The sequence below is a fragment of the Patiria miniata genome, unplaced genomic scaffold (assembly GCF_015706575.1).
Source record: "Patiria miniata isolate m_02_andy unplaced genomic scaffold, ASM1570657v1 HiC_scaffold_11, whole genome shotgun sequence".
Taxonomy (NCBI): domain Eukaryota; kingdom Metazoa; phylum Echinodermata; class Asteroidea; order Valvatida; family Asterinidae; genus Patiria; species Patiria miniata.
The window spans coordinates 144-72,232 of NW_024037049.1; the positions used below are offsets into that span (position 1 = coordinate 144).

At 39.7% G+C, this 72,089-nt stretch overlaps 1 protein-coding gene across 2 annotated transcripts; it reads left to right on the plus strand.

The window, feature by feature from the left end:
- The first annotated feature begins 4,825 nt into the window (after positions 1-4,825).
- LOC119741197 (microphthalmia-associated transcription factor-like) lies at positions 4,826-36,604 on the plus strand. Of its 2 annotated transcripts, none has more exons than XM_038216925.1 (7): positions 4,826-5,050; positions 20,325-20,531; positions 21,533-21,631; positions 22,150-22,330; positions 23,998-24,073; positions 25,134-25,281; positions 32,809-36,604. In XM_038216925.1, exons 1-7 carry the CDS (start codon positions 4,886-4,888, stop codon positions 33,193-33,195), a joined length of 1,263 nt encoding a protein of 420 aa, XP_038072853.1. In that variant the 5' UTR covers positions 4,826-4,885; the 3' UTR covers positions 33,196-36,604. The 2 variants fall into 2 exon arrangements, with proteins under 2 accessions (XP_038072853.1, XP_038072861.1); XM_038216933.1 differs by lacking the exon at positions 4,826-5,050 and adding an exon at positions 8,980-9,093.
- The last annotated feature ends 35,485 nt before the right edge of the window (positions 36,605-72,089 follow it).

A 72,089-nucleotide genomic window follows, 5' to 3' on the forward strand; every position in this document is an offset into this window, starting at 1 on the left:
TTACTAGCGGCGATTGCTTGGAAAGTGTACTGAGGCTGTTCAATAATGGAGACTAGCCCCACTAGTGTGGCCGCGGTATGCTGCGCTGAACCTCTGGCCACACACCGTGGTACCGCGCACTACTGAGGGCTATGGTTGTATTCTATGGTGTCCCATCTATCACTTCTGGGATGCTTAGGTGTAATGATGTTCAATTTTCCGAGATATTCTTGAATCTTTCTGGAGCCCATATGCACTCATGAAACGTCTGGTGATGGCAGCCATTTTGAATGTGGCAAGAGATGACCTCAAGCTGTGACGTCGCGTTTATGCAAATTGCTTGTCGAGCGAGGGCGCGAGTTGCAAATGCGACGACTGTTTCCTGTACCATGCATTTATCGTCTGGGGGCCACGTGCACTGATCTCTATTCAGGATCCACGGTCATCTCAAGAGGTCATCTCTTGTCACATTCAAAATGGCTGCCATCACCAGACGTTTCACGAGTGCATATGGGCTCCAGAAAGATTCAAGAATATCTCGGGAATTGAACATCATTACACCTAAGCATCCCAGAAGTGATAGATGGGACATCATAGAATACAACCATAATGTAAGAAACGGACCGTAATTTTTATGAAAACGCCCTCAGTAGTGCGCGGTACCACGGTGTGTGGCCAGAGGTTCAGCGCAGCATACCGCGGCCACACTAGTGGGGCTAAATGGAGACCAGCTCCAAGTATTTTTTGCCTTGTTAAACTAATTAGCATTTTAATTTATTTATATTCTTAAATGTAAATAAATCAAAATTTACTAGGTGTATAGTCATTGTTAACGTAAAAAGAATGATTATGATCCCTTCAATTGTTCAAGTTTTGACGTTGTAGTAATCATTTCCATTATTTTTAAAATGCTTTAAATTACATTACATGTACTGTACAATTAAAAAGTACTTGTTCTTAAAAAACTCATTTAATTAATTTAGCAATTAATTAATTGGACGGTACAATAATTCATATTGTTTTCAAAAATACTTGCATAACATTTCGAGCACTGTGTACACTTCAAAAATGCATAATCATTGAAAAAAATTACTGAACGCATTAATTAATTAATTAATTGAATTTATTACTTTAACAATTATTTTATTTGCAGGCTCAATAATACATATTAATGTTTTCATGCTACGATATAAAAATGCTACGATATAAAATGGAAATTATTTGAAAAAGTAAATAAATTTATTAATGATTTAATTAATTAATTTTTTTTAATTAATTTAATTTATTAATTCGAATTAATAAATAAATATGTTGTTTATTAAATAAAAATCCTAATAAGCCGTAAACAATATGATGCAAAGTGCATAAATATTGTTCGCATTACCACCCCTTATCTCTGAACCTCACAACAGTCGACTTCATTAGCATAATACTGTTAATAAAATGTTTCAAAAAAGGCATTTAGGCATTGTCTCATGAAGCACAGAGGTGCAATTAATTGGAGAAAATCTGCTTTAAAAATGATGTTTCATTTGAGTTTACCCGGAATTTTTAATTTTTTTTAGCAGCTTTGCATGCATGGGGAAAATCTATGTAGTGCGCAAGTTTAAACTTGGGTGCACAATTTGTAGCAAGGAAATTAATGCACGCGCAAGTTTAAACTTGCGTGCGCGCAAGTTTTTACTTGCGTGGGGGACTCAAATTGCGCTCGACACAGCCATATGATACCCGGAGCTAGATTTGTGCACAAACAAACTTCGTGTACAATTAAGGGATGGCAATGCGTGGTCGATTACCATGCACAGTGCGCGAACCAGTCGCTCTTACTAGCTGGCTAGCTGGCTGCTGGCGCGTGACGTCACAGGGAAGCATAACACCCGACGACTGTTTCATGCACTAACTTACCCCTTGCATCACAGCTGCGGTACTGGAACAGCAGCCGAAGGTGGCCGGTTATCATACATTCATAGTGCAGTGTTATTTACGTTCATTTAAAAACAGGGACATTAAATAGTTAAGCCTTGTTCCATAATTAAAAAGGGGGGGGGGGGGAGGGTGAGAGACAGAAGAGGGATATAATGATACATGAGATTCCAGAATACATGTACGCGTCCAACAGGACATACAAGCAAGCCCCCCCCAACAAACAAAAAAAAACACCCCAACAAACAAACAGTTACCAAACAATCCACACGGTCCCCTCAGAAAATGAATCATTTATCCCATAATCTCTCCCCCCGCCCCTTTATTGTCCCTGTCTTTAAATGAACGTAAAACTGCACTATGTATGATAACCGGCCAACCTCGGCTGCCGTTCCAGTACCGCTGCTGTGATGCGAGGGGTAAACCTCATAGTTAGTGCATGAAACAGTTGTTGGGTGTTACGCTTCTGTTTGAGGTCATGTGCCAGCAGCCAGCTAGCAAGAGCGACTGGTTCGCGCGCTGTGCATAGTAATTGACCGCGCATTGCCATTCCTTAATTGTACACGCAGTTTGTTTGTGCACAAATCTAGCTCCGGGCATCATCATGGCTGCACAGTTGCCGGTTATGCCTCCTTTTTTCACTGCAATTGTAGGCTGAGTCTTCATCGTGGATCGGTTTTTACTTCAAGGACCTGTGTAGTGGTTATGCCAGGCAAGGTTTGGGTGAGTCCCAGTTGAAATTAGTGTGTTACGGAGACAAAATTGCACATTTTCGAATTTTTTTGGTGGACCTGCCAATGCTGCAGGTTCAAGTGAAAAACTTCCTCTAGCCCTAAATGACAACCCAATGATAAAATTTATGGATGGGTAACTCCAGCTAGGACTCACCCAAACCTAGTCTGGCAAAACCACTACTAACTCAACTGAGTGGAGCGTTGAACTCTGGTACAGTCGTCAGGTGCGCGATTCAGCGCAATGCTGCGCCGTGCAGTTGGCAAGTGTGACTGGTATGGTGGTTTGCTGTGTGTGCATGGTAATCGCCAGCGCTTTGCAGTTTGTGCACAAATCTAGCTCCGGGCATCATCATGGCCGCACGGCTGTCGGTTATGCCTTCTTTTTTCACTGCAATTGTAGGCTGAATCTTCATCGTGGATCGTTTTTTACTTCAAGGACCTGTGAAGTGGTTATGCCAGGCTAGGTTTGGGTGAGTCCCAGTTGAAATTAGTGTGTTACAGGGACAAAATTGAACATTTTCTAATTTTTTGTGTGGACCTGCCAATGCTGCATGTCCCAGTGAAAAACTTCCTCCAGCCCTAAATGACAACCTAATGATAAAATTTAGGGCTGGGTATTAAAGTCTTGAGGAAACAAAGATTTTGGTATGGGTTAAAAGTGTGGTTTTTGAGTCAACTCCATCCCAAACTAACTCGGTCCATGTCAACTTGGTCGGAGGTCAACTCCGGTCCCAAGTCAACTCTGTCTCAAACCAACCCAGCCTCACATGTATACAGTAATCCAGGTCATATTACAATAGACCTAGACATTATCGGACCTTTATTTACGTACAGTTTTCCATAGAGACCTAATTACCTTTGACCAAGTTGAATTTGACCGATTTGACTTGACCGAGTTGACTTTGATGGAGTTGATTTGGACCGAGTTGACTTGAACCAAGTTGACTTGGACCGGGTTGACAGTATGGTTTCCTGTCTTACTACCAATATGCTCCACCCATTAACCTGATTGCTGATTTCATGAGCTGTTAAAACCTGTAGTGCGTGGGCTATAATGGGTTGCATAAAAACACTGCAAATGTCAACATTTTTTCAAAGATTTATTTACATATTGTCACAATGAAGGAATTAAAGGGAATATACATCATTTGCTTTTGTTGTAATTTTCAGAAATGGATGGAATTGGGGGGTTGGAAATATATAGCAAATATAATTACACTGACTTTTTTTAGGTTTTGGGTTCGAAAATGCTATAAAAACCAAGAAAACCAATCATTTTCCTGTAGTCTGGTTCCCTGACTCCATTTAAGAAGAAACAGAGCAGTTTACATATATTTGGGAATTGTAAGGTCAGGGAACCAGTCTAGCTGGCTTGTACCCGTTCATAGGTGTGTAATCGATTGCAAACAAGTGCGATGGTCAACTGGGGCCAGTATTTGAAAAAAGCCAGTTTTTTCCAACGCTGATCGGCCGATCAGCGTTGGAAATTGATACAAAAATACCACTTTTCTTGAAAATGACAGTATACCAGGTGCCATGATTTTACAGGATGCCTTACACTGTCATTCACTAACAGTCCAGCAAGGTATTTCAAAATGATTTGGTAGTTTTATTTTTTGATGTTTGCAAATGTTGTATTTTCCCTTTAAGCCATGAAAATAATTTTCAGAACAAAGATAATTTGGTTTCAATGAAGAAACTTATAATCAGGTATGTGTGTAATGGCCATCCTGACCAAACTCTTCAGACCCTAGCCCTACCCTTTAAAACGGAGTGATTGGTCCAACCTTTTGAAGATAAAAGATATAATGCCTCATGTATAATACAGAAGTAAATTCAAACAAATATTTCATCCAGATTTGAGTCGGTGATCTGACAAACTGTAGGACAGTTGGCCCACCTGCTATAAAAGGTGCCTGCTACTTTAACACATTTAGAATCTCCTGCTTGGTCATGTTTGTTTTGACATCCCCATTAAAAAGAGGGTTTTTAACCGTCCTTGGAAGTTTGGAGTTTACTACAGAGGTAAAACCGATGGTACTTCGGTGATGTTTTGAAGTTTTGATTCTTTTTTCTTGTGTCATGAATTAAAATGATCTCTATTTGCCAAACATGTAACATTTTTGTTAGATACATGTAAGCCACAGTTTTTAACCAATGAAAGCAATTGAAATTACATAGAATAATTTAGATATATACTTTTTAAATTTTGTAGCTCTGTTTTACAAAAGGAATTTTCACCAAGCGCCATGTCGACAAGAACAAATTTCAAACAGGAACTGATGAGGCAGCAAATGCAAGAAATAGAAAAGCATGAAAACAGACAGACTCGTACATCACCTATGTTATCTTCACCTGCTATAGACCTGCCAAAGCTGTCCACAATTCCAGAAGTTCCAACAAATGTTCTGAAGGTATGTATTTTGCACAAAAAAAGGCCAAAAAAAAAAATACTTCTGCTTCCGGTTACCCGACCGACCCTATATTTAGGCTGCGACCTTAAAAATTTTATCGGCAATTCCAAAAAAAATAATAATAATAATGATTGAATAAATATAAATAAAACCCGTTGTCTTTTCTGTCTTCACAAAATACCTCTCAACAACCCTTTTGCGTCAAAAATTTGCTTGTATTTATTTGTTTTCTTACTCACATTCGCTATTTTTTTCAAAAGAAACCTCCGTTATTTTTACTATTTTGCAATTTGATGTCACGTGCGTAAACCTAGCTCAATGCGGCAACAACTGGTTCCTGCTGCACCACGCAGGGGCCAATTTAGAAGACATGATGGAAATGCAGTAACTAGTGTGTGCACAGCTATGTGATCGATAGCGCTAGCATGGCTATGCATTGGGCACGTGCACTGTCAACTGGTCGGATTCGACATCGTAACAATGCCAAGAAAACACATGGAGAAAGAACATTTTTACAAGTTAATTCACAGAATTGATCGAGCTTGTCTGTGTATGACGCATTTTCCGTCTTCAAGAGTTCATTTTGAGATCGTTCTTCTTGTATTTGACGTGATACAGTGCAGCGTGTTTCCCGAAATTTTCGACTGTAAAAACGAGGTCTGTTGGCCGCGCGCCACAATGCACAGTGCATCACACACTTCGGAGTTTTGGCCAGCTCCCGTCTTGACTAGCGTTGTGCATATGGTGCGAACGACCTGAATTTTTCATTAGTTTTTACGAATTATCGAACGTATAAATATATTGACAATAATTATGGTATGTTTTATTCACTTTTTGTGGCCATTTTGTGTGTAGCTTTCGTAGTGCAATAGAAATAGTTCAGGCTAAAACTTCGCATATACATGTAATTGAGTACCCCATTCAATCTGCATAAAAAAAATTTGCAAAAAAAAACAAAATCCGACCGACCGACCCTATTTTTAAAAGGCATGTAATCGGAAGCACAACTTTTTTTTTTCGGCCTAAGCTGATGTACATGATGTGTAATGTAATTATTATTGTCTGATAAGTGATTGGTTGAAAGTTCTGTTTTACTGTTTGACAATATACAACTTAACAATAAATTATAGTAAAAAAAATTCAATTTACTGAATAACATTATTTCAAGACAGTATCTCCTAGAATATAGAGACACACAATTAGACACCATAACCCCCAGTAAACAGGTTAAAAAAATCCCTTGGATAAGGCCATTTAATCGCAAAATGGTATTATTAATCTTAATATTATTTTTTATTGTAAGATACCTTGGGACATCCAAAAATGCTGCTCTTAAGTTGCACAGCCAGTACTTTTGCCTTCCAGCTCCCAAAAAACTGTTATTTTGGGACTCATTTTTTGAGAAACAGCTAAAATCATATTTTGGCAGAGATGAAACGTTTGAGATTTTAATCTGAAATCAGGTTTTTTTTTTAAAAACTTTTCCACTGAAATTTCAGGGTTTTTTTTTACAATACCACAAAAATAATTATTTTACAATTTTCCACTATTTTTTTTTCATTAGGCCCCTATAATTGCAGAGTTTTTTGCCAAGGCCAGTTTCATCTCTGTTTTGGGCCACTTCTCTCTCAAAAATGACCCCATTGTTACTTCTTACCATCCTAATAGGATGGTTAAACAAGAAAAAATATGGTTGGTCCCAAGTTTATCCGCATTCTTGTTCCCAAAGAGGTATGCTTCGAGGACACCCCCCCCCCCCTAATCCTGTGACTTTGCCCTACTTTGGGACAGAAATGAGTTTGAAACTCATACTTATTCTTAAGATACACACTTTCTTTGTAATTAAAAGACTGCCTGAGACCACAGGCCTTAATCATTTAAATCGGCTGTATAGCGGGTGGCATAGCTAACCAATGCTGCATTTTATGATAACAATGCCAAATGTGCCACAGAAATGAGATATATTGGGGCATCGCAGCTATGGCCCTTGACGGCCGTAGGACCCATCATTTAAAAAGTGCTGAGTCCGCACTATTTTGTTATGCATTTTCTCAAGCAGTATGGAAGCCAAAATATTTTTCTGCCTTTTCTACATGCTTCGATGCAAAACAGGCATAAACAATGAATTTTCTATCAATACCTCATTGAAAAAAAAAAAAATTAATAATGCGTACCAGCTGATGTCAGGCCTGGTGAAACCTGCAAGAACTGTAGGCCTACTATCCTGTAATATTTGATAGCAAATATTGTCACACTGACTTGTTTGAAGTTATGTACTCTTGGATGCTGGAAAAACGAAGAAAAACAATCATGTTCCTGAAGTCTGGTTCCCTGATCCTACCGGTACTTAAGATGAAACTGAGCAATGTATGGATGTTGGGGAATTGTAAGGTCAGGGAACCAGTCTAGCTGGCATTGCTCCCATTCATAGTTGAGTCTAAATTGATTGCAAAAAAAATGCACACTAACTAAATATGGTAAATTGGGGGCAGTATTGGAAGAAAAAGCATTTTCTCTAATGCTTGTCGGCCGACCAGCATTTGAAATTGATACAAAAATACCGATTTTTGACCAGTGCTTGAAATTGACAAAAAAATACCACTTTTCTTGAAAATGACAGCACAGGTGCCATGATTTTACAGTATGCATTAGACTGTCATTCATTAAGTATTCCATAATAATTTGGTAGCTTGAGTAATTCCAGCTCCAACTTTGTTCATCAGGAATTTCGACATACATACAAAGCTGGAGCGAAAACTATGTTGTGGATACCAAATGCTAAGAGGCCCTAAAAATGGGACTCTCTGTATCTCTATCACAAAAATGGTCCCTTTTCCCTCTATTAATCCCAACCCAGATTCCATTAAACATAATCAGGTACATGTATGTTTAATGGAATTTGGGTGGGTAAACTTGAAGGAAAAGGGACCATTTTTTGTGACACAGAGAGTCTTGTTTTTTAGGGCTTCTTAGAATCTAGGATTTACAACATAGTTTTAGCTCCATTTTGTGTCAAATTCCTGATGAGCATTGGAGCTTGCGTTTAATACTCAAGCTAATAATTTGGTAGTTTTGTTTTATTATATTGGCTAATGCTGTTTCATCCCTAAGTTTCATCCCAATCGGATTTGTACAAGTTTTCAAAGTATAAGGATTCGAAGATTGCACTTTTGGTAATGTATGATGTCACGTGACACATGATGACTTCATCGTGATAAAAATTTGGGGTCCAAGTGGCAAAGTGTACATGTAAGTATGCATGTACAGTCGACTCGTTATTACGAGGTTCTCTGGACTTTAGTAAATGTACCCGGTACTTGTATGTATGGGTAGGAAAAAGTGCACCAAACCTATGGAGAGGAGTCTGAAAAAAAGGGGGGAAAAAGAAAGAAAAAAAAAAGAAGGAAGTGTGGATGTCATGTACTTTCCAGACATCAACAATTTCAACGGTAGTGACAGGTGTCCTCAAAATGAAAAGGAACGGAACATACTGTACATGTAAGCCTTGGTAATAGTGGAACATGCAAGTAAGTACATGTACTACTGGTATGAGCAGTATGGGAATTTCTTAAAAATGAAAACACTGTACCAGTAAGTCAAACCATGTTCACTGAGTAAACTGTTGTTACAGAGAAATATAAAGACATCGTTGTACTGTCCTTGCTCTAAAAAGAGTTTTCTGCTGCCCTTGCTAGAAATGCTTCAGGGACAGGATATATATTTAAGGGTTGTGGTAATGCTAATAATAAGAATTTACAGACAGGAAGATGACATCATCCATATTCTAATTGCTCCCTCCTCAAACTGCATGTATACATGCTGTGCTAGTTGAGAAAGTGGTCACTCCGTCCCAAGATCGCACAGCGCTGGTAGCTTGTGTGGTCTGCTCTTAAACCTTCTTTACTTGTAAGTTGTTTTCAACGGCTGGTCCGTTCAAGTGAATTTAATTAAAAATGTATGGTGGAATAGCAGTTATGCTTCCATACTATGGACACCAGCCTCATCAACACCATCTCCATGCACACCATCACCCCTATCACCAGGTAAGAAACTACTTGTTTCCTAGAAATCTGATGATACCCCAATCAGCATACATAAGTACAGTTGTGGTTGCAAAATAAGAACCAATCGAGGGTTCATGTACTCACCCAAGAAATTTTGTGGACCTCAGAAGAATTTTGAGCGGTCAAGATTTAGGGGCCATTCAAAATGTTCTATGTTTTTAAATTTCGATTTTTGTTCCAAATTGTTTTGACCCACCCACCCACATAAACAATGACCTGCATGGAATTCTGTGTCACCGCCCAACTGACGATGCATCTTGTCAAGCGCTAGATTGCATGTTTACAATACGAGACCAAACTAGAAAACATTTGTGAAAAGTTGAATGTGTCAAGTACAGTATACAAATATAACATGGTTTGAGGGTGGACAGTCGATATTCGCTCCTCGAGGTATTGGAAGTTGACAAACTTGTTCCCGAGGCGAAGCCGAGGGAACTAGTTTGTCAACTTCCAATACCGAGGGGAGCGAATATCGGTTGTCCACCCGAAATAAACCATGTTATATTTGTTTTACTATACCTCATACCGGTACATATCACCAGTTCACCAAAAGAATCGTATTGCTCAACTTCACTAGTTCAGTTCATTTACAATGCAGTGCAGCTGTAAATACAAATGTAGTTTGTGTACAGCATTCTTTTGTACAGGAGACATCTTTATTGTCCATAAATATTTTCTAGTTCGGCATCATTGAGCTCGCTCGGGAAAATAACGCGCTGTGCAACCATCTATCTCATCGTGTGTAACTCGTTTGGGCGATGTTCGCGCGTGCATACTACACCTGTCCGACAGTTCCACGATTCCTTTGTAAAGCGCATGCGTAGTAGACTGTCGCACGGGTAACCCATGCGACAGTCTACTACGCATGCGTATTTACCCTGTGCGTGAATCCTCGCGCGCGCTTGGTAATCAGCAAAAATAACATCTGGCACGTGATGGTGAATTGACCAGTGAGTGTTCGGCTCTCGATCATGAATATGTATGAGGTATAGTAATATGCAATGGAAAGCCGCTATACTGAGCACTGCTATACCAAACGTTCGGTATACCGAACGTTCGGTATACCGAACATCATCCTTGGCTCCCAGTTTTTGTGTAAAAAAACATACCAAACATTGTTGTTGAAAAAAATCAACAGATTTACAAAAAAAATACCAGTCATATGTATACAAAATGTATATTAATGCTGTTTGGCCATTTTTAATTCCCAAACATCAGATGACCCATATACATGTACATCGTGTTTGAATGTTGAAGCGTGGTAGGTGGCTAGCATTTTCCCAAGGAATAGAAGGGAAAGCCACCTGTTGCTGGAGTTTTTAAATGACTCCTTGTGCTCGAGAAATGCCAGTTCACTATTGGTAAAGAAGGGTGCCGCTGATGTGAAACCTGTGGTGAAAACCACCCGTGGTAGTTTTTTTTCCTCAAAGCTTAGATTTTGAAAACTATTTTATTAAATTCTCCATTCATAATTTTATTTAATACCACTTTACAACCGCGATCTTCAAAAAGCCTTATAAAAAACAAATTTTGATATTAACTTTCTACTAATTTCTTCATAAAAATATTACTTAAAATAAAATTTAGAAGTACATGTACCGTTCAAGAAACAATTTTGCAGCCATACAGCAAAACAGCAAAATAGAGAGAAATGAATAAATTCCCTCATACCCCTGCCCTACAAACACGCTGGGACAGGCTGATGATTTTACGCTCTGATTGGATAGATTTTGCTTGACCTGTGACTTTTAAGTCATCACGGCCACGACCCTGCAAGGATTTAAACAGCCGTTAAGACCGAGTCATCACCCTTTTATTTTCATTCACAAAGGTTTGTTTTTTTCATTGAAAAGAGTAATAATGTAGGAAAATCTGTAAATTTTTTTCTGTTTTGTAAATTTTCAATTCTTGTCACTTGCTCAGGCTCCATTTTGAATTCAAGATGGGTCAAATTGGATATTATACGACGTGCAAGATGTGTCCACATGATCCCCAATGAAAAAGAAATAACATCCGGTATGGAATACATGTATGTTCATTTCTGTGAGAAAGTTTTCAGATAGCATTTGCGCGCATTGGAACTGCGGTCTTAAACAGCTGCAGCCAGATTTTTGAATACAAACATGTAACCCCACTTCCTTCACAAGATTCTGTGAAGCTCATCAGAGTGTCCCAGCACCCTGTTTGCAGGGCAGGAGATACGAGCGAAATGAATAAACACTTAACAAATCCGGTCAAAAAGGGCACAAGAGGGCGCTATTTAAATAGACAGACTCCATTTTAATAACCTGTGGCTGAAAATTGCTATACCGAACGATCACTATTGCAAACATTTTCTGTGGATCCTGCTATGTTCATTAGCTTGGCGTTCTACTGTACTTACATGTACATTGTACTATGCAGGGGGTTTGGTGGAAATAACGAAGTACATGATAATGATTATAGTGTATTGTTGTTTGTCGCATTGTGTTTTCAGTCTAGCACTTAATAATTTGGATGTGCTTAGGTTAGAATTTAAAGAAAAGATAATATATATTTGGTGTTTTTTTTTTTAAGTTGAACTAAGAAATTGACTGGAGCAGGGTTTGAATCTGCAACCTGCAGATTATCATTCTATGTTGGCTGTTCCCAACTGGGGGTTGGCTGTTTCCAACTTGGGTTGGCTGTTCCCAACTTGGGTTGGCTGTTCCCAACTTGGGGCTGGATAGGATTTGTGTAGTATTAAAAGAATAGATATACTGAACAGCACCAGTTGTCATTAGTGTGTGAAAAAGGAAACAAGTCGGCCTAGTCAGGCCCCAAAAAGTTTTGCTTCCAGTAACTGACTTGTGTAGCCCAACCCTACACTTTTTTTTATTAGGTTAGAAATGATTGCTCGAAAACCACATTCACATAACTTGGTGTCTCTTTCTGTGAATATATTTTGATTTTTCATATTTTATATTTCAAGGTCTTAACGGTATTATTACATATTACTGGTGGTGCATGGCACACTGCTTCTGTAATCTGTATGACATGTGCTATACGCTAATACTGTGCAATACAGACAGTGTTGGCCATTATGTCTACATAACAGACATTACTGTGTACTGATGTACCGGGTATTTGACTTAAATTTTCCTTGATTATTCTGTATTGTCAGCCTCAAATATTTTTCTTTTCATTTTTTTCAGCAATTTTGGTAGGTTATTTCCTGGTGCCAGTTCTGATTGCTTTAGACGAACACATACATTTACATACATGTTACCAAAAGAGATTAGAACAATGGGTGATAAGGACTGATGCAGGCTGGTAAGAATTTGCCAGAGCAAGGGCTTGCTAGAGCCTGCAAAAACTTGTGAAGCTTCGTTTTAACATTTCCGTGTGTGTATGCGTTCATAAAATTGCATTGCCTTCTCCAACATTTCCATCAAGAGAACCTGACCTGAGACTCAATGCTGCTTCCATCCCAAAATTTGCATTTTCTTTGGCACAGAAACTATTTGTAGGAGTGTTAAACATGTAGATACAGTAAGGATCAACATTACATGTATCAAGGAAGAAATGCAGCACAGGGTATTTTACTGAGGAGGGTTGGTGGGGGATTGGCAAGTAGAGTCTCAATGTTGTATTGTTTTAACAGTCCTTGGGTGGGGCATCCATCCGCTAACTACCCCAATGTGCACATATGCACATGAAATTACAAAAAAAACCTCCATCACCATTTATATTCATGGGCAGCCGGAAAGTACTTGAACCTCCCATTTTGGAAGGCCTGAAAGGTTTTATGAATGGATTTTATTTAAAAAGTAATTTACCCACTATAGGTAAATAAATGAAATGGTGATAAAATTGATACATGTACCGGTACATGTGTGGTCAAATACAAAGAATGGTAGCCCTTTTATTTATAGTATCCTATATTGCTACTAGTTTATAAATATCAGTGCCCTGAGTCTCTACATGTAAGTCTAATAAAAGCACAAAGTGGAAGTTGAAATGACTCATGCATCTTCTAAGTGACTCTATTTCCATGCCCGCCTAATACATACATGTACATGTAGCTGAAATTGTTGGGCTTCCAAAAAATACTCTTTAAATTGTAAAAGTTGTATTATGCAAGTTTTACTTTTACCTTCAAGAATCATTAAGAATGTTTATAGCAACTTGTGAAAAATGTCTGCACTGCTCATATAATCTAAAAATCCTTACTGATCATGATCAGTTTTAGTTGATACATGTACATGTATGCACTTGGTTACTGTCAGATGCTGTAGAAAATAACAGGAAATATGTAATTGTGTGAGGTTCACGAGGTCACTTTGTGGTAAAGTGAATCATTTTCTACGAGCTGCTCCCTGGTCATGCTTTGTATGTCTGCATGTTTCAAGCTAAAATTTATTTAATAATTTGCAAACATCGAAAAATAAAACTACCAAGTTTTTACGAAATACCTTACTAGGATGTTGGTAAATGACAGTCTCAAGCATCTTGTAAAATTATGGCATCTGGTGTGAAGTCATTTTCAAGAAAATTGTATTTTTGTAAACATTTCCAACGGTGGTCGGCCGACCAGCATTGGAAAAACCTAACTATTTTTCAACTACTGCTCCAAATTTACCATTTTTTCAGGCCAAATTTTGTTTCCTATTGGTTACATGTTCATGAACAGGTGCAGGCCAACTAGACTGGTTCCCTTGCCTTACAATTTTCCATCATCTATAAATTGATCCATTTATCTTTTGTGGAGTCAGGGAACCAGACTACTTAAACATTTTTGTTTTTCTTGGTTTTTCCAACCTTTTCGAACACCAAACTTCAAAAATGTCAGTGTAACAATATTTGATCTATTATACTAACTAACCCCTCAAAATAGTTCATTTCTGAAAATTACAGCAAAAGCCAATGATGCACATTCCCTTTAACAAACATAACCTGCAGGTGGACACATGTATACACAGTGGCATAGTGATGGCAATTCAACCTTTATACCCCCTTTTAAAATAAAATGGGCGTGAGAATAAATAATATTACCCTGACACCTGTATTGGTCATTGGTGCATGTGCATGCACACTGGGGACAACTTTGATCATTGGGATTGGTTTTGCAAACCTCTGGCCCCACTATGTCCCCAACCCCTACACAAAGGCTCCCAGTCATTATTTAGGACAATGGTATGGAAGTACCTGGTTATGTTCGGTGAGTCTGAGAATGAGTGCTTCAAGAGTAGCTGCCAAACTCTGTCTCACTACATGTAGGTTCACTTCACTCTGTTGAATTTGATCTAGAAGAAACAGGTAACAAGTAGGTGCCTCAGCCCAGCTTCAAAAATTAAAAACATGTACTGCATCCATTGTTTACAGAGATAATAGGAGACTGATTGGCTGATAATTGGTATAAGATCAGATGTCTCGCCAGAAACTTTGAATAGTGGAATTACAAATGGCAGCCTCTGGCAAGCTGGAAACTTTGCTTCAGACAACTAATGGTTGAAAAGCTTTGAGAAGTGGGGGAGTTTAAGATGAACACCTTTCAAGCACAACTGCAGGAATCTGATCATGTCTGGAAGCTTCAAGGTGTCCAGCCCTTGGTGGCTTTCCAGTCTGTAATTAAAACAGTGGAGATGACTTTGTCACTTCGTCTGTCCTATGAGGAAAGACAGTGGAGGAAGAGACAGCTTCACAGACCATTGAAGAGAACGGACCCTGTGCAGTATTGTATACTTCCTAATTCTCCAAAAATCCCTACTGCCAAGGCATTCGGAAGAAATAGAGTCACAGGTGGACTTTGCATAGCACTGGTAACACAATGGTAGCACAGTCAGAATTTCCAAGAGGGAAGGATGATCAAGAAGGTGCATGTTATCAAAAAGCACTATCAGTAATGTATGCAAAATTGTGAGTGCTGTTTTCAAAGGCATCAGTGGTGTTGGAGTAGTGCAACCAATCTCTATGATGGGCATTGAAGTTGCTGAAGATCAACTTTTCATCAGCAGGGACCAACCAGGAGGTGACATTTTCGAGAGAGGTGACATATTCAAGCTTATTTTGGTCTACTGTGGTCTATCGTGAGTAAACTACCATCGGGTCTGAGCAGCCACGGCATCGCAAATGAACCGCTCAACCGCCTCCCAGATGCGATCCAAAACGAATATGTCTACGCAAATGGAAGAGCAGTTACAAAATCCTGTACCAATAATTAAAAAGTAAATTATTGTTATTCATAAGACGGAATTTTGGGTCGGGCTGATGTAAATCAAATTCGGTTTTGCCCATCACCGTTGTATTAACATCGTGTACTCAGTGTGTTACCTCCCGAGTAAAAGTTGGAAAAAATCACTCCGGTGGGACTCGAACCCACGACCTCCTGCTACTAAAAAGCAGGAGAAATTACAGTGAGGTGGGAGGAAAAGCCCAGAAAAATATTCTGGGGAAAACCCACGGAATCAGGTAGGGACTGAAAACCCAATCCACATATTGGCTCAGGTGGGATTCAAACTCGGGTCACAGCGGTGGAAGGCAATTTCAGTCCAAAGGTTACAAGCACAGAACAGGAACATTGAAACTGTACAGACACGCGAGACCAAAATGTACGATCTGAAAAATACCTACAATCCCCTGCATGCAAAGGCGCATAGTTCCAAGGGAAAAGTGTATTGGTATACCGGCTCCTGCAACGTTGAACTTGCACTGATGACACTTACTCTCACGCGCCTATGTGCTGACCACAAAATTGACATCGTGGCAGTACAAGAATTCAGAAGGTTAAAAACTGGCAATCTGTCAGTTAACGCAGAGAAAATCGGAGAGAAACCCATCATCTATGATTGGCACTGGTCAGGAAACAAGCAAAAACAAATGTACGGTGTTGCCATCAGTGTGAAAAGATCCCCAAACACCATCATTCGTGACATCCACCAAGAAGACAGCAGGGTTATGTATATTCATGGACTTGACCCACTGGGGTATGAATTTGTGTGTCTTCAGCTTGTATGGTCCCGCTTCACTTGCCAGGAAATTAGTCAAAAGGGCTTTTTGGAGAAGTGTTCAAAAGCATCTCGAAACTACGCCTGCTGACTTCTAACCGTTGTTACTTGGCGACCTAAATCCATGTCTGGGGCCATTTCTGTTAAGGAGAATACACGAGAAAGTGTGGATTCCTAACTTAAGAATTCACATGGCGCGAAGCGCCGAGTGAATTTGTAAATTTAGAAACCACACTTGCGAGTGTATTCTTCGACTTGGAGATGAAAAGACTTGCATATCTCGTGTTGATTCATGGCCATTAGGGTATTTACAAGGGAGTAATCAAACATTGTGGCGTGTTTAGCATGTGAATCGCCACACGCGTACAACCAACTCATTTTGTGTGTAGGCTCCTTCCATCAACATGGATACCGGTAGTTCAGACGACGATTTTTCTGACTTGCTGTAGTTTTTGCAGTGACGGCAGAGAATTTGACAGTGAAGATGCATTGGTAATTTTCGGAAGGAAAGTTTTGACGCACACAGTCCTATTATTATGCTCAGTATCAAGAAAAAATGTCTGACATATTCAAAGTGTGGATTCGTAATTCCGAATCCACACTTTACTCAAGATTCGTCATTCCGAATCCACACTTTGTGGCCAGTGTAACAGGTTCGTAGTTCCAATTCCACACTTATAACAATATTGTTGATGTACCCTAACGTGGCGCGGCCCCTAACGTGGCGCACTTTGATTTTTCGCCTGTAGCGCCTAGCTAGAGCAAAAGTTTTAACTGAAATTTCACAGAAAGTGAACTTTCATCAAGTTATAAACAATCCCGTTCATAAATCGCGAGTTTATTTACCCGCTACAAAGTTAAAAGAAAAAAAGATTTTGGAGTGATTTTCTGATTTTATTTTCAAGTGCAAAGTGAACCCTTTGAAAATGCCCCGAAAAATAAGAAAATAATTTTGTGACAAACATCTGGCTGGGTATGTAAGTAGAGATAATAATGATTTATCAGAATTTATCAAGTTTTCAGAAATTCTTAAATGTTAATTTGGAATTTTTCGAGATTTATTTAAGTGCGCCACGTTAGGGAACACTCCGCCAAATTGTGCCCAATTTCCGGACGCCACCGTTTTTTAATTTCGGCTTAAATTTTATGAAACTGAAATTGTTCACAGAGGTTAAACAGCAAGCATTAATAAGGTAAAAGTACCAGTATTTCACTGCATGAATTTGAGGTTTGTCAACAAAGAGGTTTGGCAACACTACTCGAGGAAATTTGGGTAAGCTTCGAAGTGCGCCACGTTAGGGAACACGACTATAGTGTGACGTCATATAGCAATGGTGAAGGGAGTGTGACATTGCATCCCCCTTCCCGAAAAATAAACCAACCCAAGATTTTTAAATATCAAACTGACCTGTATTGCTAACGTTGTTTTCAGGCATGCTTTTACCATGAAACGGGGAGAGAAATAAGACAGAAGGCCTAAGTTACCGTAATTGTTTGACACTTTCATGATAAAATAAGACCTTTTATTTTAAGACCGGCTACATGACGGGCTCTCGACAAATAGGAATGGGTAAACTGTGTTGAATTATTGATTTGAATAAGATCAGAGTACTTTTATATTTGAATAACCTAAAATACTGTATCAAACACATTTAACCATCTCTGCCCTGACTGGTACCCATTTCTATCCCCCTTGCTTTGAAGCCAGAAGGGTTTTATATTGTGATAGCGTATTCCTAATGTGTACATTGTATGTCTGTATGTGTGGGTAGGCCTTCACCGCGTTATTGGGAAATGTTTTTTATTGTTAGGCAAAGTAGGACCGAGTTATGGGGACTTCCTGCTGTTCCCACAGCTTTTTCAGTCCCCACATATACCTCGTTCAGACGAGTGTTCATGTCCCCGCAACTATAAGAATGAAGTTTGTATGTCCGTACATGTATGTACATGTACATGTATGTATGTGTGCATGTTTGTTATATTTGATTTAGGTTAACTGTTTATTGCTGTCATATGAAAAATAAGACTTCAATCTCGACCAACTTGGTGACAATAATCTTCGGGCGGGGGACTTAAGATGACTTGAGACATTTGAGGTCAAAGGTCATCTGGCAGTCAAATGGCGTCATTGTTGATTTTGGTTTGTCAACTGAAAAGTGCTGTCATAAAAATGTTAAGACTTCAATGTTGACCAAGCTTGGTGACAATCTTTGGGTAGGGGGACTTAATTCAGATGGCTTCAGACATTTCAGATCAAAGATTATCTGGGGGTCAAATGAGGTCATTCCTGATTTTGGTCAGGTAAACTGAAAAGTGTGCTTACAAACCGACTGTATAAATACTGCCAGCATGCCGGGGGGGGGGGGGGGGGGGGGGTTGGCAGACTTATTGGCAGAAGCAATTCATAGATTTAAATCCACAATATGCAGATTTTCATAAAATTATTTGGTGCTCAAGTTGCTAGACAACAAGGCTGCAACATATGGTTGCGAAGGGCAATTTGTAAAGGTTACGTAACACTTTATTTTGAATGAAACTACATGTACACAGATATGTTCACGTTGGCGGGTTAAATCTTTGAAAATTTATTATTCCCGTTTGGAAGACCGTATCTACATGCAACTTTCAGGATTTATTTCCCCTATAATGATCCACGTATGTGCTAAAAATCGTGGTGATTTGTTCATTACTTTTTGTTGAAATTGGAAAAATAGGCCTGGCTTCCGCAATATCTTTTCAAGCCTCACGAATATTAATAAGATTCCTATCCATTATGGTGTGCAGTAAACGATTGCAGAAAAGCCTCCTTCATGAGTTGTTAATTAACAAATATCACCCTTTTTGCTGGCTTCCATCGGTCGATACCAAGACCCATGCCATGCCACGCCGAGTGACGCTAGTGAATATGTTAATATGCCCTTCCTCATTGTGTGCCGGGTCGAAATCGGTCAGCCGTAGCGCCTACGAAATTTTCCTTGGCGATGGTTCCAGGTGTAACACTAGCGTCCGCAACAACAGATTAAGCTGAAATTCGGAATATACTCAGATTAAGTAAGTGTTCAACTACTCCTGAAATAACAACTTGGGTAAATTCCTAGAAATTTGGATAAATATATACATTTGGGGAAGCTTTCTAACGATTTCTTCCAGAGCTTTGACAGTAACCAGTATTGACATTTCAGCATTGATGACGGCGATTTTTTTCACTGACATGCAGCTTAGAATTTCTTCTTCATGTTATGTAACATTTTAATCATACTGAGCATATTTTCTGAGAAACACAACGTTCAAAGGCCATGTTTTTGGGGTTCACAAATTTTAATGCTCTGTTACAGCGTCTTAGTACGTAATCGGATTGGCTTTTCTTGACAACGACTGACGCTTGACGTAAAAGTACAGTGCGGAACAGCGACCTCATGCGGCCACTTTATGCAAATCATTTGGATCCGATTGAACGCCTTGGTCCAAACAACAATGTGCATACATGTACATGTAAAATGTGTATAGAGCCTAAAAGTTTACCCCTGGTGGCGCTTCAGGGCCCCTTGAAAAGGAAAAATGCTAATTTCGAACCCTGCTCTAGATTTCTAATCACAACTTTGTAAATCTCGACGTCATCAAATTATTTGCAGCTACATTGTATCGCCTTTTTGCAGACGTTTCAGAAACCATTTTTTGTGTGCATAAGTGCTGTGTTATCGTTATCGTTTCCATGCAATGATCGACCAATAAGAAAATGACTGATTCCAAATATGAATACCATATGGACGCATAATGATGAAAGCCTTGACCAAGGCTGTTAAAATGGAATGCTGAATGTTATCCCAATTCCAAAAAGTTGGACAAAACTTTTTTTTCAAAATGGCGGCTGAAGTAAATTCAACAACCTTTTTTTCTAGTAAGTTTACACAAATAGCTATGATCATTCTTTATCCATGCCCAGCCGCATTTCCAATTTACATGTTTATCATGAAATACATCATTTACATTGCACAGCTTTGCCTGAGGCTGGGTTGTGAGAAATGTTATGAATGGCATAAGTACAGGTGTAACACAATGAATTAAGGCATCTATCAGATATGTCAGTCACAAAAGGATTAAAATTGCTGTATGATGATGTATTATTGATACACACATGCAAGCATTCCTTAGTTGATGTATGCATTCACAGTTTAGATAACAGCAATGATTCATTGCCTTCACACGTGTATATAAAGTTGTTTTCTTGTATGTTAATGTTTTTAGGTGACCACCAAGCTTGAGAACCCTACAAGATATTACATCCAGCAATCTCAAAAACGGCAAGTGGAGCAGTATCTTTCTGCCTCTGCATCACAAACAAGGATGTCTCCTCACCTGCTAAACCCGAGTCCATCATCTAACTCACCATCTCGTAAGCCAAGTGGCTCAATGTCTAGTCTACCCAACAGCCCTATGTCAACAACTCAAGAGGTACATTAACTTCAGGTGCTTTCAAATATATGTACAATAAAATCAGTCATGCTAAGCTTGTCCCAAAATCCCTGAGTATTCCACACTGTGTTCCTGCAAGACCATTCATATAAGGCCTTAGTTATCAACATGGCCAGTTGCAACTGAAGTGTTGGTGTATGCCCCAGATACATGGCTGACCTTAAAATTGGAGTAACCCTAACAGTCCTGAATGCTCCAATTCTAATATGATTTTGCACACCCCCTAGGGTGTTAAGGCTCGTCCCCAGAGCATGTAGCAAGATTTGCTGACAAAAATCTCCATTAACATCTTATTAGGCCTACATCTTACACATCTTGCCCAGTAAACATCATGTGCAGTTGTGCATAGTATACGCATACAATGTACGTACATGTTGGTTGCATCTGGATGCTTCAGGCCAGGTAGCTTCAAGTATGTATATTAAGGCTCTTCCATTTATATTGAAAGTGTATATTATGAAAGTTAATACATGTACTTATAAAAAAAGTACAAATCATTTAAAAGTAAGGGAAAAAAACCACTTCTGCTTCCGATTACATGGCATTTGAAAATAGGGTAGGGAGGTATAGGGAATAATTTGTCTTGGGAAATTTGTGTGTTTACGATCATATGAAGGTCTCTGCGTGTAGTAAAGGGTACAAGGTAGTAATGGATGGTTTTGGGTTTTTTCCTCATTTCCCCCCCCCCCCCAAAAAAAAAATTTAGGGTAGCAGAACTAGTTTTTATTTTGCCATACAATTTTTAGCTACATATGAACATTTCTGAATATTCTCAAAATTTCTGACATATTATGATTCCCCAATCCCTCATAATTCCCCAATTTTTCGTGGAAAGTTTCTGAATATTCCAGATACTTTCTGACCTATTGCAACACTTATATACATCTTTGTCCAATACATGTGTGGATTTACCTTGCACAAGGGACAAGTAACGGTACACGACGTGTAAATGTTCCAATATTCATATCTCTTTGTTGAAGGTGGATGACATTTTAGATGAAGTGATAAGTTTGGAATCAAGTATAGGGGAGGATGCTCTGACTCAGTACTTTCAAGAGTCTGGTATGGTGCCAGCAACGGTAAGAAGTTAACAGTCTTTTACAAAAGAAGTTTATTTGTGCACATTTTGGTCCAAAGTCTTGAGCCTATGCAACCTTCAACCCCCTTGAAATCATATCAGTGAAATTCTCTATTGATATCAGGAATTTCAAATTAGTTACAATATTGATGTTTTAAACATTTTGAGAGAATATCTCAAAGTTTAGTTCGCATTCTATTATGATACCCTGTGCATATTTTCTTGCTGAAGAATTCTATTTGCTCCACAAATGTGGTGATGCAGTTCTCAATCTTCCGTCTCGGTTAAGGTTTCTTCTAGCTTAGGATATTTCTATGGCAGACTACATTAACAACTGGCAAAACTCTTCCTTGTAACAAGTACATACATACATGTACGTGTACGTAAAAAACTATATCCCTGACAGTCCTGAATCCACCAATTTTACTATGATTTTGCACACCCTCTAGGGAGTTAGGGTTAATCTCTAATAACTCTATCTTTTCCTATTTTACCTGACTTTTTAAAAAATGTGTTCAGATGCCGGTACATACATACCTAGACCAGTTGAGCCCTAATGGTGGTATGACGCCAGTGGCAGTTCCTACTCAGTCTGTCTCATGTCCTGCTGACCTCAACAAAATAAAACAAGAACCAATTTCAGAAGATCATGTTCGGGCCTTTGCTAAAGAAAGGCAGAAGAAAGACAACCACAATATGAGTAAGTACACATGTTGTCTTATTGACATACATGTATTTTGCTTCTTTTTTTCTTGTTTGACCCACAAAAAAGTGTGAGTGATAATGGTACAAAAGGATTGTACAAGAATCCTGATTCCTGTAAATAGTCTAGGCGATATTTTTAAAAAAGGCTCATTTTAGGGCAACAAAAGGCATTTTTTTTAGTTGAAGTTGGTAACATACTGTAGCTATTTTACCTGATTCGGGGGTGCTTAATCCAAAAATGATGGTTACCAAGCTGGATTTTATATTGAAAATATGCCTAATTTGCATAAATCTTTAATACCTGTCGTGTAATATATTTGTTCCCATATTTGGGTATATTTTGTGTTATTTAATTTTTTGAAAAGTTTATTTTGGTGATTATACTTACACTTCCTTACTTCAATTACATTTTCTATAGCATACAAGTGACTGAATAAGTATGAGGGCATAGAAACAATCCAAAATGGCTACTATTATACCCTAAGGTTGCGCACATTTACTTTTCCTCAAATATCTTCAAGTAGTCTCGCCAAATGTCAGTATTGATGAGCTTCAAATTCACAAAGTTACTTACTAGCATTGTTGCCCTAGCAAAAATAAATGGGACATTATGTCAAAAATGATAACATCTTGATATTTAGGCCAAAAAGGAAAACAGGGGGAAATGAGGTGAGAAAATTGGGCTAAAAATTAGGCAAAGGTTTGCCTAACGTGGCGGACTTGAACAACTTCATGGAAATCCCCAAAATTAAAGATTATTGATGCTTACAATAATTATGTCAATGTCAAAACGTTTTCTTACCAATAATTTTTGGAAATTTCCTTGAACTTGTCCAAGTCTCCCACGTTAGGCAACCCTTCAACTACTTTTTAGCCCAATTTCGCCACTCCGTTTTCTCCCCGTGTTATATCACAATGTTATCTTTGTTCACATGATATCCCATAAGGTTGTTAATAGGGTAACTGTACCAGTAAGCAACATGGTGAATTTGAAATTCATTGATACTGAGGTTTGGCAAGACTACTGGATGATATAAGGAGACAAGGTAAATGCACGCAACTTTAGGGTATAATAGTAGCCAATTGGATCGTTACTATGTCCTCATAATTATCCAGTCACTTGTATGCTTTGGAAAATGTTATTGAAGTCAGGAAGTGTAAGTAGAATCACCAAAATACACTTTTCAAAAAATAACAAAATAAAAAAAATATACCTAAATATGGGAACAATTATATTACACGACAATTGTTAAAGATTTATGCAAATTATGCATATTTACATGTACACTAAAAATCCAGCTTGGTAACCATCATTTTCGGATTCAGCATCCCAAAATTAGGTAAAATAGCTATGTTATCAACCTCTACTCAAAAATGCCTCTTCATGTAACAATTTTTGAAATATAGCCTCGTCTAAAAGAACTGCAGTATAACCATCCTCATGAAACCTTTGAACCTTCATGTAAATCTGTCTATTTCTTGTCTTAAAACTATGAATAATGGGGATGTTTTCTTTTAATTAGTTTTTTAATGCTGAAAATGTTCCCCTTTTTGAGATTAATGAGTTGCATGCTTCACAAATAGAAATACTTTTGGTTGGATAACATTTTGGGACTTATGACCTCACCATGTATTTTTTTCTCTTTTTTTATCAAAATGCAGTTGAGCGGAGAAGACGTTTCAATATCAATGACCGTATTAAAGAGCTTGGAACTCTCATTCCAAAGAACATAGACCCGTAAGTGAAATCCATTAAGCAACTGAATCAATATTGTATAAACCCAATATTACCAACAGTTGTCAGATTGTTGTGCAGGAAATGTGAATTATTGCAGTCTTTGTAACTCCTTGACAGAGCTGAACTGTTTGTATAAAAAATACAGGTCTCAGATACCTTGGCAGCCGATTTCACAAATCAGTGAACACGGCGCATAAATTATGCCATGCAAAGCATTTCAATTTCAGTAAACTTGATGTACATGTAGCTGCACAGCATTTACACAAAGTATGTTACTATTGTAGCATCAGTGTAACAACCGTATCTCTTGGTTTTGACAACACAAGTCAGCTTTGCAATTTTTGGATTGTAGTCATCACCCATCCTCCCCAGTCCCTGGCGCAGATTTGTGCCACTGATTCGGACTGTGGAACCGTATTGTCGATTTCAGACTAATGGGACCTTAGGACTAATGGACCTTGGGACTATTGAACCTTGGGACTAACTCACCTTGGGACTATTGACCCCTTGTTCCGTCAAGCAGTAACCCGCTGAACATGGCTTTTCTGAACCAAACCAAACTCACTTGTTCTGTAAGGTGTGTACAGAAACCCAATTTTCAGCACCACATATTTCTATATTTTTAACAAAATTATCCAAATTTTTATAAGAAAATTCAATTCAAATGAAACACTATATTCTGCTGATAGTGACTTGTAAAATGAAAGGACATTTGAGCCATGTACCCGTTACATGGAGTATTTTTATTTTTTATTTTTTATTTTATTTCAGCCACATCCAACACCGCAAGCGCCAATAACAGGATGGATAAAAACATTAAATTACAAATTATAGCACAATAAAATTATGTGATCTGAATACATGTACAACAGCCAATACAATCAGTGTTCTACGTGCAACGTTGTTTCGCCATACTTGTAGAGGACAGGATGGGTATCTTTAGTTCCATTTTGCACTTTGAGAGCATTTTACTGTAGATATGGAATTATTTTATTTTATTCACACTTTAAACTGATTTTTTTTTTCAGGAACTTAACAGTTCTCCTAACTTCTCTTTTAGTGACCAAAGGCAAAACAAAGGAACTATTTTAAAGTGCTCTGTGGACTACATCTTGAAACTACAGAAAGAACAATCCAAATTCAAGACTGCAGAGGATCACCAGAAGAGACTCCAGACTGTAAATCGACGGATGATGCTTAGGATTCAGGTATGTATAGATAGATGTCAATGAGTAGATCTATGTCTATGCTTTTTATGTCTTGCCTGAATTTTGTTCAGGAAAGAGACTATGCAATCATTTTGTCTGTCCGTATATAGTATGTATGTATGCGCGTGTATGTATGTATTTAAATAGTATGTACGGTATGTATGTCTGTGGTAAGTTTTGTACTTAAATGTTTCGTAAAATTTGCCTAATTTCCACAGTTTAAGTCCAATTGAAACCAAACTTGAATCGTAGATGCAACAAGGCAACCTTCATATGATAATGATGTCAAAGGTCACATGCCAAGGTCAAAGATCATCTGGGATCAAGTTGTAAAGTAGGTCGAACATATAAAATTGGTCTCATTTCAAAAGATTAAGCCCAATTTGAACCAAACTTGGTCATAGATGCAACATGGGAAGCTACATATGATAATGAAGTCAAAGGTCACACACCAAGGTCAAAGGTCATCTGAGGTCACACTTTAAAATAGGCTGGAACTAAACTTGGGTCATATAGCGGCAACATGGCAACCTTCATGCTGATTAGTCACTCTTTAGAGATAATCGAGAAAGCAGGCGAGTCGCATGGTTTGAGAACCATCTTGTTTTAATTGTAGATGACATATTGGTGCCATATACCTTTTTATACAACACCTGAATAAATCCCCGTCATCTGATTGGTGGATCGTTGATCACATGTCATTGAATTATTCGTACCAACGCACGGTGTGCGCGTGGCACGCAGTGCACAGTGCAATGGAAGTTCTATTGCACGGTGAATAGAACTTCCATTGCACGGTGTCACTGCTGCTGGTGGTGGCGCTGTTTTAAATCGAGATAAATTGAAAATGATTGTTCTCAACCTGTTGAACAGTTTGCATTAATATAAATACGATGAACTTGTCAAACTTTTAAACAGTTTTTAACCTAAATAAATTGGCTATTAAAAGTCAACCAATCAGATGACAAGGATTTATTCAGGTGTTATATAAAACAAATAATGAATGTTTCACGTTCGTGCAATGGTGCAATTCGGTGACAGATGAAATGTTCCATTCCACTCGGCTTCGCCTCGTGGAATGGAACATTTCATCTGTCACCTCATGAAATTATTCTTACCATTGCACTCACAAACATTCATTATTTGTATACTGTAAATATTACAGAGCCTTTTAAGGTCAACATTTCATCATTGTGCAGCCTTGGAAATCAATTTCTAAACTAGACTTATGTTTGTGGACAAACACAGGGCTGTTTCGGATTTTTTTTGTGACATGTAAGGTTTCAAGTATAAGTTCCATTCAGGAAGGATGTGTATTTCTGTTGATAATAACTGGTGGCATATAATATGTGATTACATTCCCATAGGGCTTTGAATTATGATGTCACATGTGACGTGATGACGTCATGATGACGTCACATCAATTTTCATCTATAACTATATTTTTGTTTGTAAATAACAACTAAGCCATAGCATACATCGTTGAAAGCAAGTTCACATCTTTCACCAATTTTAAATTACAAGGCACTTCCGGTTTCAACCGGAAGGAAGGGCCACGTGATTTTGCACATAATATAAAAAATGAAGACCCTCGATTATTCTATCGATTCCCGCAAACGTCAAGTTCAGGTCTCTCACGGTTGATTTTATATTGATTTTCAAAGATCTATTAATCTTAAACGTGACGTCACGTGACCCAGGATGATGTCATCGTGACGTCACTTCAATTTTCATCTTTAACTCATCCCGGTCTAGGTACATACCAACTTTCAACCCAATCGGACATGTAGTTCTGGAGATATAGCCCAATCTGTCAGATCTAGCCGAATTCTGCTAGAAAATGGTCACAACAGAAAAATCGCATATGATGTGACGTCACGTGACTCATGATGACGTCACGATGACGTCAATGTTCGGGGCACATCTTCAGATGCTGGTCTACATGTGTAAGTGTGTGCCAAGTATAAAGGCAATCGGATTGATTTTAGTGCCCAAAGTGCCTTGGACAAAAAAACGTGTACAAATGCTATGGGCAAAATGACTGAAAAAGAAAAAGAAAAAAGAAAAAAATAATAAGAATCTTAACGAAAAACAAAGGCTGTTTCGGCTGGTTGCCGAAACAGCCAACAATGTCTCTAGGTCAGAAAAAAATAAGTAGAAAACTATTTGCTATGTGAAAAAAAAAAAATTACAAAATGTCCCACGTTTTAATTTTTATGCAAATTAGTGCCGCTATTTCCGAAAAACACCCCTATTTTTTTTACTATATCTCAGCCAATATTGCAGCTAACTGAACAAATAAGGTGTCTAAAACCCATGTTTTAGGGTCAAAGATCACCATTAAACTATTTTGGGAGTGACCACATGTGTCTATGGTATAGGAGTATGCAAATTAGTGCCACCATTACCGAAAATCATGTTATTTGGCATCATCGGCCACTATTGCACATAACTGCACAAGTAAGGTGTCAAGACCCATGTTTTGAGGATCAGGGACCACTTTAAGACCATTCCTGAAGTAACTACCGGTACGCGTGTCCTTGGCATGTAAATATGTAAATTCTAAAGTGCTGGTTTATCGGAAATTGGATTTTTAGGGAATTGGATTGGATATCTCCAATATTGGAGATATGTTGACAGAGGGGTTTTTGAGGGCAATACATTTGCAAATTTATCTTCTCTCCCTTTCCCATCCTTTTTTCCATTCCAGATAAGCAGTAGGCAAAAGAAATTGTAATAAGAGCGCAGATCCTGCAACCCCATACACTCTCCACCTACATGCAACCTTAATGTGCTATCCATTTCTGTGATCAAAAGAAACTGTATTGAAAAACTACAGCAGCTTCATAAGATCCAGGATCAAGTCTCCATCAATAACATGAGTCCCCATATCGTATGCAATCAGTGTGCGACCGGATTCTTACAACTTTCCCGGATGACTTGGAAAGTAAGGATATTACCCCTTTATGTATCATCACTTTACTAGCAACCTCAATCTTCTAGGAGATGATACAGAACTAGAAGCATCAACCTCACAATGGCATCACTCCCCACGTCAATTGTCTTCAGCAGGTTTTACTGCACTCATCTCCACACGTTTTGCATGTTGTGTGACAGATTAGAGGTCAAAGATGTAGATTGCAAAACTGAGCGAGATGAAGTCTTTTTGTCTTGGAGGAAAATAGAAAATGGAGATTGCTGTTGTCAGTAAAGCGCTGACGACACTGACGGTGATACCCAGCATTTTCCAGATCAGCGGTTAGAGTTGTAAGAATCTGGTCGCACACTGATTGCATAGGATATGGGGACTCATCTGATTGGTAGAGACGTCGGTACCAGATCTTGTAAAGATAATAATATTGATAATAATAATGGAACCTTGAAAATTTTAATTAGTGATATCGAAGCTTGAATTTCCTTTTTTAAACCGTGAATTTATGTCTTGACCTGCTCCAGTCAATTTCTTTGTTTAACTTTTCAATAAAACCAAACAACTTGACTTTTGTTTGTGGACAAACACAGGGCTGTTTCAGCAGTTGTTTTGGTGACATCTGGCATGTAGGGGAGACGGGGGTTAGTTGGAACGATTTTCACAAAAACCTATCCATAACACAAACAGGTTTTCTTCAAGAAACAACAACTATGCCAATTTATTCATACACATGTGTGTTGCAAATGTAGCATATAAACTTCTCAGAATTGTTGATGGTTATTTTAAAAATCCATCTTGATCACAACTATGACATGCGTTCCAACTAACCCCTCCTATGGGGTTAGTTGGAACATGGTATGGGGTAAGTTGGAACTTGGTATGCTGTTAATCTGAAAGTATACTACAATTACTTAAAAACTGCATTTATATTTGAGTTTCAAATAAAATAATTGTTCCAAGCACTGGTGATGCTCCTAACATTTTTTTTAATTAACAAACTGGCAAGAAATGGCACAAACAGCACCAAGACAAAAAAACACAGGAAAATTGCGAGGCAAGAGTCAGCTACAAGCCTGATCATAAAAAGAAAACATCAAAATGGGAAATTTAACTCCCAAAAATAACATGAAAAGCTTGCATAAAATTGAGGTAAGGTCAACGTGACCTGTCTATGTGCTTTCAAAATTGTTTGCTAAGTCAGAATATTTCCTCAATTATCATCATTATGTTCCAACTAGCCCCCATCAAAATGTTCCAACTAGCCCCAGTGGCCCATGTGACATTTGTTTGCTCACTCTACAAAACAGGGGCTCCAATAACATATCTTTTTAACCTTATTTTGTAGCTTAGTACTCGAGCATATAATACCCCCAAACTAGTCACTGTTATCTATAAACATCATTAAGAAAGTACACATTTTTTGAATGGTGAAAAAATTACTCAAAAGGTGAAAAAACAAACTTATCTTTCCCACTTGAGCACTATTGTTGCAGTGTGGCTGCAGGCAATATGGTGGATGGCTGTTGCTAAGGGACATCGCTTGAGGGCAACATTTTATAAAATTTAATTAAGATGATCAAGAAAAATTCATTGTTTCAACTAACCCCGTGTTCCAACTAACCCCCATCTCCCCTACAGTTACAAAAAGAGGTTCCATCCAGGAAGGATGTATAGCTCTGCAGATATTGGAATGTGTGCAAACTATATTATATTGGGATGGGGCGTCAAACCTGTTGTGGGTACCCAGGTACTCGCCCGCGGAGACCAAGAACCGGTTCCATTTTATCGGGTCGGGTACCCGTAACCGAATTTATAAATTTCGACGCAACGCCCGAGACAAAAAAACCACAAGGACCTTCATTCAAATATCACTTACAGAAGATTTACAAAGTTCAGGGTGAGTTTACCGACGATTCCAAAACTCCATTTTGCGGTTTATATTTTGTTTTCAGTTTTATTGAGACTATCTTTGATGCGTCTCCAGAAGCCCGAAGGTGGCGAAACACGATAGTATCAACCCATTGTTTGTGTTTGTAATAAAGCTTCTTGTAGCCGCTAGCCAGGAAATCATCTTCTCTGATGCGCCGCAGATGGCGGGTAGTACACCCGTAACAAGTCCGTAACCTAAGATTTACAAAGTTCAAAGTGAATTACCAACCATTCAAAAACCTCCATCTTGCGGTTTTTAGTTTGTACGATGTCTCAAAGCCTGAGAAAGTTTTAAGGGCTTTTATAATTTCCTATGATCGAACAAAGTGTAGATAAAAAATACACATTTAACAACAAATGATATAATAAAAAAAAACCTGCGCGCCAATATTTTCTGCGGAACTGGCCAGTCACAACGCATGTAAGAAGTGCAACTTGACTAGCGATTAGCGTAGTACAGCACACATGCGTGGGGTCCCTATGATAAAGCACGACACCATTTGTGCACGTGCTTTCAACTTACCGTTTATAGTACTGACTGCCGTGCCGGTCGTCGTACGCATGCCTAGCCGAGTAAGCCAACCATGCTGCGCGCGCTGCATGCATGCTACAACCAGCGCTGCAGTCAGTGTGGGCCACCTGGGCTGAGGTGATGGCTGGATGGACTCACTGAAGAATACACAGCGGGGAGCTCTTGGAAGTTCGCTGACTTTGTCATCGATGTCTTTAAACTCTTTATTAATCACCTTACGTTTCTTTTATTTCATAAACTCAGGTGCTGTATATAATAGACATTGAATTTGCAATTCCTATTTTTTACTGACAAATCAACCTTTTGCAAATCGGTATACCTGCACAGAAAGCATTATAGAACACAATGGGGTGTTTAGAAACGAAAGCACTTACTTCCGGGTTGGCATTATAAATGAAAACACTTACTTTCGGGGTTTTTTTTTTTTGGGGGGGAGGGCTTTTACGGGTACCCGGGTACCCGACCTTGACTGGGAAAGGGTACCGGTTCCAGTCAAAACCGTAAACAAACAGGCCTAATGTGACAGCCCATGACACGTGATGTCATGATGTCACTTCAAATCAATTTCATCTATAACACTTTCCCAGTCTGGTTACATTCCAAGTTACATCCATATCGGACCAATAGTTTTTTAAATAGAGGCCTTAGAAAAATGCACCTTTAATGTGATGTCAAATGACAAATGGTGACGTCAACATGACGTCACTTCAATTTTCCTCTATAATTTCATCCAGTACAGACCGTACCAAGTATTAACCTGATCGGACATGTTGTTCTGTAGATATAGGCCTTTAAAATATGCACCTATCCTTAACCCCCTAGGCTTTTTTTGCTAGGAACCAACTATAATGCTCAAAATCTTCCAAAATTGTGCGCTTACATTTATATTCAAATGAAGGATACCCCACTGCCTCAATCATTCATAATCCTTGACAGTCCCGTCTCTCAAAATGCATTCATCCTCAATCCCCCAGAATCATCCACTTCTTCATCCGCCATTAATCCTCACTCTTCTAAATCATCCGGTGCTAGTTGTCCAGACCTTTAATATTAATGTAACTTCATATGGTACATGATATCATCATGACATCACTTCAATTTTCATCTACAGCACATCCCGGTCTAGGTACATGTACATGTACCAAGGTTCAACCCAATCGGACCTGTAGTTCTGTAGATCTTTAGAAAACTGCACCTCAGTTTAATGTGACGTCACTTGACACATGATGATGTCATGATGACGTCAGTGTTCAGCACACACCTGCAGGTGCTGGTCTATATGTGTGCCAAATATAAAGGTAATTGGCACATTGCTGAACCAGCCAACAATCTTTACCAAAAAATAAGGCTGTTTCAGCAAGGTGCCGAAACAGCCAACTACATGTAGAGGTCTCTAAACAGTACATAGGGCTTTGATGATCAATTTCATGTACATGTACGAACAAACTTTAAAGTACATTTTTATGACTCACAAGAGCCTGACTTTTTTCACAAGGAGCATGATCCCCCCCCCCCCCTCCCCGAAACATGTAAAAAAAAAAAAAAGAGTATGAATTGAGCATATTTTGTTTGCTAGATAAAGTGAAGGCTTCGAAATTCTGAAAAGATTAAAATTTTCAAAAATAAAAATACGTCTCTATCTCGTACATACAAATTTTCAACCCAATCGAATTTGTAGTTCTGTAGATATAGGGCTTTAATATATGCACCTTAAAGATTACGTCACATGACCAATAATAATGTCATCATGATGGCATTTATCTTGATGTGTGCCAAGTTTGGAATTGATCTGATCATAGACCGTCAACTTTTGTGCGTAGAATATCATCTTAAAATTTCAAAATTCATAAAAAATCAGCCCATGGCTTTGAAATTCTAAAAAGATTCATGATGGCGTCAGTGCTCAGCACACACCTGCAGGTGCTGGTCTATGTGTGTGCCAAGTACAATGTATAAAGGTAATTGGTAAATTCTGAAAAGGGACGTCACTTCGGCTTTTGGTACGTCACTTCGGCTTTTGCATATTATTAACATTGTCTAACTTCCCACCAAGTTTCATGACATGTTTTGGAACTCTGATTTCTGATGACGTCACAATGCGGTCACACCTTTGTCACATTTTATACTTACACAGGAACTTGAAATGAAATGCAAGCAATACAACGTACCTGCCACAGCTCTCAGTGAGGAAACTAAGACAGAAAATATTGCAGCAGAATTCATGCGGTTGCAAAGTGCGGACATAGAGCTTAACATGGAGGAGGGTAAGCAAGTGCATAAAAGAGTCAGTGAACAAACCAACCTGGCAGCGTGTCATCAAAATCAAGGTCAAAGGACACAACTGCCTGTATCTTCAAGTATGTCAAGTGTAGATGATGTGGCTGATGAAAGTACACTTTGTATTGGGGTAGATCCATTGCTTAGTCAGTCATCTCCAATGGCATCGCTTCATAGTAGCAGACGGAGTAGTCTTACAAGCATGGATGACATGCAGGATCTTCCACCATCAGACTTCCTTTGAGAACTGTAACAGTATTGAAGTCTGCTGGCCAGACTGATTTTCAAAAGATTTTTTAAAGTTTGCATGTGAGTTAAGATAACCAGATAAAGATTTGTTGCTTAGTATCAGTGCTTATCATCGTCATCCAGCTGATATAACTCAACTTCAATGTAAATAATTTCATTTTATGTTTAATATACATGTGGTGTCAATAATGTAGCATAATCTAAGGGATATTTTTAATTAAAAAATATTGAAATGACTGCCATGAAGTGTTACTGTTTCATGGATATACAAACATTTATTAGTTATAAACACATTGTTCAGTCAACAATGTTGAATAATTTGAAGAACTTGGGATCAAGCTTTTAACTTAAAACCAAGAAGCGTTGCTTTAAAATACAACAGTCGGGTATCATTATGTGGCTCTCCTCGTGCTTACTTTTAACCCTGAAAAAATTGAGGTATTTGCTTTCAAGTGCTATATTTCTAGCAGCAAGAAAGTTATTCACTTTTGAACAAGGTATCAAATAAAAAACACATAGTTATTACTTAATGCATTGACCCGACAATAATTCAGTTCTTGAAGCACCATTGCAACACGAATAGACCAATTCTGTAAATACCATAGGCAGGTCAAACGGTTATTTTTTACTGGCTATTCTGATAATTATTTTGTGATCTTTTTTTCAAAGTGTGCACAACTTTAAAGTGAGTTTGTAAATTTTAAATTTTTACTTCTGTTTTCCTGAGAAATTTGCCATTATCTGAAATCAGATAAACAGGGAACATTGTAGATATATACGATGTATTTGTTTTCTGTTTTATTGTTTAGATATGTATTTGTTATCTGCATTGAGTGGTTTACAGGTAAATTGGTGGTTGCATTTAACTTCATCTTGACCAATAATTGCCAGATGACAATGCTATAAAAAGAGGAATGATTTCAATAATACATCTTTAATAAAATATGGAATGATTATTTGGCATCATACATAAATGTTCATTATACTGTATGCATTATACTGTTTATGTGGACGAATTGCTTATGCAAGTTACATGTATATGCAGTTTATCAACATAAACAAGCATTGTACATGTGCAGCTAGTCCTCATGGCCTAAAAATCTGTTAACAGTGGTTTGTAAACTAACAACATTTTCTACTCATGTTTTTGGCAATTTAACTTGTCATATGTTTACTTTGTTAGCTTTCTGGGCTAATGTATCAATTTAATTCTTTTAGGTACTCACTCCAAACTGAAAATGAACTGCACCTTTGATATACAGAATAGTCAGCAGAGGTGGCTCGGCATGCAGCATGTCTGTCAGTCACTATGTCAGAAATATTTGCTCGTAATAGGAATTGTATTTTTTTTTTAGTTTTTTAGTTTTTATTTTTTTCCCTCAAAAAGGTGGTTGTCTTAAGTAATTCATTAGGAGAAAGAAATCCATGACAGGCAAGCATGGGGAGAGCATCTTTGAGAACTTAAACCTGCTGTTGATCACAATTATAAACCTCACAGGTCCCATATAGGTATGTAGGGCATGCGGTGTTCCATATTTTGTTCAATTTGATGGATGATTTTCCTGTACAGGACTGTTGAAGGGCCAGTGTTTGTACGCATTACATGAACTTTTGAAGCTCTCATTGCGATACAATTAGGCAATCAATCTTTAAAGGCATGGATACGATTTACAAACATTTAAAATGAAACTGTCAAAATATGAAATATTGTAATCGACTGTATTAAAGTAAATACATGTAAAAGGATCATGCATGTTGTGAAATTGCTGCCCCAAGTATGCTGTCATTTTCGAGGATGGAAAAATGACCATCATCTCACGATTAAACAGAAACCTGCAGATGGTGTATGTGCAAAATGAAATACATTTTCACATTCTTCCAAAAAGTACATCTACTCAGCTGGTTTTTTTTAATAACCTGCTACAGATTTATTGTATTGTTGTTCCTTGAATCCTACATTATTATTATTTTTTTTACCCCAAAGGTATGTCTCGTAGTTCTTATACATTTCAGAGGGATGGATATTTGCTGGAAATTTGCTCCAGTATAAAATTCATTTCAATACTCATCACAATTATGCCCCTCAGAAAACAAGTTATTGCAACATTTATAGTTCTATTTGTATGTCACAGTTTTAGTTTGGCAGGTTGTAGAGATCCTCATTAAGCCCAGTTCATACTTTACGCAAAAGCGAAAGTGAAGCGAAATATTTGACGTCAACAATACATTCGAAGCACGTTCATCATTGTTGACGACACAAATTTCACTTCGCACTTGCTTTCGCGTGCAGTATAAACCGGGCTTTATTTGGTTACTTTTATGTATAAACAATATGATGTTATTAAACAAATTTTAAAGTTCTTTTGTAAATTACTGATGTGTAGGCATAGTAGTTGGTTTGATCAATCTTTTTCTTAATGCAACTTTTTGGACAGTTTGTGTTATTACTGACTGGAAATAAAATTTGCCAGCTGAATTTCAAGACAATAATTCATGTAAAATAATTCTAACACATGTTTGATAAATTATGGGTCACTGACTAGCTCTGGACTAGCCTTTCGCCAAGGCTATCGTGGCTTTAACCGGCATTAGACAGAGAGGCAAAGCACCTTGAGTGGAGACCACTGCGAGTGGCAAAGCTGAATTCGTGCATGCTGAATTGGTCTTTGCTCCACTTGCTTGCAGCTTTGCTGCTCTAAGCCAATATGGCCTTGGCGAAAGACTAGTTCTGGACCAGTCGTTGTGGTAACTCCATCAATTTTATGGTTTGTAAATTGGGAAATGGACTCTGTGAGTTGTTCCCTGAAAGTAACTTTAGTTTTTCTATTTTGTTCGTTTTACAGATGTGAATAGAAAATTGCATATATACATGTACATGTATGTGAGTATTATTTCAAATATTAAAATCAAGGATTGTACTGACATGAGTTAATGACTCGAGTCCGACTGAAGTTGCAGTTTTCGATGACTCAACTCAACTCAAAGACGCCACAAAAGCACAAGCAAATGACTCGTCTCACGTCGGTTCACGTTCTATTTACTGTAGCTCTCAACTGGCATTTCATTGTATTTTTTTTCTCATAATGCGCATTCATAGTACGGCTTCCTGCCCCCAAAAAGGAGCTGAATTCTCCTTTTTTTTGGTAGCAAAAAAAAAAGATGAAAAAGGAGAATTACCCCAGTCATTGGTTTATGACATAGTTTTTAATTTTTGTATCATCATGCAATTTTTTGGAAAGATTTTATTACTATTAATCGTTATAATGTGAGTTCTTAAGTTCTCTTTCTGGTTGCGAAAAATTCAAAACTAACATATCACGACTTGTATTATGGAACCAGATTGTACAATGCCAGATATGAGGATTGAAAAGATAATAAAATTACTTTCAATTACTGAAAGCTTACCAGTCTGAATATGTGATACTTAAATGGCAGTGACTCGTATTGAGCAAGAATGTGACTTGACACTCTACCTCAGCTAGAATCGTAACCTTGAATCATTTGACTGATAAAAACATCATACAAATTAGCGTGCATATCACTGGCAAAATGAATGTTATTCCCAAGGCCAAAAAAAAATAATACTCGGTCTCTGGTCAGACCAAAGTTCCAGAACTGATGCGGCGACGCAGCTTTTTTCTTTCTTTTTTTCCAAGCTTGGATTGTACAGACAAGGTGGGGTACTATTTTGCTTTTATTGGTGTCCTCATGTACATTGGTGTCCTCATGTACATTGGTGTCCTGCATAATTTGCCTTGGTGTCCTCGATCATTTGCCTTAGTGCAATTTCCCATTCCTTGGTGCTCTTTGGAACATTTTGGAAGAAAAAAAAAATTGACGCGCATGATTAAAATCGACGCGCGCGCTGACCAGAGACCGACTTTTTTTTTGGGGGGGGGGGCCTAACTGTGCTGTAGTTTCTGAGACGAAACATACATTCAAACTTACATTCTGTGCCAAGTAATCCTTTCTACGAAAGCCCATTAGCGCCACTGCAAGTATATATGTTACAGATTATGTAATTCGTTATTACGGATTATTAATTCGTTATAACGGATTATTTAATTCGTTATTACGGATTATTAATTCGTTATTACGGATTATTAATTCGTTATTACGGATTATTAATTCGTTATTACGGATTATTAATTCGTTATTACGGATTACTAATTCGTTATTACGGATTATTAATTCGTTATTATGGATTATTTAATTCGTTATTACGGATTATTAATTCGTTATTACGGATTATTAATTCGTTATTACGAATAAGGTCTGATGTTCTCACACGTGGAGAGCACGTGACCAGGGGCCTATGTATATAGCGCCGCTAGGCGGCGCTATCTTTGCATACAACGTTTGCACTCCTGTGCCATGCTTGCCGAGTAATGACTCAGAACGTATGAGTAATTCGTAATAACGAATTAAATAATCCGTAATAACGAATTAGTAATCCGTAATAACGAATTAAATAATCCGTTATAACGAATTAGTAATCCGTAATAACGAATTAAATAATCCGTAATAACGAATTAATAATCCGTAATAACGAATTAATAATCCGTAATAACGAATTAATAATCCGTAATAACGAATTAGTAATCCGTAATAACGAATTAAATAATCCGTTATAACGAATTAGTAATCCGTAATAACGAATTAAATAATCCGTAATAACGAATTAATAATCCGTAATAACGAATTAATAATCCGTAATAACGAATTAATAATCCGTTATAACGAATTAAATAATCCGTTATAACGAATTAGTAATCCGTAATAACGAATTAAATAATCCGTAATAACGAATTAATAATCCGTAATAACGAATTAGTAATCCGTAATAACGAATTAATAATCCGTAATAACGAATTAAATAATCCGCAACATATATACTTGCAGTGGCGCTAATGGGCTTTCGTACCTTTCATTCAAAATCAATCAAGTGACTGTATTCAACTGTTAAGAACTCCCAGCCTACATAAAGCAGGGTTGACTGGCTGGGAAATGTAACCTTGATACAGCTTTGCTTTGACTGTGCTTGCTTGACGTATGATCTGACTGCTGGTGACTCGTCACTAGCCTCTAGTGTTAAAAGTATAGCAGGGGAAGTGGATGGAAAGTTTGACTGTCTTCGACTGTTTAAATAGCAGGAGGGTTTTTAAGGAGGGGAGAGGGCTCAAATTGGGCCACTTTTCAAAAACCAAATTACCCTTGTTCACGCCTCAACCCCAAACCTGGATACCCACTGCTTAAAACTTGCAAGGACGCAAACTGTGTGCTCATGTTATCACCATTACATGTTCATCCAAAGCTGTAGCAACAAGGTCTAGATCATTGACTTAAGCAATGCATAAATAATGGATTGTCGTGAAAATTTATTCTTGTTCAGCATGTTTGAGAAAAGCACGTTTAGTCAAATTATTCACGAGATGCCCATGCATCCCCTCCATTAGGACGATGGTTTGTACAGTACTGATCTAAATCCAGAAACTTACTTTAAAAAATGGTTCGCTTCGGTTTGATGAGCAGATTACAGGTGTTTCCTTAATTGTGGACCCAGACTGGATTTGGATTTTCTTCCCCTAAAGGCATTCCCCTAAAGCAGCGCTGTTTGTAGCTGCCACTCCCTTTTTAAAATTTGTGCTGGATCACTGTTTTAAATCGAGTTTCATCTTCGTCCGTTTTAGTCATCCAAGTTTTATCTTTTGTCACACTATTATTTCAAAGTTTGTGATGTGAACTGGTGATGTATTTTTTTGGATCTGTCTGTTGGAGTGTAATTTAAAAATTAAACGAATGAAATGAAGTTTAATTAGAATTCTACCGATTAAATCACCGACACTGAAGGACTTACATGAGATTACACTTTCCACCGGAGGATTAGTCACGGTTGAGAGATTTTGAATAGACTCTCTTCCCTATAAAGGGCCACCACGCCCTGCACGCCTCAATACATTTTAATGAAAATGCCCGGTGCATATAAAAGGGGTGGGGAATGCATGTTAGCAGTACATACATACCAATTGTGGAGGGTGTAAGTCCTTCAGTGTCGGTGATTTAATCGGTAGAATTCTAATTAAACTTCATTTCATTCGTTTGATTTTTAAATTCTACCTCATAATCACCTCCACTTCGGACTTACATGAGAAATTTAGAGCCCATGAATGCAACGGGCAACAAACGACAAAAAGAGTCGTACAATAAACAATTCATTTTTGATGTTTCTGTATATTTATTCAGAAAACAAAATTTCGAAGCCTATTTTGCTTCACAACTCAGAACAGCGTCAGCAAACTTCTGACTTGCTGGTACAATAGTTTTATTATAAAATTTAGCAAAAGTTCTACTCCTTGCCCATTGGGCAGTAGTCATTATGACATCCAGGGGAACTCCCCTTTGCAAAGCTGCACTACATGCAGCAGATCTAGTACTATGAGCCTTGAATCTACCTATGTCAATACCTGCATCTTGCAGTGTCATCTTGATCCAACGAGAAATTGTCTCGGACCCTACACGCTTGTGAGGGGAAGTATAACTCAAAAACAAACTCCTTTCGCGTCCTCGGAAAGTTCTAGTTTTAATCAGATACTCTCTAAGTGTTTTTATAACACATAGGTGTTCATCGTGCGGGTACTCTGACAGCACCACACTTATTGGCTTACTGCCAACTCTACTGGTCTTTGTTAACTTAGTACATGTAACAACAAAAGTCACATTGCTTCGAGTGACATTGACCTGATCTAAATCAAGCAAAGATAATGTTCGACACATTTGTCCTGAAATCAATGCAATCAACATAACAAGTTTCATTGTAAGCCCTTTTAAGGGCAACTTTTATCCAGGACCTAATTCTTTTAGGTACTTGAAAACAATATTTACGTCCCAAGTAAAATTATATTTGGGCATAGCAGGTCTCAAATTAAACACACCTGTCAATCCTATTGGATCACATCCATTGGTTAAAAGATTCATGAGTCATGAATCTTTTAACCAATGGATGTGATCCAATAGGATCCCCAATAGGACTCCCATCTATCGGAACTACGATTGCCGAAGTGGCACTATGTAGGGTATTCACTGAGCTATAACTGTTACCCTTATGAAATTCTTCATAGTCAGGTGGCATATGGTCGGAATCGTGACCGACTGGTCCAAAGCACCAAACTTGGCAGATAGATTTTTATAGACCTAGAGAAGATATTTAGAAGGGGCCGGTGACACGTGAAATTCTTTTGGGAAGGGTGCCTAATTTGCATAAATCGTTAATCCCTGCCGTGTAATATATTTTCCCCATATTTGGGTATATTTTTATTTTTTTATTTTTTTGAAAAGTGTATTTTGGTGATTCTACTTGCATATTCTTACTTCAATAACATTTTGTAAAGCATGTAAGTGACTGAATAATTAAAGGGAATATACAACATTTGCAAACATCGAAAAATAAAACTACCAAGTTTTTGCGAAATACCTTAATAGGATGTTGGTAAATGACAGTTTAAAGCATCCTGTAAAATTATGGCACCTGGTATACTGTCATTTTCAAGAAAAGTGGTATTTTTGTATCAATTTCCAACGCTGATCGGCCGATCAGCGTTGGAAACAACTGGCTTTTTTTCAAATACTGGCCCCAATTGACCATTGCACCTGTTTGCAATCGATTACAAACCTATGAACGGGTACGGGCCAGCTAGGCTGGTTCCCTGACCTTACAATTCCCCAATGTATGTAAACTGCTCTGTTTCTTCTTATATGGAGTCAGGGAACCAGACTACAGGAAAATGATCGTTTTTCTTGGTTTTTATAGCATTTTCGAACCCAAAACCTCCAAAAAGTCAGTGTAACTATATTTGCTATATATTTCCAACCCCCAATTCCATCCATTTCTGAAAATTACAGCAAAAGCAAATGATGTATACTCCCTTTAAGAGGACATAGTCAATCACCAAAATGGCTACTATTTTACCCTAAAGTTACGCGCATTTACCTTTTCCTCAGATATCATCAACTAGTCTCGCCAAACGTGGGTATTGATGAGCTTCAAATTCACAAAGGTACTTACTGACATAGTTAACCTAACAAAAATAAGTGGGAAATCATGTGAAAATTGATATCATCTTGATGTTTGGCCCAAAAGACCAAAAAAAGGGAGAAAATGTGGTGTCCGTAAATTGGGCTACTACGGGAAGGGTAACGTGGGGACTTGAACAAGTTCAACAAAATCCCCCCAAATTAGAGATTATTGTTGTTTACAATAATTTTGTCTACGCCAAAACGTTTTCTCAACAATAATTTTGGGAATTTCCTTGAACTTGTTCCAGTCTTCCATGTTAGGCAACCCTTCACCTTACTTGTTAGCCCAATTTATGGACACCTCGTTTTTTCCCCAGTTTTTGTTTTCTGGGCTTAATAACACAATGTTCTCATTGTTCACATGATTTTGCATAAGGTTTCAATAGGGTAACTGTACCAGTAAGCTACGTGGTGAATTTGAAGTTCATCAATGCTGATGTTTGGCAAGACTAATTGATGATATCTGGGGACAAGGTAAAGGCGCGCAGTTTAGGGCATAATAGTAGCCATTTTGGATCGTTACTATGTCCTCATAATTATTCAGTCACTTATATGCTTTGGAAAATGCGATTTAAGTAAAGATTTGTAAGTAGAATCCCCAAAATACACTTTTCAAAAAAAATAAAAATAAAAATATACCCAAATATGGGAATAAATATATTACACGGCAGGGATTAACGATTTATGCAAATTAGGCACCCTTCCCAAAAGAATTTCGGGTGTCACCCCTTCTAAATATCTTCTCTAGGTCTATAAGAATCTATCTGCCAAGTTTGGTGCTTTGGACCAGTCGGTCACGATCTTGACGAAAATTAGATCTAAGCCACCTGACTATCAGTTAGGCAATCGAGAACAACTGTTACAGGTGCTCGAACGGGATTAATTTGTCCCCGAGCACAGAATAAAATCCACTTTTGGATCGCTGATCTGTAAGATTTCTTGGTTGCAGGTCGCCAAGAGGCGATGATAATGTCGGCAGCGTGTCTTGTGAAATTCCCTGACGTTGCAGGTTTTCCCGGACAAATGGCATGCCATCAGTTGTAGCCGCTCTTGCCACGGATGGAGTCTGCCTGAGGAAGAAGCGAAAGTATATCAGCCCTTTTAGGCAAAATAACTGGCTTGTTTGTGAGTAGTTTCAACATTTTTGGAAACCAGACTTGTGTTTGCCATCGTGGGGCAATGAGTATGGCGATTGATTCATCGATTTTAATTTACGCCAAGACTTTCCCAATTAGACAGAATGGGGGAAATGCATAGACCTTGTAGTCAGACCAGTCCAGTGTAAATGCATCATAACTGAATGCACCCGGATCAGGTTGCCATGATACATATGGCTGAATTTGATAATTCAATCTTGACGCGAACATGTCCATGTCAGGTACCATGAATTTCGCAATAATTTTGCGGAAAACGTCTGGGTGTAATTTCCATTCTATATCTTCGTGGAAATTCCGTGAGGCAAAGTCTGCCATCACATTATCAACCCCAGGCAATTACGATACAGATAGCCATATCTTTCTGGCCATGCACCATAACCAAATTTCCCTCGCAAGTTCATTTAACTGAGGGGAATGTGTGCCACCAAAGTACTGAATATACGAAACAGCTGTTGTGTTGTCCGTTTTTAGGTGTACATGGATGTCCCTGTGTTTATTGAAAAGGGACTGCAAAGCAAAAAAGCATGCCTTGAGCTCAAGATAATTGATATGGAAATCAATCTCTGTGGCAGACCATTGTCCGCCTAATACCTGACCATTGCATTGAGCGCCCCAACCACTTTTGGATGCATCACATTCAACAAAGAAATCTGGGAAATCGTGGAGTACTGTGGCCTCGTGGTTAAGGGCACTGATTCGTGGTCTGCGGGTAAAGCTGCAGGTTGTGGGTTCGAGTCCTGGCGGGGTCATGGTGCGTGTGCCCTTCGGCATGAGTGACTTTGTCACTCATTGCTTCTCTCCACCCAGGAGTAAATGGGTACCTGTGAGGGCAGAGATGGTTATTGTGATTGAATTAGCTTCCTTGCGCCTAACAGGCTGCATCGAGCTGTATACTCCCCAGGGAGCTGAGATGGTATTTGGAATGTTTCATGGGCCCAATGAGCAGGGGTAATAATGATGTAGCGCTTTGAGCACCAGTCCTGGTGGATACATGCGCTTTATAAATATCCACTATTATTATTATTATTTCTGTGAATGGGGGCATTTGCATACTGTAAATTAGCATGCCACCAACTTAAGTCTGTCTTGGCTCTGTCAGATAAAGACATTCTTGCATCAAAATTGTTGGCATTTAGAGATAAAGCCTCATTCTTATCCACTTCAATGGATCTTCTGAATAAAGCAAGACACCAAAAGCCCTATCACATGTGCAACGTCCCGTATTTTTGGGCGTGGCATCGTGATCAAATTATCAATGGCTGTAACGATTTTCTGTACTTTAACTTAAGGGCAGGAATCGCAATGGTCATGTTGACAGAATTCAGAATAAACCCAAGAAACTGAATGGTCTGTGTGGGTTCTAGAATCGATTTCTGAGCATTGATAATAAACCCTAGCTCTTTAGTAAGGGTCAGACGAGCTTTAACATTAGTTCTATACACTCGTGAATGGTTGAACCTAGCAACAATGAATCGTCAATGTAATCACATGACTCATGGCCTCTCTGTCTTAAGGAGGCAATCAGAGGTTTCATAATCTTAGTGAAAACTCTAAGGGCACATGCTAAGCCAAATGGCAAACAGGTGAATTCGAACGATTTGTTCTGCCATTGAAATCGCAAATACTTGCGATGTTCTTTCGCAATGGGCACGGCAAAATATGCATCTTTCAGGTCGATTGATGCCATAAAGCACTGAGGCCGTATAAGGTGCAGTGCAAACTGAATGGTTTCCATTTTGAAATGGTAATAGGCCACTGATTTGTTCAATTCTCGAAGATTGATAATCGGCCGAAAAGATCTGTCCTTCTTTGGACGAATAAAAATTGTAGAAATAAACTCCCCAGCCATGTGGGTAACTTGCCTAATTGCTCCTTTTTGGAGAAGCTTAATTATTTCTGCCGAAATAATGTCAGTCTCATTTTGAGAAAACGCCATTTGTTTCGGCTGATACAACTGGACAGGTTGTTCGGCAATTCTATAAAGTAATGCTGTATTGCCTCTAAGACCCATTTGTCCGAGGTTACAGTTCGCCATTTGGCTACATAGTAGGCTAATCTACCTGCAATTTTGGTACATGTATTGTCAATGCAATGACTCACCAGTTTGTTGCTTGGCAAATCTACTTTTTGGCTTCTGCCGATGGCTGCGGTTTGTGATTCCACCGAGATCCCTGGTGCTTGCTGTAACGCTGATAGTTTAAATAGCTACCGCGTCTTCTGCCGGCACTAGCCAGGTTCCCTCTGTGTAGGGAACCCTTGTTGTCGGTCCCCCGCGATCCAGTAGAGAATCCAACTTTCTGTCCAATTTTGTTCGTTTGTTGGATGTCTTTACATTGTTGCGGTAAATTGTCCCCAAACAGGAGCTCAGTTACTGGAACATGTGATGAACACAGGCCAGAAAACTGTTTGTTTAAGGCAGGCTTAATTAACTCACGTCTTCTCATATTGAGCTCGTGGTTGGCATGCCCGATCACTGCTACCGCGTCAAGCAGTTTGGTGATTTCACCCTTAACATCTAGATTATCAGTACATGCGTCATGAGCGAATTTATTACGCCCACAATAGGCACCACTCCTTTCATAGTGCTTGCTGCACTTTTTGCAGCTTTATGTCTTGTGACCGAGTTTTCGGCTTCAAAGAGCTCCAGACCTCTGGATTGACTCGTGTACATTCCAGATTTGTTTTACATTGGTTGGTCGTTGGAGGGCCTTTAGCTTTTCAGCAGCCTTATCTTCTGGTAGCTTGTTACGCACCATTTTATCAATGACCTTAGCCAATTTTTCATTGACTGCAGCAGCAGTCGGGGCATCCTCTGTGTATAGCTGTTCGAAATTGTTTAACAGCTGGTCGTCCTGGCCTGTAGTTTCTGAATCGAGAACTGATTCTTTGAGCAGTTCATCTATGGCCTTTGAGGCACTTGTATTATCAGAGTCCGACGCTAGGCGCGGCCGCTTTGCGGCAGGTGGACTGAGGATGGCCGTTTGAATATTTTCAATAGCTTCTGCCATTACGGCTAGCTTTTCCGTTACGTCGACAAATTCTTGTCGAGAAACGGTCTTGGTTTTACGGGTCTTTTCTTTCGGTTTGACCGAAGAAACATTTTGGTTCTCGCCCGTATCCTGCTGGGTGTTCAAGTCGTCGACTGTCCGACGGTCAAGCCATTAATTCTAAGAAATCTGTTTCTAGTGTGCTATCCATTGGGATGTCTTAACAGACTGAAATACACTGTATAACTGTAATACACTGTGTGACTCGCTCCGGCACAGAAAAATGTATTGAGGCGTGCAGGGCGTGGTGGCCCTTTATATAGGGAAGAGAGTCTATTCAAAATCTGTCAACCGTGACTAATCCTCCGGTGGAAAGTGTAATCTCATGTAAGTCCGAAGTGGAGGTGATTATGAGGTAGAATTTGGGGATTTTAGTAATCTTCTCCTAGTCTCAAATGTGTTGCACCACAATCCAAGATGGCTGCCATCCAGATCTTGGTTGGTCTGCTGTTACTCCTCTCATCATACCAGCATTTACAGGCAAGGAATTGGACATTTGTGACTGATATTGACTGTTATTTTCTGCCCTTAAGACATGTTGTGATACCATGCAACACGTTTCAGCCTCTGTTGATATGTACATCCACAACCATAACATTAACAATGAGACTTTGTCCTGCTGGATTTCATTCATCCAAAGTTCCATCAATTAAATGGTCCAAACATGGACAAACCTGTCTCCTTATTCCTGGGCATGACCCCCTTTGGACATTACCATTTTATGGATATCTCTGTTAACCCTGGACCAGCCAACAACACTGTCTGCTTGGACAATGGTGAGTTGAGTAATTTGCAAACGGACATGCCAATCACATACAAGTATTCCCGTTACCAACTTCTTGCTCTTCGGAGTTCTGCTCGAAGCTCCATTCAACTGGAACAACTGAAAATACTCAAACTGAATGGAATTTTTCGATTTAGAGGTAAAAGAGCAGGCCAGCGCACTTATGCCCCAAATAGACAACATTACATGAATAACATGCGTAATAAAATTCCTGTCGTGGAACCTCTCAACAGACTCGAACAGTATAAAACTATTAATCCCCGTCGGATCGACCGGTCAGTCCTTATCAACACTCGGTCGCTCCATCTTCAGCCCTGCCTACCATCTGTTATGTTATTCAATGCACGATCTCTGAACAACAAGTTTAGTGACTTTGAAGCTGCGATTGACTCTCAGCAGAAAGAAAGAAATCTTCATATGATCGCTGTCACAGAAACCTGGTTTTTCCCAGTTAATCCTGCTTCTGCATGCCAGTTGTCTTCATATCGACTATTTCATAATGATCTCAGTAATCGTGTTGGTGGAGGTGTTGCTCTTTATATCCGTGAGGATCTTAATTAATGCAAAGCAATTTTTTTTAGACTCGACCCCCCCCCCCACACCTTGAAGTTTTATGGGCTCATCTGAGACCATCCAGCACTGTTAGAATGTCAAGAGACATATATGTGTGTGTTCTTTATTCACCACCTCGTTCACAGTACCAAGATGAGCTTAGCGATCATATCATAGCTATGGTTGATAAAATACGTACTGTATCTGAAAATGCATCATTTATCGTCATGGGTGAATCTAACGACCTGGATACAGTTACGTTAGAACAACATACTCTATTGTCACAAGTTGTCAACAAGTCCACCAGAGGTACTTCCATCTTGGACAAAACATTCACGGATCTCGACGACCACTGCCCCGATCCTGATATTTTAGCCCCCATCTCTACTAGTGACCATGCAGTTGTGACATACCACTCTCACCATGCTGTTCCGCTTTAAGAAATCAACTAAGTTTTCGTTTCGGCCTTTTCGTGATTCCTCTGTTCGCACTTTTGGCCAGTGGATAACGCAAATGGATTGGTCAAACTTCAGTAACTCTCATGACCCAAATGAAATGGCTGAGGATCTTCGAGAGCTGATTAACAGTCATTATAGGCAGTGCTTTGAACTTGTCACAGTTAAGCGACGACTCAATGACAAGCCATGGATTAATAATCAAATTCGCAGGCTAATGACACAACGTGACTTGGCCTTCAAAGGTGGAGATGCTACTTACAGGGGCCTTCGAAAGGCAAACTTCTACAGTCGCAAGATTGAACATTTAAAAACATCTGAGCCAGGTAAATGGCACCAACAGATTCGGCATCTTACTGGAATGAAAAAAAAAACAATCCTTACTTCCTTCTCAATTTGACAAATCACCACTTGAGATAGCAAACGAAGTGAATTCGCATTTTGCCAGGATTTGTACAGATCTGCCACCTCTCAACATTTCTGCACTTACGCCCTATTTGCCAGCACCATCACCACCTCCAGTGATTGAGCGTCATCATGTGTGCTCGACTTCGCAAACTTAATGTTTCCAAAGCCAGTCATCCAGCTGACTGCCCAACGCGACTCTTGAGGGAATTCGCATTTGAATTATCGGAACCACTCACTCACATTTTCAATTCCTGTCTTAAATCGGGATGTTTTCCAAAAATCTGGAAAAATTCATCAGTCTGCCCTATTCCCAAAACCACCCCTGTCACTGGATTTCACGAACTTCGGCCGATATCCATAACCTCTGTCATTGCTCGTGTTTTTGAGGGATTTCTTGCTGACTGGGTGATGATGGATATTCAACAAGCCGTTGACCCTCGTCAGTATGGAAACATTAAAGGCAGCTCAGTCGTGCATTATCTTGTCAGCATGCTTGACACTATTCACAGAGGTGTTGATGTGCCTGGAAACTTTGCAAATATATGTGCTATAGATTTCAGCAAGGCTTTTGATCATATAAACCATACTACTGCGATTGAAAAGTTGATTCACCTTGGCGTTGATCGTGCTGTTTTACCCACAATTTGCAGTTTCCTTTCAGAACGCTCACAAACCGTACGTTACCACGGAGCAACATCAACCCAGCTTGGTCTTACTTGTGGTGTCCCACAGGGTACCAAATTGGGCCCAATCATTTTCTTGGCCGTGGTCAACGATGCAGCAGCTACTCTTGATAATCGCTGGAAGTATGTTGATGATCTGAGCTTAGTTGAAATCATACCCAAACATGGACGTTCAAATTTACAATCGCACGTTGATTCACTCGTTGATTGGTGTCATGTGAATAGTTCCATCAATTATACACAGAGGATGCCCACATGAAGCCAAATCCATTAAAATGTAAATCCATGCAAATTTCTTTTCTTCGCAATCCACCACCTGCCATTAATTTAAAGATCAACAGTACTGAGCTTGTGGTTGTCTCATCCATTAAACTATTAGGGGTTCTTATTCAGAGTGACCTGAAGTGGGACCAACAGGTCAAACACATCGCTAGTAATGCCTCTCGACGTTTGTACATCCTGAGTATACTGAGGAAAAATGGTGTTAAAACTGAAGATCTTGTCTCCATTTACAAGATGTACATTCGTCCTATACTTGAATTTGGAGCTCCTGTATGGTCATCTGGCTTAACTGGTTCACAAGCTCAAAATATTGAGCTCATCCAGAAAAGGGATCTGCGTATTATTAGCTTATCCCAATATCTTGCCATATAATGATTTGCCTAATTTTCTTAATGTCAAACCTCTGTCTTACAGACGTAATCAATTAGTCTCCCAATTTGCTAAATCCTGCCTTTTATCTGATAAACACCGCCACTTCTTCCCACCAACCAGACAAACAGCATCAGGTCGTAACCTTAGAAATTCTCAACAACTAGATATTCCCAAAACCAGAACTGCTAGATATAAACAGTCCCCAATTCCTTTTATGACCAGCCTGTTAAATGCAGCCTCTACTGATTGTAATTTTTAATTGTAATTTCCAGTTGTCTTATTTTAATTTGTATTATTCAATTTTTGATGTTACTTCTTGTAAACTGAATATTTTTAGTCTTCGGACTTTTTATTTGGTATTTTGAATAAAACCGAAATTGAATTTGAATTTTGAATTGAATTTTGGTTTCATTTCCGACAGACGCTATTAAAGCCGACCCTGAATCTGGAACCCCCACTTACAATTTTTTTTCCAGGCAATTAGGTTCTGCGTCAATTGAAAAGCTGTGGAAAATAATATCCGATTTGACGACAAGCACTGCGTAAAGGAACCGTTGCAATCCCAGAAGCTGCGAGGGTGTTGCCTCTCAACATGTCAGCCAAAAGCTCATTAAGCTTCATGGTGCAGATAACAATGTAGGTCAACTAGTCTTGCCTAAGATGATTTTATTGTTTTGTTTAGTTATATGAACTCATGATAAATTCTTTGTAAATAAACAAGAAAAGGGACAATAGCCTGTCCGGAGGAAATCAACACTCTCTCTACCCCAACTGGATTAGTCACTGAACCTAATCAGAAAGTAACAGTATTGAAACAACAGTTTAGTTCTGTGTTCACCCAGGTAGATCTCAACAATATTCCAAATCCTGAAACGTCTGCAGTTCCTCACATTGAAATGATTGAAGTTGGTGTAGAATTAGTCGAGAAGTTGTTCAAAGTTCTTAACAGCCACAAAGCACCGGCCCTGACGGCATTCCAGCAAGGGTACTCGAGGATTATTCAGGCAGCATAGCACCAACCTCCAGAAATTAAATCTTTGGATACCGGAACCCTCCCAACCGACTGGAGGAGCAGCAAAAATCACACCTATTTATAAAACGGGCGACCACTCAAACCCGAAAAATTATCGTCCCATTTTGTTAACTTCAATTTGCTGTAAATTCCTTGCAACATCCATTCCCATGTAATGTCACATCTTGAAGATCATCACATTCTATTAGATGAACAACATGGGTTCTGGAAGGAGAGATCGTGCGAAACTCAACTGGCTAATGTCGCAGATGACATCACCAGATACCTAGATTCCCATATTTAGATGGATGTCATCATAATGGATTTCTCCAAAGCATTTGATAAAGTCCCTCACGTACCAGCGCCTTTAAGAAAACTGCCTGCTGAAATGGATTGAATGTTTCCTCGCCACCCGCACCAAGCGAGTCGTCACAGTAGGCGAGTCATCTACATGTTACACTCATGTTGCATCTGGAGTCCCCAAGGTACGGTGATGGGTCCTCTGTTAATTTTGTATGTGAATGAATGAATGACCTGCCAAAAGCTCTGACTTATCGGATTAGAATGTTAGCAGATGACTGTATTGTCTACCGAGAGATGACATCTCCTTCCGAGAGTGCTGAACTTCAGAAGGATATAGATAGATTACATAACTGGGCATCAAAAATGGCACATGAATTTTAATGCTTCCAAATGCTATTCTATGCATATAACGCACAGGAAGACTCCCCTCGTGAACAACTACTCACTAAACGACCATGTCCTGGAAAATGTCTCTTCCCACACTTATTTAGTCGTACACATAAATGGTAAGTTGACTTGGGCACAACACATCAGTAAAGTAGCTACAAAGGGAAAACAGATGTTGGGTCTCATCTGCAAAAATATCTACAGCTGTTCTCCCCTGGTAAAAGAAGCAGCCTACAAAACCCTTGTTCTCCCACGCTTGGTATATTGTGCTAGTATCTGGGATCCATCTCATAAAAAAACCACTCATCTCAACTTGAGGCAGTCCAGCGCAGAGCCGCTAGATTTGTGACAAACCAATACACCAAGACCGATAGTGTTTCCTCCATGATTTCAAGGCTAAGTTGGAGACCTCTAGAGGAACGCAGAATGGTTGCACGCTTGTCTTTGCTATACAAATCCACACATCACAGAGCAGCAATACATTTTGACCATCTTCATCATATCTCAAGCACGATGGGTGTACAAACTCGCACAACAGGATCAATATCCTTTATACGACAACCCGCAAACAAGGACAGTCGCAAGTACTCCTTCCTACCAAGAACTACAGCAGAATGGAGCCTCCTCCCAGCATCTGTTTTATTATTATTTTTTCTTACGTCATCTTTAATGAGGGTAAACTCCGATCAGTGCAAGGCACTGCTTTCCATGGAGAGCCCTCAAGTTAATGAGACTATGAGACTCATTATGTAGCACCTTTATAAGGATTTACAAGGTGCTGCGGCGCATAATTGCAGCCACTGCCAGAAACACCGGTGCAAACCCCTTCTCTTAGCTATAAGTGTTACTGGGTTCTTTAACGTGCATTACACAACACACGGGACCTATACGGCTTTACACCCCATCCGAAGGACGAAGCAATAATGCCGAATAATGGTAAAGTGCCTTGCTCAAGAGCACAAACACCATGTTCCCACGGTCAAAGGATTCGAACCCATGTACCACGGCACACGAGTCGAACACCGTAACCACTGGACCACAGCACCCCGCCGGGAGAGAGGTTCCTCACCCCACTGTGAGAGAGGTTCCTTCATTTGATGCATTTAAGGAAAGTGTACTGAAACTAAACTTGTCCAGTATAAAAAGCAGAGCTTATTATCAGTGCCGCCAGCCACACTCACGTCCACCCGCAACCTATATTGGGAGATTGTTCGCAGTATTGATCTAGATCCAGATCCAGGAACAGAATCTCATTTCACAATGGCCCTCGGCAATCGCAGATACACCGCCGCGCGCCGCGCCATCAACAATTATGAACAAAATTAAGTCATGAGAACTTCGGCACCCGGACCCAAGATCTTCTGAGCATATCTCACGCGCGTGCAATATCTTGAATACCGAGTGTGTGAGGTATGCTCGGAATTTCTTTGGTCCGGATGCCGAAGTTCCAAAGACTTGATTCATCTAGTTGGTAGCGCCCTCTACCATTAACCACTGCGGCGTCTTGACCGCCAGTACCAGCTGAATTGCTTTCATATTCCTAGAAAGTTTAATATGAGTCTTCTTTTTTTTTAAATTACGGATAAGCACTAAAAAAAGGGAGTGCTTTTACAAAAACAATTGCAAATTGTTGAGAAAGTTATGTGTCCTTGAGCAGAAGCCCTTGGTTCCTGTTGTCGTGGCACAGGATGATCCAAAATTACGGGTGCCTTCTAATTCTAGAAGTAATCCATAATGGCGTTGGCTGTTCCATACTGGAATCATCGCACGAATAAAGGAACGGTCGTACTGTGCCATTGACCAGTGACCACTCTCCGATAACAGATTATCCCTGCAGTCGGTTATGCGCCTAACAAATGTTCTTTAAAGTGTGTTTGTGGGGGGGAGGGGGGGGGGGGGGGGGGATACCTCGATGAGAACTAATAGCTCGAAGTGCAAAGCCCTAACATTGCCAATTTTGGAGGGATGGTAAGGAGGGGAGGGGTAGGATATGGAGGGTGGGGGAGGTAGGGGGTATTTAAACCCCCCCCCCCCAACAAAAAATATTTTGTAAAGACTGCCTTTTTCCATTCAAGTGCCCTTTTTCACCAGCGTTTACCCCCCCCCCCAATATTTTAATATGTTTTCCTGTTTTGAACGAGTGCCATTTTTTCCGAAAAAGTGCCCTTTTTTTACAAAAAAAAGGCGTGCCCTTTTTGTGGCAGCGGCTGTTAAGAGTTCCTTTTTTTTTAATTTCGCGCATGTGCCGCCCTGAAAAGCGCCATAATTGTCAGCTAGGGTGCATAATCGTCTGTTTTGAACAGCGCCCCCATCTGAATCCAAATGTGCGGGAACAAATGTGTCTACATAATTCAGTACGGATGTGCGACTGCCCTTTTCACGAACCCCCCCCCCCCGCAAATACAAATTACCTTGATACGCCCATATAAGTATCCACCGTTTGAATTTGAGAATCAGCCATTTTGTATTATATGTATTCATGAGTGGTCTTTTTGTGTGGGTTATGTGTATATAACATAACATTTCTTTACATTAAATTTCATCAACTATCGATTTTGCCAAACACAGAGTGAGCCAATGTCCTTTTTAAAATGAGTGGTTCTTCTAATTCTGCCGAAGCGATCCTTCTGTAATGTAAAAGTAAACTTTACAAAAAAAATACCGGTATACGCTTGTATGGAAAGAGCTTATTAAAGGGCCCATGCAATGTACATGTATTTTTTAATGCAATCCTTGAAAATACACATTTTGTGTTTCATAATATAGCCCGACTATTCAGTTTTCGTGTTGCCAATTTTCAAGAATATTTTGCTCCCTTTTTGGTTTTCACGAACAAAAGTGTGGTGTCTTTCAGACAGAAACCTCAATGTTTATGTATAGGCCTTTTTCATTTTCAGCACCAAAAATTGACAGAATTGTGGATAATCTAATGTGAACTTTCTTTTCTTTGGTGATTCGTTGTTGTGTCAGTGCATGGGTAAAGCCGATGAGCAAACTTTTCTCACAAAATATTTTTCAATGAGCAAATTTGTGGGATACAATATAAACAGAAACCCCTAAACTGAACACTTGTCAACAGTGTCTTCCTGAAATGACATCACAGCAAAAATACACTCAGTTGTCCGGAAAAGCGCCCTCAGTTGTCTGAAAAACATGGATTTTTTTTTACATGTTTTACAAAGAAGTTCATTTTCAATAACATTTTAACCAAAAACTGGATGTCAAATAGTTTTCTAACATAATTTTAAGAATAGAAAGTTGCACAAAATTTCTAAGTTGCACAAAATGTGTTTCTAAGGAATATTCATCTCATGAACCCCTAAATTAACCATGAGTGATGTAGTTATGAAAAGCTTCAATAGAATGTAGCAATCAACAATCCAGTACATGCACAATGACTGGTGTGGTGTGTATAGAGCCAGCCAGACGTATCAGAGTCCGCCAAAACTGACGATCAGTAGCGAGGTGGTTAGCTCCGCCACGGGAGGAGTCGATCAGCTGCAGATTGCGATCAAGAGCGTCTAGCCACCGAGTGCGGGGGCTCGACGAGCATGGGCGCGGCCAGGATTTTTTTCTAGAGGGGGCAAAGCACACCCCCCCCCAAGAAAAAATCGTTGTCCTTTTCCAGAATATTCTCAATTTATCATTTTTTTCGAGGGTGGGCAGAGGGACATTTGCCTACCCGACCCTTTAAATTAACAGCAATATGACTTCGCAAGTCTTTTCCCCCCTCTTTTCTCTCTCTTTTTTTTTGGGGGGGGGGGGGGTGGCTTTTCTGGGGGAGCGCCCCCTTGCCCCCCCCCCCCCCCCCTCGCGACGCCCATATCCATGAGATCGCTTCCAGCTGGCAGTTTTAGGAACAAGGATTGCACGGGAAGCCAAGCCAACGGAACCGTCGCTGTGCAGCGTGGTTGATGAGTCCGCTCGCGATGTACCGTGTTGGGGATATGCTCATTCCACCGGCTCTTCTCAAGTATCCTCAGTGCTCTTCTGTCGAAGTCGTCACCCTGCTGGCTAGGGTCTTGGTAAGGGAAAACGACTCTGCACCATACAGTAAGATAGCATTGGGGTGTTTTAGATGCATATAATTTTGTCTTCCGTGAGATGAAGCTGTGTCGCCACAGGGGCCTCCAAAGCGTCTGTACTACTCTGAAGACGAACAGAGCACACTGTTCGAAACGTCCAGTAAAAAAACACCTGGTTCTTCTCAGAACCACACAACTCAACTAGATATTCACATGGTGTTACCGCAAGCTTGCCATTCTTTGCATCACTCCAGCCGGGCAGGCCGCGTCTCCCGTCGATCTCAGTCTTCAAATTGCCAGTGTTTGTGATGGTCGGACCCAGATAGCAGGAGTCAACAAGTTCAACCGGCTCCTCATCAATCAGCATCGGAGGTAGGTCGGGTCCGTCACCGAAATGCATGAGCTTGGTCTTCGGCCCAGCTAACCTTCAGGCCTACCTTGATCGTCTCCTCTTGGTACGTAATTCCTTGCTCTATGGTCAGAACAGTCACAGTTGGCGTACAGAAAAATGTTGTGTCGTCCGCGTATTCTGGGTCGGCGAGGGTGCATTTGCCGAAAGACACCCCTCGTACATGCTCACAAACCTTTGAGCTAACTCCAGTGGTCTCACCGTTGACACAGACACTCTCATCGGTGCTGTAGACTCTGGAGCTAGATTGGAGATTGATGGGACACTAATGATCTTCAGAATCGTCCACAGGGAAGCATGGCTGGTCCCGACTGTATAAAAGGCAGCTTTGAGATCGATGAAGGCAATAAACAGGTAGCGGAAACCTGTCTGCTGAATAGGACTTCTGCTTCTGATGGCTGGGAGGGCTACGGGTGAGTAGTTTGCCTGGTATGGACCCGAGTGTGATGCAAATTACAGACAAGTTGGTAACCTAGGCCTATATACAATGTACGTTTTCCACTTGTCCCGTCTACAGGTAGCTGCTCCCGAATCCACACTTGGTTGATGATGTGAGCCACTGGATGAGACAGTCCCCACCCGCCGGCCGCTCAGCATCTCAGTCCGCAGTAATAGTGCAGATTCCAGGGGCCCTACTGTCCTTCAGCTGTTTCAAAGGGGGTATGTAACAGGGTGGTGCTGCAAGATTCCATGATATGAAGCCCGGGAAGGGACAGGGTGGAAAAATTTTTTGGCGTTTGCTAATTCGTTCGCACGAATTACTAATTCGTTCCCACGAAATCCTAATTCGTTCGCACGAATTACTAATTCGTTCCCACGAAATCCTAATTCGTTCCCACGAATTACTAATTCGTTCGCACGAATTACTATTTCGTTCCCACGAATTACTAATTCGTTCCCACGAAATCCTAATTCGTTCGCACGAAATCCTAATTCGTTCGCACGAAATCCTAATTCGTTCCCACGAATTACTAATTCGTTCCCACGAAATCTTAATTCGTTCGCACGAATTAATAATTCGTTCCCACGAAATCCTAATTCGTTCGCACGAATTACTATTTCGTTCCCACGAATTGCTAATTCGTTCCCACGAAATCCTAATTCGTTCGCACGAATTACTAATTCGTTCGCACGAATTACTAATTCGTTCGCACGAATTACCAACTTGTTCCCACGAATTACTGGCACGGCACGTTCCCGGATCCATGAGATATATAGATGTATGGGGGACCCCCATGCACCCCCAGAACTAACTTTCACCGATTTTTGGGGTGCCTTTTAGCGTCCTAAAACACATTTTGGATGTTAACAGTAAAACAAATCCGATGAGAAGGGGATATTCAAGGTGGCGGCCAATATGGCCGCAAAAGTTGGTAAAAACTGGGGGGAAAAGACATATATCAGCCAAATAATGTGATAAAAGCATGAATAAAATGGTTAATTATATGTTTTAGACTCTCAAAAACTCATTTCTGGTATTTTTTCCCCTACAATGCTTCAAATTAAAGATGGCGGCCAATTTGGTAGCTAATAAGGCCGCCATATTGGTAAAAATGAAAAAAAAATCAGCCTAATAACATGATAAAATCACAAGTGAAATTGTTAGTTATATGTTTTGTACCCTCCCAAATTCATTTCTGGTATCGTGTTTTTGATATCATGCTTCAAATGCATGATAGCTGCCAATATGGCCGCCAAAATGGGAAAATAAATTGGAAAAAAAAATCATATATAGGTTTTCCCTAGTTTCATTATCAGCCATTCAATTTCGCGTGAGTTTTGCACATTATGATCAAACTTCTTTTTAATTTGGGGGGCATTAGCAGCCAAGATTTTTGACTGAATGTCAACCTTTTGACGGTTGACGCATTCAAATTAGCAAACGTCGGTGCACTTATAACGTATTACATGTTCCATGTTTTTCGTTTCTTATTCGTTTATGGGCAATCACTTTCATTATGAGGTCATTCAAATTAACAAGATTTTTTTAAGTGATATATTTTCCCATTTTCCTCCGAGGTTGAGTTTCCCCAAAACATCTTAGCGACTGTAAAATTTACAATATGGCAGTGGTTGTACGATGAGGAACCCTTCTCTTGGGTAATTTCTTAAATGTTTTCTTGCGTATGTCTGACCGAACACTTAATTAAAGGGTCCATGCAAAGTAATTGTTCAATACAAACCTGGAAAACACATCTTTGTGTCACATTTTAACCTTATTCTCAATTTTTTTTCCCCATTTTGAAGGGTGTTTTTGGTGCTTTCTCCGTTTTTATGATGATGCAAAGTTCCATATTCACGCATCAACAAGATTTTGATGTCATTTTGTGAAGATTAATGTTACTGGGCTATTTCAGCACAAAAAAAGTTGCTACGATTTCTTTTCTTTGGTGATTCTTTGTTGTGTCAGTACTTGGCAGTAAGCCTATGAGCAATCCTTTCTCAAAAGTGTTTTCTTAGTAAATTTTGGGTGAATAATTTGAAAGAAACCCCCTAAACTGAACAGTGTCTTCCTGAAATCACATCACAGCAACAGAAAAGCATGGAACTTTTAAATGTTAAAGACGTGTACTTGCAATAAGACTAACCAAAAAAAGGATGTCAAAATATCTTTCATACATTTTAGAGTAGTAGTAAGTTGCACAAAATGTATTCATGAGAAAAAAAATCATTCACGGACCCTTTAATTAAGAAAGAGAGGTGTCCATTTACGGATTGAAGACATCAGATATGATTTACGCCGAGATAATTCAGAATTTTACATGCAGGAAGTCTTAAAACATCTTGACAAAAAGTGAAATAAGTTTGCCCATTAATGAAAAGGAATGCCCGATCAACCACTTACTACTGGTTCAGACCAAACTGATTGAACAACGCAATACTTTTAATGCAGCTTTTACAGGGATGAGTGAAGCTGAAAGGCGATAGATTGCTTGGATAGTGAAATCGAATGATTCTTTTTGATTGTCGAATGATGATCTGCGTGATTTTTCAATTTCAAATCAAACTGAACGAGCCAGGCGTTAAATTGAATGAAAAATTGGTGAAGTTGGCCGGGAAAACCTACATAAGCCAAATAGTGTGATAAAAGCATCAATAAAATTGTTAATTTATTATGTTTTTGACTCTCACAGATTTTATTTCGGGTATCCTGGGTTTTTTTTGCTTTCACGCTTCGAATTCGAGATGGCGGCCAGGATGGGCGCAAATATGGTCTAAAAGGCACCCCCAACAAAATCAAGACCCTTGAAGTACCCCAAAAAGTTGATGAAAATTAGTTCGGGGGGGGGGGGGGGGGGGGGTCCCCCCCAGACATCAAACTCGTGGATCCGGGAACGCGTTAGTAATTCGTTGGAACGAGTTGGTAATTCGTGGGAACGAATTAGGATTTCGTGGGAACGAATTAGGATTTCGTGGGAACGAAATAGTAATTCGTGCGAACGAATTAGTAATTCGTGGGAACGAAATAGTAATTCGTGCGAACGAATTAGCAATTCGTGGGAACGAAATAGTAATTCGTGCGAACGAATTAGCAATTCGTGGGAACGAATTAGTAATTCGTGGGAACGAATTAGTAATTCGTGCGAACGAATTAGGATTTCGTGGGAACGAATTAGGATTTCGTGCGAACGAATTAGGATTTCGTGGGAACGAATTAGTAATTCGTGGGAACGTGCGAACGAATTAGTAATTCGTGCGAACGAATTAGGATTTCGTGCGAACGAATTAGGATTTCGTGGGAACGAATTAGGATTTCGTGCGAACGAATTAGGATTTCGTGGGAACGAATAGTAATTCGTGGGAACGAATTAGTAATTCGTGCGAACGAATTAATAATTCGTGCGAACGAATTAGGATTTCGTGCGAACGAATTAGGATTTCGTGGGAACGAATTAGGATTTCGTGCGAACGAATTAGTAATTCGTGCGAACGAATTAGCAAACTCCAAAAAAAAATTCCACCCTGTCCCTTCCCGGGCTTCATACCATGACGTTAGTTGTCTGCTGTGGTAAAGTCAATGTTGGGTCTGGGGATACTGGTCGATGGTTCCAAGAGCTGGTTGAAAGGCCCCTTCCAGCGCTCCAGACAGTCAGCCTCAGTACTCAGTAGAGAGAGTGGATCCATTGCTGTCCTTGATTAAAAAGTTCGTGTGTCGTGGTCCAGCTTTGGCCCGTCTCAGCATACTGGACACCTGTTTTGGCCTTGGTTCAATAGAAGATACATTTAACAATTCTTCGATATCAAACTGTTCTAAAACGTTCATGTAATCAATTCTCATATAATTTTTCCTTAGTTAGTGTGTGGACTGAATGCCGGATAAATTTGAATCCTAACCTGAATCATTTATTTGCCATATTAGTTGAGTCTTAACAAGTGCATTTTACATGGCTTACTACAATCCAATACCTAATTAGAAAGCCCAATTAACTCAAGCAATAAACGACTTTGTGCGGATAATAAAGATAAACAACATGGTTTTGCAGAGTTCAGATTGTTTAAGGTTCATGAGAATTTTTGTAAGCTGATTTCACCGTATGGTAGAGGAAGGAGGTTCAATCTACACCCTGCTGATCCTTCTTGTTTCCTCTAGTGGTAGTGATAGGCCTACTATATGCAAAATATCGAGACCTTGTATGTTCCAGACTGAGACCAGCAAAAGTGGTCTCGAGACCGGTCTCGAGACCTACAACACTGGTGGTTAACCGTAAAAAAATCTACAATACGTAGTATATGTAAAGCCAAAAAATGCCTGCCATGTCAGGTGTAAACAATTATACACAAGTACCTCTGAAATGATCAAATATGATTTGATATAAGTAAACAATCTAAAATATAAAAGTGTTGGCGATTTCAGTACAGTGGTGCCCTTTATTGTGTTATTTGTGAGGAACGCATGCGTAATAACTGAATTAGCTCTGTGCGCACTGCAGTGAGGGGAGTATTCGTTATTAGTAGTACATCCCTATATAGCTAATCTTTAAGTTCCTCCCGTCGTCCCGGAAGGCGCTCCCCATCCCTCCAGCTCTGATCCACGTGAGTCATCATACACCATCTAACCGTGGACATAGTCGACGGTACGCACGCGTGCACGGTGACGAAGCGCCATAATATATCCCATCTACTCAACCTCGGTCCCATGCATGATGTCGATCAGTAAGTTCCCAATAGTATTGAAAACGAGCTTGAAAACAACGGTAAGCCCTGAGAACAAGGTTGTAATTTACAGCGCATGGAATCAAAGATTGTTCCCAGTCGAATCCAAAAATCAAAAATGACTTGGTATGTGAAAATCAGACGCAGCATGCTGTTGCCAAGGCAACGAAAGTCCTCAACTTCATCAAACAAAATTTTTACATGAGCAATAAAAACGTCAAGGAAAGGTTATATCTTATACTTGTTCGGCTACTCTTAGAATGTGGTGTGGCAGCATGGAACCCTTATAAAGCTGTCATCTGCGATTGAGAAAGTTCAGCGCAGGGCAGCACGTTTTGTTTACGGAGATCACTTGAGGAAAAGAAGTGTCTCCAACATGTTGTCCCGTGGATGGGAGAAGTTAACTGATAGAACGGAAACCCACCAGATGACTCAACTCTACAAGATTATCACTCAAACCATTGATATAGATGCTTCAGACTATCTTCAGCTAAAAATGCACAGGAGGGGGAACAACAACCAATTCAACATAGTACAAACATCCTCAACTGTACTCAAGAACTAATTTTTTCCAAGGACAATTAAATTATGGAATGACCTGCCCCAACACATCACTGACTCTTTGACGCGAAAGACCTTTAGGGACAACTACTACAACCACATCATGACCGAGACCTAGATGCCGACACCTCCCCGTGACCTCCTAGTCAAGAACCCAAGAGGATGTTTCAGGAGAAAACCAACCAGGCGCGGTTCTAGAGCCAATATTTTAGGGGGGCTAGCACTAGGGTGGATCCAGAATTTTTTTTCAGGGAGGCGTGCAGTAATGTACACCCGTAATTTTCTCCGGACACTTAGGCCTCCGAAAATCAATATAGGGGCCTAGGTGATGGGGGGTGGGGTGGGGGGGGGGGGGGGGGGGGGTGGGGTGGGGTGGGGGGGGGGGGGCTGGGCTCGTGTCATATTTTCAATGGGGAGCGCTGATAAAGTCCTACAATCATGCACACTATATTCACTAAAAGTGTACAAAATGTACCCTTCTCATAGGGGGAGACCCGTTCGCGTGTACGTCACAGAATTTTTTTCAGGGAGGCGTGCAGAAATGTACACCCGTAATTTTCTCCGGACACTTAGGCCTCCGAAAATCAATATAGGGGCCTAGGTGATGGGGGGGGGGGGGGGGGGGGGGGGGGGGGGGGGTGGGGGGGGGGGGGGGGGTGGGGGGGGGGGGCTAGACAACATTTTTGGGGGGAGGGGAAAAAGCCCCCCCCCCTCCCAGCACCCCCGTAGAACCGCCACTGAAACAACCATCACTCCCCATAAATATGAGGAACGGTAGGTACGCTGTTTTTTTTTTACTTTTAGAATTGTTCTTGCGTCATACGCCAAGTACCTACGCGAAGTTTTTACCCCGGGTCATCGAGAAAATTACCCAATGATAGCTAAAGAAATTAGAAGTCACCAAGAGGGTGGTGGGTTTCGATCGTCCCATGCATTGCTGCTGTTATAGACCTTTCTTTTGTTTGTAAACATTGGCGCCATTTTATATGGGCTGCCGCAAGGGCATATATTGAAGTCGTGGTTGGCAACATGTTTTACCCAAAAAATTCCCCCAAACGCCCTCAATACAAAGTAAAAAGGCCTGTTTAGGAATTATGTTGTAGCTTCGTTGACAATGTTGTATTTCCAACAATCAAATAATATTTTGGTTATCTGTAATACCTCTTCTTTAGTTTTGCAACCCGTTGTTGGCAAAAATGCAGTTTGCCAACCAAGCGTAGATAGGTCTATAAGGTTGCAGACCAGTAAATCGGTCCGAAATTGCCTACGCCGGCCAGATCACGATTTGCATGCCCTCAAAATCTTCAGTATTTGAGCATGCTGTGGTCCATGAACTTGAGGGTTTGTAAAAAAAATATCCATGGGTGGAAGCCGTGCACAGGTCTGTGAGCTTGTAGTTCCGTTCAATTTGGATAAAATTGGGGCCCTAAAAGCGCTCTATTTTGCAATGGAGTGTAGGCATCGTTTACAAAATGGCGGTGGGCTTCAGGACTATTTTCAGGGGTGATCATCTTCGGATGGAAATGTCTCCTAAAAGTCATCAGTTGACCCCCCAAAATTGAAAAGAAAACGAAAGATGATGAAATAAGCTTTAATTTGATGTGTGTCTCGAACACCTTGGAGAGTTGTGATTATTTTTCCCGAATTTCTGAAGTGGGAGCATTTACCATTGGGATCTATGGATGTCCAAAATGGCGCCTTCCATCATTTGTTGTCAAATGTGTGCGCCTGCGCTTTACATTCCACGACAGTGTTTTTTTCAGGGGGCGGGACCTGGGGGGGGGGGGGAGCGTTTCAAAAGGGGTCACCAATGGCGGTTCCGCAACAAATGCGCCCAAAATCTGAATGGGGCCGATGGACCGTCGTCCGATCACAGCAATTTCGAGCGAACAAGGGGGGGGGGGGGGGGGTAATTTGGGGTTGGAAGGAGCAAAAACTCAATTAACTGCCGTTGGGGGCGCCCTACAGCAAGGTAGCCGCAAACAAAGGGCTTGTTTTCAGGCCAGAAATCGCAGTCAGAGATTTTTTTTCTCGCAATTTTTTGATGAAATATGAGTCATCCATCCTTCCTCGTGCCGTACAAGTGGTCTGGGGAATTTTTCAAAACTCGCTTCTTTATAGGTTGCAGGCCAGTAAATCGGTCCGAAATTGCCTACGCCGGCCAAATCACGATTTGCATGCCCTCAAAATCTTCAATATTTGAGCATGCTGTGGGCCATGAACTTGAGGGTTTGTAAAAAAATATCCATGGGTGGAAGCCGTGCAAAGGACTGTGAGGTTGGAGTTCCGTTCAATTTGGATGAAATTGGGGCCCTTAAAGCGCTCTATTTTGCAATGGAGTGTAGGCATCGTTTTTCAGAATGGCGATGGGCTTCAGGACACTGCGCAATAGCCGTAGCCTTGTTGCCATTTTGTGATTGGACGATTAACGACGTTCGTTTGTTCGCAGTTTAATAACTCCAACGTACGCGAGTACGACGTGCGTTTCATGTATTGTTTTTATATTGGCAAAATAAAAATGAATGAATGAATGAAGTAAAGAAAGGGGTTGATTTCTTTTAAAATTAAAACAATACTTAAAAAGAAACCAGGGATCAAATTTTATACGCAAACGTGTATATGTATAAATTAATAAATTTAGATGCATAAAATAAGGGTTTTTTGTTCTAAAGAAAGTATGTATGTGTATAGGCCTATATAAAATTAATAAATTTAGATGTATAAAAAAATCTAAAAGAAAGAAGTTATTCTTCCATTCCCAACTGCTTTATACACAATTGTCCAACGAATCATTGCGATGTGTTTGGATAAGCTTTAATTTGATGTGTGTCTCGAACGAACACCTTGGAGAGTTGTGAGTTCCCGAATTTCTGAAGTGGGAGCATTTACCATTGGGGTCTATGGAAGTTTATTTACTGGTCTGCAACCATAAGTTTCGAGTACATTCAGATGGGTAAGATAGGACACTCATCAGGATATCATTTTGTACAGCGCTCGATGAAACGCATTGACGTCAATAAAGGGCGTCCCAAGCGTTGGATAGGTAAACGCGTTTTTCGCTCTTTCCCGGATCGTGCAGGGGGACAGATTTACCTAGAGGGGGACAGGGTTACCTAGGTAAAAGTGTCCCCCCGGACAGATTTGCCGGGTCACGACCCGGTAGATCTGTCCGGGGGACACATTTACCAGGGGGGACAGAATTACCAGCCACACCGGGCGCGGGTAGTCTTGGTTCCAAGACCTTCGTGGAATATTTTTTCTCCCGGCGCGCGAAAATTATATTGCACTATTACTATACAGGCGCAGCCCCGCGATGAAAAACTGTTATCGATTCTGCAATGTATTCGATACTTATTCACTGTGTTTATTCAACGAGTATCGATTCTAGCGCAAACGATTCTGTAATGTACCGCGCATACATGATATGTATGATCGTCCGCGATATGCGCGCTGTGGTCCTGTGAAGTGCGCCCTCTGTTGATTGAAAACAATTGTTTTACAAAAGTATTCATTAGTATGATTACACACGTACACAAACAACGCAGATAGTTACGTCTTGGAACCAAGACTAGGCGCGGGGGGGGGGGGGCGAATTACACAATAGTACAGGGTACCCATTTTTCAGGCGACTTGAATCATAAAGGTTATAGGATTGTTACGAATCCTGTAGCCTTTTACCTACGCGCGCGCGCGTATACTTACGAAAGCCCATTAGGCCAAAAAAAAAAAAGTCTCCGGTTTCTATGGGCGGCCATTAGGGCAAAAAAAGACAAAAACAAAAATAAAACCAAACCACAAAATTAAACGAAAACACACAGAAATAAACGAACAACTCAGAAATAAACGAATTTAACTCAGAAATAAACGAACAACTCAGAAATAAACGAACAATTCAGAAATAAACATACAATTCAGGAATAAACAAATATAACTCAGAAATAAACGAACAACTCAGAAATAAACGAACAACTCAAAAATAAACGAACAACTCAAAAATAAACGTACAACTCAGAAATAAATAAACAACTCAAAAATAAACGAACAACTCATAAATAAACGAACAACTCAAAAATAAACCATCAACTCAGAAATAAACAATCAACTCAGAGTTAAACGATCAACTCAGAAATAAACGATCAACTCAGAAATAAACGATCATTTCAGAAATATACACGAACTCAGAAATAAACGAACAACTCAGAAATAAACGAACAATTAACTCAGAAATAAACGAACAACATCCCCAGGATGTCGAGCAGCAGTACGCGCCCACCATGTACCATACATTACAGAAGTGCAGACGACATAATGTTTACCGCGGCATCCAAGATGGCGGACACCTTGCAGTAAGCCTGATTACAGTGATTTTTATGATGGAAAACGTCGACTTTAATCGTAAACGTTTACAATGGCATATCCCGCCGTCATGTCTGTATGTACGTCATGCATGTCATGTGTACGGCCGGTGTGACAGGTAATTCTGTCCCTCCTGGTAAATGTGTCCCCTCGGACACATTTACCGGATCGTGACCCGGTAAATGTGTCCGGGGGGACACTTTTACCTAGGTTAATTTGTCCCCCTCCAGGTAAAAATGTCCCCCTGCCCAACGGTGAAAGTGTCCCCCTGGTAAATGTGTCCCCATGCAGTATGTAATGAGAGCAGCAGCGTGTTGCACGCGCCAGTACATGCTGCAAGATTTGAGGCAGTGATTATACATGTAACATGTGTATATATATGCGTCTCCCTCTACAATGGAAATTCGTCCAATAGGAAATTTCGTTACGCGCTATGATGGGAACACAGACCAATCCAATGAGACGTTGTATCATACTATCAATGCGACGAGGGCCATCGCCATGCATCGCCGCTGTGTTGACCTATCGCGGTAGAATCACGATAGACTTCACCGTACTCCGAATCGAAACATTGTGTTCACGTATCATCTAAAAACTAAATTAAATATTTTTTATATTCATGAAGGGCAGACTAAAAGTCCAAAATGTATATCTTGTAGAGTGAATTCATCAAAACAATAACCTTCTGGGTTTCGAAAGAGGGAGACAAAAAAACCTGGGGGACAGAATTACCTGGAGGGGACAGAATTACCTGGAGGGGGACAGAATTAACGGGCCAGGGAGGACACTTTTACCTAGGTAATTCTGTCCCCCCGGACACTTTAACCGGGGGACAGAATTACCTGCCACACCGGGTTTGGCCACTGTACTGGCGCGGCGCGCCGGTGCGGTGGGCAGACCACGGACCATCGTGGTACATGATCAGACCGACCATCGAGCTATATCCGAGGTGGAATGATTCCCACATCTGGCCATCTCTATTTTTCCCCTTCAGTGACCTATCATGCATCAGAAAGTGATAATATGTCCAAACAAGTAAAATTTAGCTTGGGAAAATATTGAAATATTTAGGAAACACTTGGAATAGAAACGTCCAGACAAGTCTCATACGGTTTGTGCACAGGGATGGCCAGATATGGGAATCTTCCCATCATGTTCCCTGCAGTGTTAACAGCCATCAGCTGGAGAACATATTGAAGTATTCACCGAGAAAAAAACGAGGGAGGGGAGGCAAGGGGGAGGGCGCTGCCCCCCCCCCCCAAAAAGAAGAAAAAACAAGAAAAAGGAAATTTAAGAAAAAGAGGTGCAAAGTCACATTCGTGTAAATTTAAAGGGGTGGGGGGGGGGGCAAATGTCCCTGCCCCCCTCTAAAACAGATAAATCGAGAATATGTAAAGGAATACAGGATTTTTTTTGGGGAAAATATGTTTTACCCCCCCATTAGAAAAAATCATGGCGACGCCTATGTTTGTGCATAGGGTCACCATGGTCACTGTCATGGTGATTTCTAGGTTTAAAACTATTTCGGGATAGCTATGCATTATGATAGGTGATTGCACTGCATTTTACTCTACACTGCCACCATCAGTCCCCTGATTACAACTTGATTAACATCTCTGTAGGCCTGGAGTTTGTGATGAGATTTTAGCAAATTTTCATGCTAAACGTTTCATATATTTTAATTGTTACTTGTCCCAACAGAGTGCAGGATATTATGAACGGTGTTCAAGCTGGCTACATCAATGATCCAGAAGGAAAAGCAACAGAAACTCAACTGAAAGAAAGCAACTTTGGTCTTGTCTGATAAGTGCTGCATGCGTTCCACAGCCCATGTCAAGTATGGACTGAAATTCTGGCTGAACTACCAGATCTTAGCTCCATGATACAAGTATGTAGACATCAGCTGGCTACTAGTAGCTGCGGCTCCCTGAATACCTTGTAAAATGGCGAATGCCCGAAAATCCACAAATACATGTATGAGAGAAAGTTCACTCGCAACCACTGATGAGCATCTATGCAGAGGATTCAATTAGTTTGGAACTTGCTGCAACCCCTGTTCAGGTTGTCATTGAGGATTCTGTCTGAAGACTTATTGAGGTGAACAGTCTGTCAAGGTTGAGAGAGGTGACACTAAAGGAAGTGATTCTAGCCAAAAAGGACTGCAATTTTCCTCTGCAACTGAAGGAATCAAAACCCATGACGAAGGAGAAATCGAGTTTTACCAAGTCAGTGAAGATGCAGATGGCAGATGGCAGTTGTAGGAGTGCCTTGTTGTGACCTTCGAATTTTCACCAATGCCACAGCGATGTGCTCATAGTACATAAAATGTAAATGTTTCATTCATTGAGGCATTTTTGAAACCATTGAGGATTCTCCAATTTCATAAAGGTCAATGTTTTTCATAAAGGTCAATGTTTTACCATATAGCCCAGGGTTTGCAATTTTTATCAAGACACCTCGCACACATTTTATTTGGCAAAACTAGTTAATTGGTGTTGTCATAAATGTGATTGCTCTAGTTCAAAGAGTAAAAGTGCATGTACATGTACATGTACATGTTATTAAAATTATATTTTTGACATTAAAATTTTTGTCAACAAATTGCAGACTTTTTAGTCATCTTTAAAAATCTATACTTTTCTATGAATAGTTAGTGCAATTTTAGGTGAAATATATATGCACCTAGGAAAGTTCAAATACATTTATCTACTAAGCAATTTGTTATCTACTGAGCTAAATGTGTCATTAAGAATAGGAGCAACGTAACATGTATCTGTACAAGGATTGGATGTATCTCATCAAGTTTGATTTTGGAAACCAACTTCAGAGACTGACTGTTAACTGTTATACGGCAGTCCACATTTTGGATAGAATTCCACATACAGACGTCACTTGAGACCCTGTATACAACTTTGAGTGGTCTGAGCATTTCTGTTTTCTCACAAATTCTTCAATGTTTTCCCTGCTATATTTGACTTTTTACGACATGTTATCGCTTTCTGATGGCTGGTAGGTCATTGCAAGAATTTTTTTTTGACGTCCGTATATGGAATTCTTTCCTACATGTTCTTGTTATATTTATTTAGTAAAAGGATTTTAAAACAACATTTTAAGGTTTCCTTCCACTCTTGAGTTTTAATGTATTGCATTGTACTAGACTGGGGCAAGCATTATTTGTGTGTGACTTAAAGAAACTGCCTGAAAAAAGTACAATTCACATTTCACAAGTTAATTAAAACCACTGCTTTAATATCTCATCCAAAACAAAAACGCATTGTAATGTTAAATTAGCAGTTATATTAATATCACTTGTGTTGTAAACATTTTTTTTGGAGAAGTATACATTGTATACAATTGTGCTTTTCAAAATATCATGTATGTACAGTTAACCATGCTCAACCTGTAACACTATAACAGCATTTCATGAGATTACACAAACATTTCAACAAAATGAACTAAAGGTGCACCATTCTAAGTTTTGTGCAAACTATGTGGCATATGTGAACCTTGGTCACTGTTTTTCTAGTGTTCTGATGGTCCCCATGAATATCCTGATATCTGTTTGACAAAGGTGGAGGACAGGGGTGGGGTGGGGGTAGGGCTGGAGGCACTGGAGGATGGGACATTTGGTGAATTGGGTGGGGGATGAGGGGGGGGGGTGTGCAGTTTAAACTTGTGATTGGCCCCTAACACAACTCTCTGTAAAATTTACATGAATCTGCCAAAGATTAAAGACGACAATGCTGTGCTGGAGATCCAGAAACTTTACTGTGTAATACAACTTCTCCTGATGCAGTTTTATAGTGGTACATGATGTCAGGCACAGATTGACTACAATAAAATAAAATGTATGTATTTGTTACAAGAAATTACCCAGTGTTTGTGTAACCTTATTCTAACAGAATTAGCTCATTACATATCACTTACATGTTCCAAACACATGCACACACAAGTCCAAAGCAATGTTTATGTAAATACACATGTAGGCCCCTACAATGTACATGTACATGGAGTGAGTGTATCAAATATGACCTAAATCCAGTGTCAGTCCAACAATTTGCATATATACTAGCTACTCCACATTTAAAGAATACTGATGTCTAAATGCAAAAAGAGTTTATATGTACACCCTGTATAAATCTCGACCTGCAGTACATGTGCTTTTAATAGGTTTCACAATACCGTGACTATGCAACCAACAAATGCGTTGAAAATGCAACTTTTAGGCTTATAAAACGGTACTAAATATCACACTAATCACTAAATAATTTGTAGAAATTGTTTAACAGTAAACAGCGGGATTATTGCTTTGGGCGAAGAATTTAACACACAAGTTGCAAACTCTACAACGCTAAAGCTATGTTGCTATGGAGCGCTTGGTTACCTTCTTTCTGGTACAGTGCCCTCACTACTAGGCAAAAAGAAGAAATCTGAGTTTGGCCGCTACATTACATGTATCTAGCACTGCATGTATCTATTTAAATTTAATAATTTTTACTAATATCTGCAGAATTAAAATGTAGCACCTCTTTTAGTTTCTGTGTGCGGAAGTTGCACAGTTACAATTTACATGTAGAACTGCAAATGTGACATGGATTAGACTTGGAGTGAAAACAAAGACTAAAGTAGAGCCTACATGTACATGTACATGTACATGTAAGCTACACAGACAAAAAAACTAGGCCTACTTCATTTAGTGAGGGCCAAATATTGTAGCATAGCAGCGCACTTTTTGAACGCTTTCTGTAGGTTAGGGGTACCTCCTTTCCAAGAAAATGTCACTGTTTTCCCATTTAACGGTCGCACATGCTACTGCAACAGACTCAACCAGCTGAGGCTGCATTTGGTCTGCTCCCATGAGAAAATGAGGCATATTAAAGTTGTAGTTTCCGCTTCATGATTGCTTCTCGGCAGGATCTTGTTTCATCAAAGGCTTCCCTTCCATGTTATTAGAATCATCCTGAAACCGAAATTTGAGAGTTACAAATTAATCATCATGTTGACATCCTGTTCGGATTACTACCATTACCCTTGTACCCTGTGCAACCAGTGGAACCAAAGAGAACTGATATGAACTGCTGATTTTGTTTAAGTAAATCCAATTAATTTTTTTCTTCATTTGCTCTGCTTCCAAACACACAATGCATGATATTTTCTGTGGGTCACCAAAATAATGCAATATGCACACAGCAGTTCCCAGTTTATTTGGGGTTCACTGAGTATTTCTGGCTAAACAGTTAACTAACCGTGTCAATGGCGTATTTGAGAAGCGGTTCGACTGGTGGCAGAGCAATCGACAGATAGCATCACGATCACCCGATCGCGCTCAACATTAATACTAGTACTAGGGGGCTAGGGGCCTTTTGCGTTTGTAAAAACTGTTGCGTAAAGATACTAAAAAAAAATCAACTCGAACTGAAAAATAATGGGTAAAAAAGCCTCTTTTAGGCCAAAAAAAAAAAGTCTCCGGTTTCTGGTATGCGCGCGCGTCGCCGTAGCCATGCGCGTCGGCAAAATGAAAAAGTTTTTTTTTCAATACAAGATGATGTCTCAAAACCGCCAAACTCACTGGTTCGACTGGAATTCTGCTGCTGCACAATTTTAACGTGTTTTTAGATGGGGTTATGATCGAGAATAAGCTTTATGTGGCCTCTTTGGACTCCCATATATTTGCACTAAGTTTAGTCGGGCACCATTTGCAGTCATCAGCCGACATTTGAAGCCAAAAAAGAAAAAAAACAGGTAAAAAAAAAAAAAAAAGCCGCGTCGCCGCACCACTTTTGGGGCAAGCTCCATACCAGAAACCGGAGACTTTTTTTTTTGGCCTTATTAGAATTACGAATACAATTTTAGAGTCGTGGAAGTCGTTTGATCTTTAAAGCGGCAAAATGCTAAAAAAAATAAACAAGACATATGGACCATGCCCGTCCGGGGAAAGAATTCCTTAGTCTACCTCCATGTCTAGATGGACGTTACTTCCACACCCTGTTTTCAAACCAGACTGGTCTGAAAAATTATGTGTTTTCTCACTAAATATTTCAATATTTTCCCTGCTAAGTATCACTTTTTAGGACATGTTACCGCTTTCCGGGGGCTACTACTAGTACTAAATCATTGCAGGGAAAAACTAGTGGCGTACGTATATGGAATTCTTTCCAGTCTGGCCGCCGTAGTCTAGTCATGGCGCAGTGCCACGCCGCGCCATCCCAGCCCAGTACATGTGGCCAAACCCGGCCGGCATTGGCATACCGTTCGTACATATGACGTACAGATAGGGAGGACGGCACTTTTTGCATTTTTTTAGATTTCACAGACAAATTTGGCATCATTGAAAAGCTTATAACCTGAGGATTACAACGGTGCTAAAATTAGCTTCGTGGCTTCTTCTGGTGAGGAGTTATGACAATTTTAATGACAATTTTTAGGGGGTAGTTTTCTGTCAGCATTTTTCACTCAGACTCCACAAAATTTCTTAAGTAATTACTTAAGTATTTTCAAAGAAATATAAAATAGATTTGGTACGAACAGACAGAGCAGGAACACCAAATACAGTGCTTTTTAAATTAGCCTCATATCTGTTTCATAGGTGGAGTTAAAGGCTTTGCAAGACCAACCAAATGTTAAGGGGGTTTTGAACAATGGAGATTTCTCCATGTTTCCAAATTCCATTAAACATGCAACTTACATGTACTGATTACTTTATTAATATTTTTGTTTCGATTCGCGGTAACACCATGTGATATTTATTAATATTTGTTATTATTTTTTTTATTTATTAATTTGTTATTAATATGTGGTATTTTATTAATATTTGCAGGTCGCCCTCTTAGTCCTTCAGAAGCTGGTAGGAATAGAGACTTGCATCACCG

Bases quoted from the DNA above. Each gene is read 5' to 3' on its own strand.
- LOC119741197 (XM_038216925.1), top strand. From the start codon at position 4,886: ATGTCGACAAGAACAAATTTCAAACAGGAACTGATGAGGCAGCAAATG. The intron at 21,632-22,149 runs GTAAGAAGTTAA...AAATGTGTTCAG, and splicing joins CTGGTATGGTGCCAGCAACG to ATGCCGGTACATACATACCT. The intron at 22,331-23,997 runs GTAAGTACACAT...ATCAAAATGCAG, and splicing joins GAAAGACAACCACAATATGA to TTGAGCGGAGAAGACGTTTC.